This window comes from Magnolia sinica, chromosome 12, assembly GCF_029962835.1.
Source record: "Magnolia sinica isolate HGM2019 chromosome 12, MsV1, whole genome shotgun sequence".
Classification (NCBI taxonomy): Eukaryota; Viridiplantae; Streptophyta; class Magnoliopsida; order Magnoliales; family Magnoliaceae; genus Magnolia; species Magnolia sinica.
Genome location: NC_080584.1, coordinates 19,618,171 through 19,690,259, shown reverse-complemented (window position 1 = coordinate 19,690,259; position 72,089 = coordinate 19,618,171). Strand labels below are relative to the sequence as shown.

Genomic DNA, 72,089 nt, shown 5'->3' with positions numbered 1-72,089 from the left:
TATACCGTATGCATGGTTGGAGTCCACCGAAACACCTGTTGAATGCAAAATATCCGAGTCCATGTGGCCCACCATGTTATATATATATATATATATATATAGAGAGAGAGAGAGAGAGAGAGAGAGATGCAAATCTTAAGGTTAAATCACGTGAAGGGTGGCCTTCAAGCACACTTTGTTTTTTAATAGATTTTGAAGTTTGGACAGTGGGTTATTCCACTGTCGTGTGCCCTTGCCCAATGGATAAGAAAAGATGTTCCCTTCGATTATTATAAGAAAGAAATCCCTTCATAAAACAATTAATCAAAGGGAGGAAATTGTTTTCTTTTTTCATGGCTCACCAAAGTTTTGAATCAAAGTAAAAATTGAAGATTTCATATGGTGCCACTTCACATGAATGGTTCAGATTTTGTAGTCACATAACGTACGATGAGTTCTACAAAAAGTTCACGAGAGTTTAGTGCCAATGGGTGCGTAATTAAGCATTCGGTTATATATATATATATACACACACACACCCTGTCCTGTCTATCAAGTTCTCAGGTCGATATTTGGACATAAGGTTAAAAATTGGCTAGATCTGCAACTCGTGTGGGCCACACTACATGGAACAATGGGGATGGGTTGCCAACCATAGGTCTATGAGCGGGGCCACCATGGTATATTTTCTTTGATCAAATTCGTTGATCAGGTTTAAATCAAGAGAATGTACAGCAACCAGCCTGATAAAAAGCTCAGGCGGGCCACTACGTGTGAATTTAGTAGTTTTGGGAGCAATCATACAATTTTCCCATCGTTTGGTCCATATTTATTTTTAATCGAGCTTATCTACTGTATGTACGGTCCAAATAGAAGTTCTCACATGATGGACGGAGTAGATTTCACATAGACAGCATGGTGGACTCAACAGAACTGAGGCTTTTTAAACGCATGGTAAAACGGGTGTTGTAAACTACCGTCCATCCAAGCAGGACTCAGGCGGTCAACCAAGACGACTTGGCTACCGCTCCGAGGAAAGAACTAAACCCACCAACAATCGAATTGTATGTTAACTTTTCATACAGCGCCATCTTTAAAAAAACATGCGAATTGGGTAAAAAATCCGCACCATGCAAACCATGGATACCAAACAAAGATCACATGAAACAGCAGTTAGGCTGGTAATCTCAGTATGTGGACCACACATTTAAACTTGATTTACAATTGACGGTTTGATTGAGCTTATAGAAGGCCACACGTTAGATAACTGCAACAGGCTATTTTTGGGAAAGCATTTACACATTGAGACGCATGCGATTAATACATACATGTGTCACCATAGCACATGGCTGATGTGTACTTGGGATCCTTCATGCAAGTGGGAAGAGAACCGTTCACGCGCCAGCCGCTTTGCGTAGTTTTGCCATGAGATCGTGACTGAATATGGGAGCATGATGTACGTTGATCATTACCCGAGTTGGCAGGATTTGATTAAGCCCTTGTTGTTAGAGATGGGGCCGTGGAGTGCCGAGAATAAACTCTGTGGGGCTACCGTGATGTATCTTATCTACACCGTCCATCCATTTTATCAGCTCATTTTAGAGCATGATCTCAAAATTAAAGCATATACAAGTTAGACTACACCACAAAAACAGTGGAAATCGAGTATCTACTAAATCAAATCTCTACGGTTGAAAACTTCTTAGGGACTACAGAAGTTCTTAATCAACCTTTTCTTTTACTTCATCCATGTTTGAGGGACCTTATAAACAAGTTGGAAGACATAAATATTCATGTGGACCTTGGAAAGGTTCAAATGGTGGATACCGTTATTCACATTGTTTCCTCCTATGATGTGATGTGATGTGGACCTCCTGAGCTTTAGACATGCATTGTAGTTGGGCTCATGCCCTAAAATGAGATGAAAAATGGATGAATGGCTTGAATGAAATACATACAATTTGCGTCCGATGACCAAGACCCTAGCTAACAACTTTTCAATATGTTTCATGTGGACAGTGTGCCACCGTCAAAGATGACAACCCTTGGGTATATATCTAACTTAAACAACTTTTCAATATATTGTACGTGACTCTATCTTTAATAACAGCACATGGCCACCATTGAAGTCTGTTGTGCCAGAGAAACAATATAAATAGTGTCCGCTGAATTGTACCCCATCACCCATGAAAAAGTACGACTTACACTTAGATAGTATAGCAGTGTCCTCGTTAGAAATGGCAAAGTTGTCTTTCATTGAGGGAGTTTTTACTCCTTTTTTTTTTTGGGCTATGATTGCATTCTTGAAGTGAGTAATGTATGATGGGCACATTTATATTAGCACCCATTGGACCTAATCATATCTCATTTGACAACCAAAGCTCCATAGGGCCATGCACAATGTTTGCCTTATATCTACATTGTCCGTGCCGGTCTCAACTCATTTTGAGATATAAGCCTAAGCACAAGAGATACAAAAGTTAAGTGGGACAGAAGTAGATACAAAACTCAACTGGGATGGAATTGGATTGCATACCAAGTAAACTCTATTGGGGCTACCATGATTTATGTCTTTTATCCATGCGACCCATTTATTTCATCAGCTCATTTTAGTGCATGAGCCTCAAACTGAAGTGTATCCAAAGCACAAGTAGTCTATACCACAAGAAACAACGGGAATAATCCCATTGAAACTTTCTTGGAGGCTACAACTTCTTAAAGGCTACAAAAGTTTTGAATCAAGACGATATTTTTGTTTTCCTTTCATTTATGTCAGCGTGGCCTTACAAACATGTTTGATGACAAATAAACATCACTATAGACCCTAATAAGGTTTCAACAATGGACATCATTATTTCCACAATTTCCTATAATGTGGTCCACTTGAGCTTTAGATATGATTTTGAAAAACATATGTATGGCTTGGATAAGAGACATACATCCATGGTGGGCTCCACAAAGTTTACTCAGTATACAAAAGTGAGGCATACCATAAGGAAAAATGGAGCTGGAGACACCCATCATTGAAACCTTCTTATGGGTGTACAGTCTTCCAAGTGAGGATCCCATCCAACATAAGGTGACTTCCACATAGATGAAGAAAACACCCACATATAACCCTGACTTAAAAACTTATGTGACCCTACTAAGGGTGGGTGTACAGTCTTCAATCGTGTGGCCCACCTGAGTTATGAATCTCCTTCATGTGTGGCTCATCTCTTAAAATGTGCGGATGAAATGGATAAGCGATGTGGATATGAAACACACCATAATGGCCCCACAGAGCATTGGGTCTTCCCTGTGCTGGCAAGTACAGGCGAGTCACCTCCATTTATGTAGGAAGTTTGTACCGTGCAAGTACAGGCAAGTCACCTCCATTTGTGTAGGAAGATTGTACCATGCAAGTACAGGCAAGTCACCTCCTTTTCGTGTAGGAAGTTTGTACCACTATAACGGCAGGCTCCTACATGAAATCAACCTCTCTCTAATTACTAGGTGAGGTGAGCTACACTCCTATTGTTCATCAAGACCAAGTGTCTGACCCACCTGATGAAATTACCTGCTTTATGAAATCGGATTGCGTGCTGAGTTACTCAGTACGCTTTTGTCGTACTGAGTAAACTCAGTTGGACCTACTGTGCATGCATGTGGGTTATGCACGCCGTACATCTGTTCTTTCAGCTCATTTTAGTTGTTAAATCCAAAATAGAAGTATGCGCAATGCTCAAATGGACCACACTACAGGAAACCGTGGGAATAATGACTTCCACCGTTTAAAGCTTGTTAGGGCCCATATAATTTGTCATCCAACCCTGTTCATAAGATTATGCAGACATGGATGAAGGGATGCACAAATATCAGCTTGATTCAAAACTTACGTGGCCCTAATAAATTTTCAACGGTAGAATTTCAATTAACACTGTTTTCCTTGAGGAGGTACACTTGAGATTTGGACATATTTCATTTTTTGACTTAAGCCATAAAATTATCTATTAAAACGAATAGACGGAGTAGATAAAATATGTAAATCACGGTGGACCCCACAGAGTTTACTCTGGTAGCGTAGTGAGTTACTCAGTACACAATCCGCTTCCCTGCTTTATTTTATTGGAACATACGCCCTAGGGGTGCACATTTAACCGTTGGAACCATGTAACCAGACCGGAATCGTTGGATCGGTCCGGCTTGGTCCGGTTCCAAGGTGTTAACGGTCCAGTTTTGGTTCCCAAATTTTGAAAACCATTGATTACGGATCGGTTCTGATTTAGGGTCCTGTAGAACCGAACCAAACCGTTGATTCGAACTATTAACCGAACTGTTGATCCGAACTGTTAACCGAACCGTAGAACCGTAGTCTTTACTTTCTTCTTTGAACTATAATTTGGCCATAAATGTTGCAGTATTATATTTTCCTCTGAAGTACCAAGGGTTAGCTACAATTATATTAGTTTTTGGTTTTGGAAATTCATTATAAAAAAAAAAACATGGGTTTTCTGTTTTCTCAATTCTGCTTTAAAATCATTATTGCCTGTTGCAATTTCTATATTTAGAATTCCATTGAAACATGAGTTTTGAGCTACGAATCTGAAAATTAGGATTTCGAGGCAATTGGGTATTTCTATCTATCTATATATATATATATATATATATATATATATATATATATATATATTAATTCCTCTACTTCAATATTTTGAACAGGGCTGAGATTGTGAAAGTGGTTGATTTTGGGGCTTTTGTGAGATAGCACAGTAATTTATGGGTTCCGAGAATGAATAGAGAAACATGGTGTTTTGATATTGGAATAGGGTTATCTCTTTGAAAGGAGAAAAAAGGTATTTTTGTTTTCTTTTAATTTTTATCATTTTTGACATGTAGTTAGTGAATTTAGAAAACCATCAGTTTTCAGCCCATACCTGTTCAATTTTGCTTTGTTCATCATAAGCATTGATTACCATGTTCTGGATTCATTTCTTCAAAAAAAAATTTGGGTTTTCACTGCCACCTCTAGCGAAATCCCATTCTTGGGTAGTCCTTTTTTGTTAGTTATAATGATGGAGAAGCAGTAGAGCTTCCACAAGAAACAAATGTACAGCTCTGAAAAGCTTGGTTGAAGTTTTCTAACCCATCTTTCAGGTGGAAGATCCTAGCCTTTTTTTGCTATTGGGCTAGATTATTCTTTTTCTTCTGTTTCATCTTCTTTTTTGTTTTTTTTTTTTTTTTAAAAATCAACTAACTGGGTTGGATTTTGAAAAGCCCATAACCGTGGATCCGATCTGGGACTGAACCATTCTTCGCGAGTTTCGATTCGATTCTAGGATGGTAACGGTCCGGTTCCGGTTCCAATATATGCAGAACCGTTAGGAACGGTTTGATTTCGGTTTCACCCCAAAAGCGGACCGAACCGACCCTTGTGCACCCCTAATACGCCCTGTGTTGGCAGGATATGTCGGTAGGAAAAGGTGTCACTGTATGAAAAGTTAGCTGAGTGCCCGGAGCCTTTTAAAAAAGGAAATAACTTTCACAAGGGAACCGATTAAGAACTCAGATCCTCACCGTGGGGCCCACTATGATGTATGTGACTACATCCATGCTGTCCATCCACATTGAAAGCTTATTTTAAGAGATGATCCAAAGAATAAAGTAGATCCAAATTTCAGGTGGACCATAAAACAGTATTAATTAACCATTAAAAACTTCTCATGGGCCACAAAAGTTTTGGATCAAGCTGATATTTGTGTGGTCTAATCCTCCAGATCTTTGTGACCTTATCAACGGGTTGGATGGAAAATAAACATTCCGGTGGCTCCCACAAAGTTTTTAATAGTGGGGGTCCAATCACTTGTTTCCTATGATACAATGCACATAAGATTTGGATGTGCTTCATTTTTGGAATCATGCTCTAAAATGAGCTTTCATAACGGTTGGAGGGTGTGGATTTAAGGCACATGGATCACTTTGAGCCCCATGGTAAGGGGTCCCACCCACCTCGTGGATAAGGTCTCACCTAATCCACTCCCCTTTGATACTCTCAAGCTTGGCGGGATTGATGATATGTGGTTATTGGACATGTAATATATTAGAAATTTTGATAGGTATTTTTTTTTTCTTTCTAATTATTTAATTATAATTGATTATCAAGTGAGTTATTTTAACCATTTAAACCAAGGTAAGTGACAATCCATTCGTTGAATCACCAATCCAAATCATAACTCATCGATCCAAACCATCTAAATTGAATAGTAACTGATTAATTTTTAAATCTACCATTAAAATTATTATCTGACATATGTATCATCAAGATCTTAAGATTTGCCCTTAACTTGATTTTTTTTATAAACCACTGTTTAGTATTTTCTTTGGTACAATATCGATAACACCATGTAAAAATCTTAACTTGAACAAGGATAAAAAGCTTAGATTTAATGCTAATAATTCTTATTTTGTGGGACATAGTAGAGTTTATTGGCTTCTCATTTCATTTCATGACTTTGGTAGATCTTTAAGACCATGATTTAAAATTATTTTAGTATATGTAAAATTATAAAAGTTATTCATAAGTGTTATAAGCATACATTTGAGCATGACCTATAGTATTGTACACTTATTTTTTATCTTTAAATTATTTTTCCCATGATCTTTGCAATAAAAACTTCATTTTTATACAATGATTGAATATAGAAACTTTTGGTATGGCCCACACGATTGTGGCATATGCACATTCGATTAATACACCCTACTCCATATGAATGCATGTGTACAATAATTGGTTCACTGCCGCCTCATGATCACTTGTGATTTCCTTACAATTAATCGTTGTCATTGTTATTAAGAAATTATTTTTATAAGAAAACATAAGTTATTAACAATCTAATCATGCACTTAGATAAGTGAGACTATACTTGTAGGATCCATATCTTTATGGCACATATGCACATAAATTTTGTATCCTTTTCTACCTTAAAACCTCTCATCATTATTTGACACCTTTAAGATGAAAGTTATATATGTTTAACATGTATTTACCACATGTTTACATGTGTTTACTATGCATGTGTATTAATGTAAAAGAGCATTGACTCCTCTATATAAGACATCTCAAACCACTTCTTTAAGCACTCACACTTTAAACATAGAGAAAGGGAGAGATAAAGAGATTAAAAGAGAAATTCCGTAAGCTTACCTTCTGATCCAAATCATTTATCAAGTTAGTGCTCTAATATTATATCTCTTGGATGTTTTGAATTAAATCCAACTGGACCCTACATAGTGTAAAATTGAGATGAACAATAGGCCAACCATGGGGTCAGCATGTGTGGGCCCCACACATTGTCATGTAAGCAACAATGCAGTACCCCACACATTGAGCAAAGGCTATGAAAGTTGAAAGTATTTAGCTAAGGATTTAATCCGTAGCTAAATTTGCTACGGATTAAATCCGTAGCTAAATCCTAGCTGATCTGTAGCTAAAACGTAACTCCTCTCCTAAACTATATTAAACATAGATGGTGCTTATGGGGCTTCATGGGGTCATCTAAGCCACCCCATGATATATAATTTTAGTAGATGAGATCAAAAATTATATAAATTAAATGTTTAAGTGGACCACACCATAAGAAATAATAAAAATTAAATATCTACTATTAATATGTTGTGTGGTTTCCTTGACTCATTTTTTGTATCAACGTTTAAAATAACAATGTAAAATTAATGGACAGAGTGGATATATAAAATGCATATCCAGTGGGCCCCACGGTCCTACAAATCAACTCCCAAAGGGCCGTCTGTCACGCGCCCGTTAAGAAACTCCCTCAGTGGAGTTGCATACTGAGCTGTACGCTCTTATCGTACTGAGTATACTCAATTGGGCCCACCATGAATGCAATTGTCCTATCAGCTCCGTCCATCCATTTTTTCAGATCATTTAGTGGTTGATACCAAAATTGAGGTATATCTAAAACTCAAGTGGATACATACCATAAGAAACCATGGGAATAATGATTTCCACCGTTGAAACATTTCTATGGCCCGCAGTGATGTTCATTTGTCATCCAACCTGTTCATAATATCACAAAGACATGGAAGAAGTGAAAGCACAAATATCATATTGATCTAAAACTTCTATGGCCCCCACGAAATTTACAATGGTATATGTTGAATTCACACCGTTTCCAGTGGTGTGGTCCATTTGAGCTTTGGATATGCTTCATTTTTAGGCTAAAGGCCTAAAATTATGTTCTAAAATGTATGGCTGGAGTGGATAAAATTTACGAATGACTGTGGGACCCACAGAGTTTAGTCAGTACGCTTAAGCGTACTGCGTTACTCAGTACACAATCTGCTTCCAAAAGGCCCTCAAAACTTTCCGTCTGCCATTTTCTCCCGCACGCAGGCAGACGGAAACCCATCTCTCCATCTCTCTCTACATCTCTCTCTCACACTCAGCCTCTCTCTTTCCCTTGCCCTCTCTCGATCTCCCGCTCTCCCTCACCCTCTCTCCCTGTCTATTGGCCACATTCCCCTGTCTCTGTTGTCAAAAGCCCTTTCACCGCAAGAAGGAGAAGAAGGAGAAGGAGAAGAAAAAGAAGGACGATAAGTTTCTCTCTCTCTCTCTCTCTCTCTCTCTCTGTTTCTGAAATCTGTGGTGATTTTTTTTACACACGCACACACACCCCCACACACTCACGCCACATGCACACACACCCTACACACGCATGCCGTGGGACTTCACCACTATGGTGATTGAATGCCCACCATTAAAGCTGAATACAGACCACTGCTGCAATGGGAGGACTTGTATTGAGGGGATTTTTAGGTATGGCCCATCTGATGGGTTGATGGTTACTACTGAGGGCCAATGCGAACCATATTGGCCTGTCTAGTATGGTTCATATTGGCCAATGGAAAACCGTATAAACCTAATACAATGCTAGAAATGCATTGCAAATAGGACGCTCTGAAAACTGATTTTTAAACACTGGTGTAAATCTCAAGTGACCCATATGACATGAAACAATGTTAATTGAATGCCCACCATTATAATTAAACTTGGCTGCCTTGAAAGTTTTGGATCAAATTGATATTTGTTTTTTCCATTCATCAAGTCCTTATGACCTAATCAACAAGTCGGATGTCAACCAAACATTACAGTGGGTTGGAGGTTTTTAATGGTGGACATTCAATTACTACTGTTTCCCTATGGTGTGGTCCAAAACACCTACAAGATGGTCTGCCTCACAGGGCACTAACCAGTAGCCGCCACATGGCTATACCAGTGCCATCTAAAACCTTGCCAGATATAAAATACATTATATATATAAAAAAATGATGAAGAGATGGTTTTAAGGCATCCCTTTAGTGTAGCTGGAGAACTTATTGGCTGCTGCATCATCCTAACTCACTTTCTTGTAACTAGGGCTGAAAGTCCTGACATTAGGTTGGGCTTGGACAAGATTTATTGGGTTTGGTCTCAAGCTTGGGTATATAAACACCAACCCGATAAAACTTGGGTCTGGCTCAGGTTGAGGTATCAGGTTGCCCGAACCTGATCGATATATAAATTATAATTGAGTGCGGATTGTCTTTCTTGAAGGCACATGAAATTCTTATGTTCAATATTGATATTCTTAATAGGAAGAATTTTTATTTTTATTTTTTTGATAATTCTCCACTCTAAATATTTTCTATCCGGATTTCTTCCTTGTATCCCCAGCTATATAAAATGATCTGGCTTCAGGCATGAGGTTATGCGCATTCTTTCAGGTGGATGTTGCATGTGGGAGGGTTGGAGCTGCATATTTCAGATTCAAGCATCTGATACGTCTCTTGTCAAGAATGCATATGTGTAGTTCATCAAACAATACATTATGTGATATCGTGTGCATGATATCTATGTTGTAATTTCCCTCATGTATTTTGCTTAAAATCCATGTTTATGCATGATTCTCATGCATTGACATGGATTTGGGCTAAAAAAGATCGAAATGAAAAATTTGAGAAAACAGCGGAGATTTTCTTTTATAAAGTAAGTATTTGGGACCAAGTGGTTATGTATTTGCTCCATTAAATTTGCTCGAAATTAATGGAGTAGACCCGGATGTGCGTCGGAGCTATCCGGATGAGCGGGGGTCCCAGGAAGGTGGGAACCGCTGTTATGACCATGATAAAGCTGTCCATTTCTTATGGACAGCATTGGAAGGGCCTGGCCATTTGGACAGGTCGTGTTTATGTATTTGATCGAAATTAATGGAGCAGACCCGGATGTGCGTCGGAGCTATTTGGAAGAGCGGGGTTCCCTGGAAAGAGGGAATCACTATTATGACCATGATGAAGTTGTCCATTTTTATGGACAACATTGGAAGGGCCTGGCCATTTCCGTCGGATGGCCTATATTTGCTTTGCAGGACCATACCCTTAACCTAAACCAAAACCTATGACCTAAAACCTTAACCTATAACCTAAACCTCAACCTTAACCTAAACCTAAACCTTAACCTAAAACCTAAAACCTAAAACCTAAACCTAAACCTAAAACCTAAATGTATTCTCAAATCCCTAAACCTAAACCTACACCTAATCCTAATCTTAACTCCCTAACCTAAACCTATACCTAAACTTGAAAACCCAAACATAAACCCGATCCCGAACCCGAACCCGATTTCCTAAACCTAAACCTTAACCTATTCTCAATTCCCTAAACCTATATCTTATAACCTAAACCTAAACCTAAACCTAAACCTATAACCTTAACCTAAACCAAAACCTATGACCTAAAACCTTAACCTATAACCTAAACCTCAACCTTAACTTAAACCTAAACCTTAACCTAAACATATAACCTTAACCTAAAACCTAAAACCTAAACCTAAACCTAAAACCTAAATGTATTCTCAAATCCCTAAACTTAAACCTACACCTAATCCTAATCTTAACTCCCTAACCTAAACTTGAAAACCCAAACATAAACCCGATCCCGAACCCGAACCCGATTTCCTAAACCTAAACCTTAACCTATTCTCAATTCCCTAAACCTATATCTTATAATCTAAACCTTAACCTTAACCAAAACCTATGACCGAAAACCGTAACCTATAACCTAAACCTCAACCTTAACTTAAACCTAAACCTTAACCTAAACATATAACCTTAACCTAAAACCTAAAACCTAAACCTAAACCTATAACCTAAATGTATTCTCAAATCCCTAAACCTAAACCTACACCTAATCCTAATCTTAACTCCCTAACCTAAACCTATACCTAAACTTGAAAACCCAAACATAAACCCGATCCCGAACCCGAACTCGATTTCCTAAACCTAAACCTTAACCTATTCTCAATTCCCTAAACCTATATCTTATAACCTAAACCTAAACCTTAACCTAAACCAAAACCTATGACCTAAAACCTTAACCTATAACCTAAACCTCAACCTTAACCTAAACCTAAACCTTAACCTAAACCTATAACCTTAACCTAAAACCTAAACCTATAACCTAAACCTAAATCAAAACATATAACCAAAACCAAAACCAAAACCTATATCCTAAACCCGAACGCATTCTCAAATCCTATAACCTATAATCTAAACCTAAACCTAAACCTAAACCAAAACCAATAACTTAAACCAAAGCTAAAACCTATAGCCTAAACCCGAACCCATTCTCAAATCCAAAAACCTATAACTTAAACCGTTAACCTATAACCTAAATCAAAACCTATAACCTAAACCAAACCTAAACCTAAACCTAAACCTAAAACCTAAACCTAAACCTATAACCTAAACTCAAATCCCTAAACCTAAACCTAAACCTAATCCTATAACCTAAACTCAAATCCCTAAACCTTAACTTATAACCTAACCTAAACCTATACTTATAACCTAAAACTATTCTCAAATCCCAAAACCTATAACCTAAACCTAACCTTTCCCTAAACCTATAACCTAAACTCAATTCCCTAAACCTAAACCTAGACCTATAGCCTAAACTCAAATCCCTAAACCTTAACCTATAACCTAACCTAAACCTATACTTATAACCTAAAACTATTCCCAAATCCCAAAACCTATAACCTAAACCTAACCTTTCCCTAAACCTATAACCTAAACTCAATTCCCTAAACCTAAACCTACACCTAATCCTAATCTTAACTCCCTAACCTAAACCTAAACCTAAACTTGAAAACCCAAACTTAAACCCAATCCCGAACCTGAACCCGATTTCCTAAACCTAAACCATAACCCATTCTCAAATCCAAAAACCTATAACCTAAACCTAAACCAAAACCAAAACTTATAACCTAAACCCGAACCCATTCTCAAATCCCAAAACCTATAACCTAAACCAAAACATATAACCTAAACCCGAACCCATTCTCAAATCCCAAAACCTATAACGTAAACCTAAACCTTAACCTAAACCTATAACCTATAACCTAAACCAAAACCAAAACCTATAACCTAAGCCCGAACCCATTCTCAAATCCCAAAACCTATAACCTAAACCAAAACCTATAACCTAAACCAAAACCAAAACCTATAACCTAAACTTGAACTCATTCTCAAATCCCAAAACCTTTAACCTAAACCTAAACCTTAACCTAAACCTATAACCTATAACCAAAACCTATAACCTAAACCCGAACCCATTCTCAAATCCCAAAACCTATAACCTAAACCTAAACCTAAACCTTAACCTATAACCAAAACCTATAACCTAAACCCGAACCCATTCTCAAATCCCAAAACCTATAACCTAAACCTAAACCTTAACCTAAACCTATAACCTATAACCTAAATCAAAACCAAAACCTAAACCTAAAACCTAAACCTATAACCTATAACCTAAATCAAAACCTATTACCTTTCCCTAAACCTATAACCTATAACCTAAATCAAAACCAAAACCAAAACCTAAAACCTAAACCTATAACCTATAACCTAAATCAAAACATATAACCTAAACCAAAACCAAAACCTATATCCTAAACCCGAACCCATTCTCAAATCCTATAACCTAAACCTAAAACCTATAACCTAAACCAAACCTATAACCTAAACCAAAGCCAAAACCTATAGCCTAAACCCGAACCCATTCTCAAATCCAAAAACCTATAACCTAAACCTAAACCTTAACCTAAACCGTTAACCTATAACCTAAATCAAAACCTATAACCTAAACCAAAACCAAAACCTATAACCTAAACCCGAACCCATTATCAAATCCCAAAACCTATAACCTAAACCAAAACCAAAACCTATAACCTAAACCCGAACCCATTCTCAAATCCCAAAACCCAAACCTAAACCTAAACCTAAAACCTAAACCTAAACCTATAACCTAAACTCAAATCCCTAAACCTAAACCTAAACCTAATCCTATAACCTAAACTCAAATCCCTAAACCTTAACTTATAACCTAACCTAAACCTATACTTATAACCTAAAACTATTCTCAAATCCCAAAACCTATAACCTAAACCTAACCTTTCCCTAAACCTATAACCTAAACTCAATTCCCTAAACCTAAACCTAGACCTAAACTTAAACCTATAGCCTAAACTCAAATCCCTAAACCTTAACCTATAACCTAACCTAAACCTATACTTATAACCTAAAACTATTCCCAAATCCCAAAACCTATAACCTAAACCTAACCTTTCCCTAAACCTATAACCTAAACTCAATTCCCTAAACCTAAACCTACACCTAATCCTAATCTTAACTCTCTAACCTAAACCTAAACCTAAACTTGAAAACCCAAACCTAAACCCAATCCCAAACCTGAACCCAATTTCCTAAACCTAAACCATAACCCATACTCAAATCCAAAAACCTATAACCTAAACCTAAACCAAAATCAAAACTTATAACCTAAACCCAAACCCATTCTCAAATCCCAAAACCTATAACCTAAACCAAAACCTATAACCTAAACCCGAACCCATTCTCAAATCCCAAAACCTATAACGTAAACCTAAACCTTAACCTAAACCTATAACCTATAACCTAAACCAAAACCTATAACCTAAACCAAAACCAAAACCTATAACCTAAGCCCGAACCCATTCTCAAATCCCAAAACCTATAACCTAAACCTAAACCTATAACTTAAACCAAAACCTATAACCTAAACCAAAACCAAAACCTATAGCCTAAACCCGAACCCATTCTCAAATCCAATAACCTATAACCTAAACCTAAACCTTAACCTAAACCGTTAACCTATAACCTAAATCAAAACCTATAACCTAAACCAAAACCAAAACCTATAACCTAAACCCGAACCCATTATCAAATCCCAAAACCTATAACCTAAACCAAAACCAAAACTTATAACCTAAACCCGAACCCATTCTCAAATCCCAAAACCCAAACCTAAACCTAAACCTAAACCTAAAACCTAAACCTAAACCTATAACCTAAACTCAAATCCCTAAACCTAAACCTAAACCTAATCCTATAACCTAAACTCAAATCCCTAAACCTTAACTTATAACCTAACCTAAACCTATACTTATAACCTAAAACTATTCTCAAATCCCAAAACCTATAACCTAAACCTAACCTTTCCCTAAACCTATAACCTAAACTCAATTCCCTAAACCTAAACCTAGACCTAAACTTAAACCTATAGCCTAAACTCAAATCCCTAAACCTTAACCTATAACCTAACCTAAAACTATTCCCAAATCCCAAAACCTATAACCTAAACCTAACCTTTCCCTAAACCTATAACCTAAACTCAATTCCCTAAACCTAAACCTACACCTAATCCTAATCTTAACTCCCTAACCTAAACCTTAACCTAAATTTGAAAACCCAAACTTAAACCCAATCCCGAACCTGAACCCAATTTCCTAAACCTAAACCATAACCCATTCTCAAATCCAAAAACCTATAACCTAAACTTAAACCAAAACCAAAACTTATAACCTAAACCCAAACCCATTTTCAAATCCCAAAACCTATAACCTAAACCAAAACCAATAACCTAAACCCGAACTCATTCTCAAATCTCAAAACCTATAACGTAAACTTAAACCTTAACCTAAACCTATAACCTATAACCTAAACCAAAACCTATAACCTAAACCAAAACCAAAACCTCTAACCTAAGCCCGAACCCATTCTCAAATCCTAAAACCTATAACCTAAACCTAAACCTATAACCTAAACCTAAACCAAAACCTATAACATAAACTTGAACTCATTCTCAAATCCCAAAACCTTTAACCTAAACTTAGACCTTAACATAAACCTATAACCTAAACCAAAACCAAAACCTATAACCTAAACCTGAACCCATTCTCAAATCTAAAAACCTATAACCTAAACCAAAACCTATAACCTAAACTAAAACCAAAACCTATAACCTAAACCCGAACCCATTCTCAAATCCCTAAACCTATAACCTAAACCTAAACCGTAACCTAATCCTATAACCTAAACTCAAATCCCTAAACCTTAACCTATAACCTAACCTAAACCTATACTTATAACCTAAAACTATTCCCAAATCCCAAAACCTATAACCTAAACCTAACCTTTCCCTAAACCTATAACCTAAACTCAATTCCCTAAACCTAAACCTAGACCTAAACTTAAACCTATAGCCTAAACTCAAATCCCTAAACCTTAACCTATAACCTAACCTAAACCTATACTTATAACCTAAAACTATTCCCAAATCCCAAAACCTATAACCTAAACCTAACCTTTCCCTAAACCTATAACCTAAACTCAATTCCCTAAACCTAAACCTACACCTAATCCTAATCTTAACTCCCTAACCTAAACCTAAACCTAAACTTGAAAACCCAAACTTAAACCCAATCCCAAACCTGAACCTGATTTCCTAAACCTAAACCATAACCCATTCTCAAATCCAAAAACCTATAACCTAAACCTAAACCTAAACCAAAACTAAAACTTATAACCTAAACCCGAACCCATTCTCAAATCCAAAAACCTATAACCTAAACCTAAACCTTAACCTAAACCGTTAACCTATAACCTAAATCAAAACCTATAACCAAAACCAAAACCAAAACCTATAACCTAAACCTGAACCCATTATCAAATCCTAAAACCTATAACCTAAACCAAAACCAAAACCTATAACCTAAACTCGAACCCATTCTCAAATCCCAAAACCCAAACCTAAACCTAAACCTAAACCTATAACCTAAATTCAAATCCCTAAACCTAAACCTAAACCTAATCCTATAACCTAAACTCAAATCCTTAAACCTTAACTTATAACCTAACCTAAACCTATACTTATAACTTAAAACTATTCTCAAATCCCAAAACCTATAACCTAAACCTAACCTTTCCCTAAACCTATAACCTAAACTCAATTCCCTAAACCTAAACCTAGACCTAAACCTAAACCTATAGCCTAAACTCAAATCCCTAAACCTTAACATATAACCTAACCTAAACCTATACTTATAACCTAAAACTATTCCCAAATCCCAAAACCTATAACCTAAACCTAACCTTTTCCTAAACCTATAACCTAAACTCAATTCCCTAAAGCTAAACCTACACCTAATCCTAATCTCAACTCCCTAACCTAAACCTAAACCTAAACTTGAAAACCCAAACTTAAACCCAATCCCGAACTTGAACCCGATTTCCTAAACCTAAACCATAACCCATTCTCAAATCCAAAAACCTATAACCTAAACCAAAACCAAAACCAAAACTTATAACCTAAACCCGAACCCATTCTCAAATCCCAAAACCTATAACCTAAACCAAAACCAAAACCTATAACCTAAACCCGAACCCATTCTCAAATCCCAAAACCTATAACCTAAACCTAAACCTTAACCTAAACCTATAACCTATAACCTAAACCCGAACCCATTCTCAAATCCCAAAACCTATAACCTAAACCTAAACCTAAACCTAAACCTTAACCTAAACCTATAACCTATAACCTAAATCAAAACCAAAACCTAAAACCTAAAACCTAAACTTATAACCTATAACCTAAATCAAAACTTATTACTTTTCCCTAAACCTTAACCTAAACCTATAACCTAAATCAAAACCAAAACCAAAACCTAAAACCTAAACTTATAACCTATAACCTAAATCAAAACATACAACCAAAACCAAAACCAAAACCTATATCCTAAACCCGAACCCATTCTCAAATCCTATAACCTAAAACCTAAACCAAAACCTATAACCTAAACTAAAACCAAAACCTATAGCCTAAACCTGAACCCATTCTCAAATCCAAAAACGTATAACCTAAACCTAAATCATTAACCTATAACTTAAATCAAAACCTATAACCTATAACCTAAACCTGAACCCATTATCAAATCCCAAAACCTATAACCTAAACGAAACCAAAACCTATAACCTAAACCCGAACCCATTCTTAAATCCCAAAATCCAAAGCTAAACCTAAACCTAAACCTATAACCTAAACTCAAATCCCTAAACCTAAACCTAAACCTAATCCTATACGCTAAACTCAAATCCCTAAACTTTAACCTATAACCTAACTTAAACCTATACTTATAACTTAAAACTATTCTCAAATCCCAAAACCTATAACCTAAACCTAACCTTTCCCTAAACCTATAACCTAAACTCAATTCCTTAAAGCTAAACCTAGACCTAAACTTAAACCTATAGCCTAAACTCAAAACCTATACTTATAACCTAAAACTATTCCCAAATCCCAAAACCTATAACCTAAACCTAATCTTTCCCTAAACCTATACACCAATTCCTAAAGCTAAACCTACACCTTATCCTAATCTCAACTCCCTAACCTAAACCTAAACCTAAACTTGAAAACCCAAACCTAAACCCAATCCCGAACTTGAACCTGATTTTCTAAACCTAAACCATAACCCATTCTCAAATCCAAAAACCTATAACCTAAACCAAAACCAAAACCAAAACTTATAACCTAAACCCGAACCCATTCTCAAATCCCAAAACCTATAACCTAAACCAAAACCAAAACCTATAACCTAAACCCGAACCCATTCTCAAATCCCAAAACCTATAACCTAAACCTAAACCTAAACCTTAACCTAAACCTATAACCTATAACCTAAACCAAAACCTATAACCTAAACCAAAACCAAAACCTATAACCTAAGCCCGAACCCATTCTCAAATCCCAAAACCTATAACCTAAACCAAAACCTATAACCTAAACCAAAACCAAAACCTATAACCTAAACTTGAACTCATTCTCAAATCCCAAAACCTTTAACCTAAACCTAAACCTTAACATAAACCTATAACCTATAACCTAAATCAAAACCTATAACCTAAACCAAAACCAAAACCTATAACCTAAACCCGAACCCATTCTCAAATCCAAAAACCTATAACCTAAACCAAAACCAAAACCTATAACCTAAACCCGAACCCATTCTCAAATCCTAAAACCTATAACCTAAACCTAAACCGTAACCTAATCCTATAACCTAAACTCAAATCCCTAAACCTTAACCTATAACCTAACCTAAACCTATACTTATAACCTAAAACTATTCCCAAATCCCAAAACCTATAACCTAAACCTAACCTTTCTTTAAACCTAAATGTATTCTCAAATCCTTAAACCTAAACCTACACCTAATCCTAATCTCAACTCCCTAACCTAAACCTAAACCTAAACTTGAAAACCCAAACTTAAACCCAATCCCGAACCTGAACCCGATTTCCTAAACCTAAACCATAACCCATTCTCAATTCCCTAAAGCTATAACCTATAACCTAAACCTAAACCTAAACCTAAACCTAACCTAAACTTATAACCTTTCCCTAAACCTTTAACTTAAACCTAAACTTAAAACCTAAATATATTCTCAAATCCTTAAACCCAAACCTACACCTAATCCTAATCTCAACTCCTTAACCTAAACCTAAACTTGAAAACCCAAACCTAAACCCGATCCCGAACCCGAACCCGGTTTCCTAAACCTAAACCTATAATCAAGTTTCCAAAAGCTATAACCTATAACCTATAACCTAAACCTAAACCTATAACCTAAACCTAAACCTTAACCTAAACCTAAACCAAAACTTATAACCTAAACCTTAACCTATAACCTAAACTTAATTATAACCTATAGCCTAACCTTAACCTAAACCTATAACCTAAACCAAAACCAAAACCTATAATCATATGGTGAGACCATTTCTTTTGTGTCAATTTCATTCCTCTTTGAGTTTTTTTTTTAATTCATTAAGAAAAAAAAAGTGATTATACGTGATGCACTTCTTTCACTGTCTTTCTTTTCCCCAATGAGCATTCTAATTTATGAATGACATGACTGTTTGTAGGATGATGGAATATACGAAGCTGTTGAAATTTCAGGGTGAAGTCGAGCACATTTCTCTAATGAAGCTAAAGATTTGTATTTTCAGCATTATTGTAATTGTAACTGTAATTGATTGTAATTGTAATTGATTGAATGAAGGATTGTAATTGTAATTGATTGAATGAAGGATTGTAATTGAATGAATGAATGATGTAATTGATTGAATGAAGGATTGTAATTGAATGAATGAATGATTGTAATTGAATGAATGAATGATTGTACATGTGGTAATTGAATGAACAAATGATTTAATTTTTCAATGTACAAAATAGCTACGGATATTGACCGTAGCCACTAATCAGACAGGTGTAGCCTTTTCAATTTTGGCATATTGCTACGGACCTTCAGCTACAAATAAGATCCGTAGCTGTTTGAAGTTTTTGCTACAGATATAATTGCTACGGATTATATCTGTAGCTATTTAACCTATAGCTACGGATTAAATCCGTAGCCACTAATCAGACAGGTGTAGCCTTTTCAATTTTGGCCTATTGCTACGGACTTTCAGCTACAAATAATATCCGTAGCTGTTTGAAGTTTTTGCTACAGATATAATTGCTATGGATTATATCTGTAGCTATTTAACCTATAGCTACGGATTAAATCCGTAGCCATAGGTTCCGGACCTATTGTTATGGCACCTATAACGACAGTCGTGTTACGGACTAGCTGCGGACTAAAACCGTAGCCATAGGTCTATAGCTACGGATTTTATCCATAGCCTTTGCCCCTTTTTTTTGCAATGCAGTACCCCACACATTGCCTCACGTGGACAAATGCATGAGCCCCGTGTATATACATAAATAATGGTGCGGGTGGGCTCCACCTTTGTATAAGATTTTGTACATGTGAATTTTTCTATTTAGATTTGAATTTTTATTTATTTTTGTCATTTTAAAAAATATAAATAAATTAGTTGGTTGCGGGACTCATCATTAGAATTATAGTAAACCAATATAAATGAAAATTGACATCTTTCTAGAAGGACCCCGCCATAAGATTATGATGATTAGTAGTAAACCTATATATGTATAACTAATCTTAGATATTAAATGTAATTTTGGTATATTATTAAGATATGAAACTTTTACTTTAAGATGTGGTGGTGGGCTCCACATAAATTGAGCGCATTCTATAAATGGGCCACACCACCAACCTTGATGTATATGGTGAATCATTTTATGGTAATTTTTTTTATATACTTTAGCTAATCATGATAAGATTATTGCATGATCGTGTGTTGGGCCACATATGTTACGAATGCCTAGGAAATAGACACCACCATACTATAATGACCGATTGATCTTAACTTTGATACTTGAATAGTTGGTTAGATTGTTTAAAATAACTAGATATGTGGCTTGACCCAAAGACCATGATTTTTCGTGGATCCTAAATATTAATAGCATATCAAAGTGGGCTTTACCACAAGATCATGTCTATTAAATTAAATCATTTGTGTTCCTCATATCTTATATTATGTTATAATCCTATAAGTGGTAAATTCATTATAGACACTTAGTGCGAAGGTGGGCCCCACATAAAATTAAGTATACCTCTAGAGATATTATTGATTAAGTGTAAATATGGATTGAAGACCTTATAAATCTAGATCTGGACTGTTGAAATTAGAAAAAATATCATTATAATGATTTGGACCGTTAAATCAATGATCAGATTTAATCCAACCATTGATCAAATGTTTAATAAACTAATTAAGGGATTATATTCAAGAAAAATAAAAATCAACTTGATCTAATGTTAGATCGAATCATCTGATCAAAGATCAGTCAGGACCATTTGACCAAAATTGTGAAAAATAAGGAAATAAATGGTCAGATTGGATGGATCTTAACATCCAATTGTCTTTAAGGTAGATATTGATCCTAATTCAAAATTAACAAATATTAATACATTTGATCTACGGTTAGAAACATGGTTAATGGACTATCTACGGCTCATATCTAAGAAATTGGTGACTTGATTGGCCAATTTAGTGGACTATGTAACAATCTTAGAATCTGACTCATTTTTTGTAAACGTTCTAAGAAAATGGATACTAAGTAATGAAGAAATTAAGTTGATGCTTATATTCTACATATGATTCAAAAAAAAAAAACTTTCTATGGATCGTACACCCGAGTGTAGTCATCATATTCATGAGAAAATGAATAAAAGATCAATATAGTCAAATAAAGAAAGGACGTTATGGGTAAGTAGTGACTATCATGAATGAATTTTTCCATATGCATTGGATAACATTAAATGCTTACTTTTGCTTAACTTTTATAATATGTTGATATCTATTTAAGTATGCAACTGCCTTATATTTAATGTATCGTTATGAAAATACTAGACAACTCGGGGATCGAGTTATCCTTTAAATTCTCAGGTAAATTCCTAATAGAACTTGAGTTGGTACCAATAGGGCCTACTCCTTCAGCTACGGTTGAGGATGACGAAGGAGTTTGGCTATCTCTAGAGTGGGTCACTCATTGTCAGACTATACAGTTACACACGGTACGCGAGATACATCAAGACAATGATCATGTAGGATGTGAGTAAACTCCTATACGTGTTGGACTTGTATGGATCTTGATCGGATGTGTGTTGACAGGTAGGACACTGTACACAACTATGGCCCTAGTTGTTCACTAAAGAAACTGTTTATGTAGTGATGTGACATACTAAGATTTTTTTGCATATGCACTTGTATCATGCCTGTTGATGTCAAAATCCGGATTATATCCATTCAGAGTACGGAACAATAGCTGAGCAAAATGTATATGTAACGCCCCAGATTTTGAGGGTCGAGTAAAGCTCTACTCCCGAGATTCAACGCATCACTTATGCAACATGGATAATGAAATTTAGATATTGTCCATATCAATGAATTAAACATGAGTAGGATTAGACTAAAACAACATATCAAACTCCAGATATAATTAAATTGAGCATATCATACTCCAGATATAATTAAATTGAGCAAGCGGAAGACTGAAACATATATATATATATTTGAACAGGTGCATGTTTTACAACCTCCAGAGTATGATTATGTAGCCGGGCTGAATATGTACATGTATTGTTTCAAAATAGACAAAATATCAAAATGTAAGTTTCCAACTAATCCATGTGTCCCTGTAATCCCGTCGAATCAAAATAAGGTCTACATAGACCCGCCTGATAGCTAAACATAGGAGATTTTCTCCTCCTCATATATGAAGTCCAACTCAGTTACATAGACTTCATCATCACCTACATCTATAACAGAGTCTGGTTGGTGTTTTAAAACACCGTCCCGGGGTGAGAGTGAGTGATCAACTCAATGGTACTATAAGGCAAAGGTTAATATGTTATTAAGTCAATCAAGAATAATAATAAAGTACAACAATCATTCCATAACTACTCTTATTAATGCAGGGATGGAATGCAGTAATGATGCATGCCCTCGCACGAAGCTCCCTCACAAGCAACTCTGGCAATTAAGTCCACGCATGACAACCTCACTAAAGTACAACTTTCTTGCCAAAGCACATGCAATGCAGTGCATGGTCATGTTAGCCGAGTACTTAATTAAGCTTATTCATATAACAGATTTGGGAAGCTAAGGTTCCTCCCTTTATATTATTAACCAAAACTGAAGGATCCATCTAGGGTCGTCAATCCTAGTAAATCACATACGATAGGCAAATTGTAGGGCATCACCCCTAGTGTAAAGCAGTCGATAGATAAATTCATAGTTTATACTCGCGGTCACTATGGGGAGCTCGTTACCTCAACATAGGCCGACAGCTTGAACACAGTGTCCCATACCACCATGCCCGATTCATGAGTTTGGGTTGCTCACTAGTCACTACGGGGAGGCTCGTCACCTCAGCATAGGTCGACAGCTCGACCACGGTGTCCTATACCACCATGCCCGGCTCATGAGTTTTAGCGAATCGTGGTACCATGGTTGAAACGGGCTTTTACATTGGTAAGTGGTATCTTAGATTCAAGCAGTGATGTCCATACATGGTAAACACACAATAGGCCAATCGGTTTGTTTAGTAAGTTTGATTAGTACGAGCACACGTTGACTTGATCGATATGGAACACATAAGCACCCTTTGTGGCCTAACTACTATTGACAATTGTCGTGCGACTCGGATTCGTTGAGTTACCCAATGTGTCGAGGCTAATTCAGTCACCTGTACATGGATTGTTAACGATTGCCTAGACTACGTTGTAGCCCCAATCTTACTTAGATGCAATAGGTAGACACATGTGATAATCATATCAGCATTTAACAAACAATTCAAGGGAATTCCTCATTTAAGCATTGCATCAAACACATTGAATATATTACTAAATACTTGTATTTCATCCATAAATCGTATAGTCAAAATTTAACTTACATGAAGGAAACTATACATATGGATAAGGTAATTGAGAATCCTATCTTAATATACCTAATAAATACAAATCATCAACATTTTCTCATTCAGACATTTTATCAAACACTTAAGTTACATTTCACCAAATACACAGACTAGATTAGTTACGACATATATTATGACAATTCCTTATACAAAGAGATCATCTGGCATACGACAAACATGTATCTTAGATTAACAGTCATGGCAGGCACAAATCACAATTTCATGTTCGTTTAAACATTTCAACAAACACATGGGATGCATCTTGTATTCAACATAGTTCACACATGCATAATATATTGAATACCTCGTATTTAAAATAATATGGCAGCAATCAAGTCAGACATAAATCATTAGTAGATATTGAAAGCATTGAAAACCATAACCTAAACATTTATAGTCCGCACCTTCTGGCGGAATACTCAATTCGGACTCGGTTCAAACACTACGTTCCCGAATATAGAATAACGGGTACCTAAACCATGAAATAGGTTAGCTAGTTTATCGATTACTCAATCCAAATTTCTAAATCAAGATTATGGTTAGGATTTCTTACTGAAATCGTAACCAAACAGATCAGTTAGTTAGATGGAAAGGCGATTCAGTGTGTGTAGTGGTGGGAGAGAAACACTGCAATAATCTCCCAACCTTTCACTTCTCTCCTCACTCTTTTCTCTCCTCTCTCTCCTAGGGTTTGGAGCAAATTCATATGGAATAGAAATTGGGTGGTTTAAGGGCTTTATATAGGCCCAGAACTGATGTAAATGGTCCCAGGGCCATGGTATACTTAGGTTCTATCCAAAGGGTACCTATTTCTGGCAAACGGGGCTCATCGGGAGGTCCATTACTCACCTATGTCACAGAGTAAGTTCTCTAACAATGGATCTATGCCAGAATATGATTTTGGCGTGATTGGATAGGCTGATCGACCGTGGAGGACCCGTGTCATATTAACGGTCGAACTTACTCGATCAGGGCCACGAGTATACAGATATGAGCAGAGAAATTTTCTTTTCCCCTGGGTGAAGTTTGGTCAGAACCTGACGATCTGAAATTCTTAATTCATGCGTAAGTGAATGGCCCAATTCACATAAGTTTCATTACATTTTTTAAAGATATTCGTGTTTCTCATACACTTTACTCAGGGCTCAAGTTACGCATTTTTGGATACTATTTGGGCTCAATTCCCATGATGGTTGTCAAGCCTAGTAGGACGGATATAATCCTATAATTTCGCGGTCATCGAATTTTCAACGTGCGGTTTAGGTTCGATACGGAGTTTCAATGTGCTCCCGAGAGCAATGAGCTTTTAGAATTTTTCCTAGGTTTTAAAATAGTGTTGAGTTAGTGGTATCGGTGGTTTTGGGTTTTATCATTTGTATAAATAGTGGTTCGAGTTGAATCCACTGATTAATTCATCGAGTACTTAATTAATTTTGGCTTAAATTTCTACAGAATACGGTCCTTAGGAATTTCTGCCTGAGGTGGTACTCGGGTCTTTGTATTGATTTTTTCGAAACGTTACAATCGACCCTCCTTAAAGAAAAATTTCATCCCCGAAATTAGTACCTTCTCGTACTCCCTCGAGGATCTGAGGGTAGTTCTTATGGACTTCGGCTTCTGTTTCCTAAGTAGCCTCTTCCTCAATGTGGTGCGTCCACGGTACCTTCACGGTGGGATTACTTTGCTGCGTAGCACTTGTTCCTTCCTATCGAGAACACGTGTTGGTTATAGTACATAGGTAGCATTTTCACTTAACTGTACTTGCTCCCATTTGATAATATGGGAAGAGTTACGAATATATTTCTTTAACATTGATACGTGAAACACGTTGTGCACGCCTGCGAGTGGTGTGGGCAGAGTAAGGCGGTATGCCACCACACCCACTCGGTTTAGAATCTGGAATGGGCCAATGAATCTCGGCGTAAGTTTCTCTTTCTTTCCAAGTCGAAGGACTTCCTTCATTGGGAAAACTTTCAGGAATATGTGGTCTCTATTACTCCTCATGTGGAGTGATGACTTTGAGAGGCATGCTCTTGGAGTTATTTGAAAAAATATTACACATGAATATGTACATATCCTACTATCTTAAGTCATTGAAAGAGTCAATATTCTCTACTTAAAAATTAATTTTTTAATAGTTTGAAAAACACTCATAATACCAATTGTCTAAAAGTTACTAATCATTAGGTAATAATAAACTAAAGAGAAATTTTGCACTAAACAAATTTCTTTGTTGCATCTAAAGTCATCAGTATATTCATTATATTGTCATTGGTGTGAATTTTTTACAATGAGATTTATTCATCTTTCACTATATTACGAACAACGTGATACTAAACATTCATGTGTTCGGTTTGAGTATGAAACACCGAATTCTTAGCCACGCATAATGCAATTTAACTATTATGATGTGCTTGAGAAATCTATAGAGAGAACCTAGCCAAGACCCTACATGATAGGTCCCCCAAATTTCATAAAATGATTGAATGTTGTTTATTTGTTCTTCAACATGATTAGGTTTAATTTGCTTGTGGCATGTTCATCCCATAGATGATTTTAGTATAACCTTCCTTATAGCATGTTTGATTGTATAAAATTCTTGTTGTATGTTGGTGCTTGTATTAATCCTTGTTGTATGTTTATGCTATGAATGATGTATAACTCTTGATCTTTTCGGTAACCCATCACAACACACATGCACATTAATTTCGTATTTTGTTAGTAGTTGCATTGTAGAAAAATCTGAATTTTTATGTTTAATGTATGAGAGCATGACTTCGCTTGTGTAGAAGATGAATCCTGAATTATTGGAATATTATTAAATGTCATAAACCCCTGGATTGGTCAAGGAACTAAAGTGGGAGAAGGTGGTCCCGTTGGTAGGACCATCATGCAGCTAAACCAGCGGATTTGGGCGGATGCGAATGAGCGACAATAGTTGGACTACATGGGTCGCTTGTACTTGATGTCGCCCATCACGTACTTGCCTGAACTCACACGGTCTAGTTCGCTTACTGACCAACCCTGTCTGCTCATGCCTGTATGGAACCTGGAACACCCTTCAACCATTGAAGCCTATTGATAATCATTTGAAACCGATCCACTGACTCGAGAGCCGGGCATGGTGAAATGGGACACTGTGTCCGAGCTGTCGACCTACGCTGGGGTGACGAGCCTCCCCGTAGTGACCACGAGTGATCCCTCTTCTTAGCACTCCCCATGTGCTTGAAATCGGGGATGGAGAATCCGATAGGATTAAGGATCGCGGGGTCCTGACCTCGCACGTTGAGGGGCCTTGGCCTCGCAACTAGTTGAGGGTAATGATACGTGGGGTGTACCAGTTTCTCTAATCTGCTAGATGAATGAAATTAACTAAATACTCGGCTAACATTATTCATGCATCGCATTAGTTAGGTTTTACTGACTCGGCAGTTGAGGTCGCAATGAAGGTAGTTAGTCATGCACGATCGTTAGACGAAGTCGCTCGAGAGAGTGTTATTGTGAGGGCATATATCATATCATAATACATGCATATGCATTAACAAGATTAGTTAGGGATCTGTAAATGTATGCCTTTCATTAAATTCATTATATAATTGATGCTTGTTGTAACTTAAGGTTAATGTAACCACTGGGTTAGCTACTACTCCCACTCTGGGACGGTGTTTTAAAACACCAACCAGCTCCTTTACTAGATGCAGGTGAGGCGGAGCTCGATGAGTCGAGCGATGTGAGCATGGATAGGAAGGAGGAGCTTCCCTACTTCCAGACTTTTGGCGGACCCTTTTAGTTTGAGTTCGGGCTACCGCGGGACATGGACCAGGGCCCTAGTCGCTTTGGGTCATGTATGAGTGAGACTAGTTCCCTATTTAGATGATTTTGGATTCGTGGTTTGAATATTTTTATATTTTGTAGTAATTGATACTGCTTTATGACGTACTTATGCTCTATACCTTGCTAAATCCCTCATTGTTTATGAGATCATCTAAATATAATTAAAATATGAAGCCCATTAGGACACCCATGACACTTAGGAATTCTGGAGCTGAGTTCCTACACGGCCCCTTGAAAACCTGGGGTGTTATAGATGGTATGTTACATATACATAATCCCCTTTTGTTTGTATTTCAAAAGTTAAGGCTGTTTATTACTGATGAATATAATACTTGAGTGTTACACACACACACACACATTCTCCTCTTCTATGTTAGGATATTAATATGAAGATAGCTTATAATCAGTGGGAATAAAGTATTGAGTGAATTGGAATTATGTATATTAAAACAACTCAGAACTCTTTTAATAAAACTCTCCTAAGTTATTTAGACTTTCATCTTCATATATCTAAGTATAATCATCTTAAGAATCTAATCAATGACACTTAAATCCTTAATATCGAATTTCTTAGCAAAATAGGCTCTTAATAATACAATATTAGTTTTACTAACACGTACAATTTATATATCATTCATATAGTAATAATATAATAAAGTTACCGTTACCATAACTAAATGTTGGGATTACATGTGTGCCCATAATGTGGGACTTACCTCACGGACAACTCTAGTCATCCTTTGCCCTTATCGGAGGATCTAATGTGGCTCCTCGACTTTCGAATTGAAGAATGATTAAGGAGATACTCTTTATGTTGAGAGATCGATAACAAAAAATAAGTAAAATTTCCACATATAAGTACATTTTTTAAAAGTAATATTTTGTGTTATTTGAAATATTACATAATCATGGATGTAGATGTATTATGAATTAATTATATTTATATTTAAAAATAAAAATAAATTACACCGTGTTTTATTTAAAAATCCAACACTATAAACATAGACATAATGATTTACCTCACATATATGAAATTTCAAGCTTATAGTGAAAGAATCAAACTACTTGTATCAATACTTTATGCTTGCTTTTAAATCTTAAAGTAATATATTTAGCTGAAATAACTATATTATTCTTATTTTCTTCAATAAATTTTTTGGATCAAGTCATATAAGTTTTTTGGTACCAAGATTTCCATGCAATAAAGCTATTTTTTATATGATTATTATGATCCAAGTCATGCACCGTTATTATACTCAACATTAAATGAATAGTGCTCAATTGGATAATTGGAGAGAAAATGTCGTTGAAGTTCATAATTAATTTTTGAGCATAGAGTTCTATCCTTGATTGAATCTTGTATTTTCGATATTCTTGTTAGTGTCTTTCTTCAATTTATAAATCTATTTTCAGCTAATAGTTTTTCACACTTTGGATAATTTAACAAATTTTTAAGTATTATTTTAATACAAAGTTTTCATCTCCTCCTCCATGAACACTTATGATTAGCGGTATAAATTTGTTTATCTCTTATAATAAACAAAGATCATATTTTTTATTATGTAAATATAAGGCGCAATACAATTATTGAACTAAACAAAATGTTTTGTAGTTATCCTTAATTGGTCTTAATTACTTTTGAGTTTCAACGGTTGATATATCATGTATATGCTCTTCATTAGATATGTCTCCAATGATATCATTAGCTTGTTTATCTTTTGATTTACTAGGCTTATTTTAAACATCATTTTATGATTCCAATTTACTTACCTTTTTTCTAAGTCTGATTTATATAATTGTCTTTTATATAAGATCTTTATTAAAAATGACATATTGGCTAATCGTTAACTTGTCGGTAGTAGGGTCTTATAATCTTTACCACTTTATTCCATTTGTATAGGTAAGAAAAATATATTTTCTAGAACTTATATTCAATTTAATCATTTGCCTTTTGAGAATCCATATATACACTACACTAAAATTGTGAATTTGTGACGGATTTTTGCAACGGACTTCGTTCGTTGAAAAAATCGCTTAGTTTAACGACGGATTTAATCTGTCGCTAATGGAAAAGGTCCGCCAATCCCGTCTCTCGAAAATCTGTAGTTCGTCATGAAATTTTGCGATGGACCAAATTCCGTCACTAAAATCTGATTTACGACGGATCATGGTCTATTGTAAAATGGCGACGGACTAAATTCGTCGCATATTTTGATTTTGCGACGGAATGTTGCAACTGCCCAAAATAGCAATTCATGACGGTTTTTAGTTGCTTTTGCGATGGATCATGGTCCATCTTAAGAGGACTTTTTCCTAAACATTTATTTTTTAGAACATGGTGGAAAATTATGGTTTTATTTTTTTAAAAGTCTAATAACTGTTTTTTAATAGAATTTCAGTGGTTTAATTGTACATATTTGTATATAAGATTATTTTTTAACAATTGATTGAATGAAAAAAAGAAAAATTTATTTTGTTTTTATATCAAATGAGTGGAATTTTTATTTTTAATTTTAACTTTAAAACTAATATTTAAATGATTTGTAATATCACATGAAAAAGAATATAGAGAAGTTAAAAAAATTTAACATTGTTTAAGAAAAAATGAGCTTTTGAAAAAGTAAAAATCGTGATTTAATAAAAATCTATTTTGTGAAAAAAAAAAGAATATTGAATAAAGTTGATACATTTGAAAAAAAGGATTTGATTTTGAGAAAAAAAATAATATCCTGAAAAAGAAAATTAAGAATATTTAAAAAAATGTTAAAATTTTCACAATGTTGAAAAATGAAAATATTTTGAAATTTGAAAAATAAAATAAAATTGAGAAGTTCAATAAAAATTGACAAGTTCGAATAAACTGCTTTTAAAAAAATGGAGAAGTTAGAAAGAATTGAAAATTTTAAAATAAAACGATATTAAAAAATCGAGAGTTTATAAAAAAAACAAAGATTTTGAAACAAAAAATAAAGAAGTTGAAAAAATTTGTGATTTTGAAAAATAATTGAAAATGTTCGAAATTAGAAATTAAAAGAAAAAGTTATTTATAAAAACACTAAGATTTTGAAAAAAACTATATCATTTTAAAAAGGTAAATTGAAAAGTTGAAAACAAAATGATGCTTTTGAAGAAAAAAAAATTAGCATTTTGGAATTTTCGGGAAAAAAAATTAAAATTTGTGAAAATTTTAGAGATTTTGAAAATAAAAATTTCAGAATTATATTTTTTTATTTTTATTTTTAAAAATATGATATTTTGTTAAAAGTTTTCAAACAAAATTCAAGAGAAAAAATATACATTTTGAAAAAAATGTTATTTTTAAATGGAAATTGAAATTTATATGTGAAAAAAAATGTTTTTTAATAAATTATTAGGCACATCCACTAATTGAACATTTAGCTGTTTTTGGACAATCGAATTAGTCCAGATTGAAGAGTAAATAATTTCAGATGTTAAAATCAAATTTCACTCAAATTGTTAATCAATCTTGTATGCCCAATATCTTTCTCATATGTAGGTAGCCTGGTCAAGGTGAGTAACTAGTCAAATTGAGGGTATTGATCAGTAAAATAGAGTGAATGGACCAAACATATAAAATAGGCCAAATATTTTGGTTAAAAATGCGACCCAACTTACTGACCTCGTGAGAATCTAAGAATTGATGTTAGTTAAGTTTTGTGGGCCTCATCATGATGTGTGTCGAACATTAATACCGTGCATTTGATGTGTCCCCTTTAGGTTATGAGATATCTCAAAAATCATCCATATACGAAACTCAAGTGAGCTATACTATCTAAAACTATGTAAAGACATCCTAAAAAATATAAAAGCACTTGGTGGGGCCATATGAGTTTTGGATGTGGTTGAAAATTGGTCTGACCCCTCATCTAAGTGGGACACACATAATGAGTGGGTTGGATATGTGAATCACATTTAGGCAGGCCCAACATATGATTATGAATGTTTTAAGGAAACCCCTTCACTATATTATGTGGTGTGGCCCACCCAAGTCATGGATTGACTTTAATTTTAAGCTCTTGGCCCACCCAAGTCATAGATTGACTTTCTCCATACCGTTCAATACTTTTCTTGGATCATTTTAATATATTAACCAAAAAATGGGGTAGTTCCAAGGCCTAAGTGGACTACAAAGTGCGGATTGAACGTCTACCATTAACAACTTTTTGGGAGCTAGAGAAGTTTGACATGAAGCTGATATATTTGTTTTTACTTCGTCCACGTCTATCAGACCTTATGAATAGGTTGGATGGTAAATAAAAAACATCACACTGATCTTAAGAAAGGTTTCAACGGTGGGTGTTATTATCACTGCAGCTTCCTTTGGTGTGGTTCAGAGCCTTTTACCTGCCTCATTTTTTTGCTCATATCTTAAAATGAACCAAAAATGATTAACGACATGGATAAAACACTTACATCACAATGGGCCCCACAGAACCCAGCCCCGACTAATCCGTCCAACGCAGGGGTATCATTTGGAAGAAAGCGGATTGCGTAACTCAAAAAGCTAAGTGTACAGAGTAAACTCTGTGGGTCCCACTGTCATTCATGCATTTTATCTACTCTGTTTATACATTTTAGTGGATAAGTTAAGGTATTTATCCCAAAAATTATCCCAAAAATGAAGCATATCCAAAGCTCAAATGGACCACACCATCGGAAAGAGTGTGAATTGAACATCTACCATTGAAAATTTCATGGGGGCATAGAAGTTTTAGATCAATCTAATATTTGTGTTTTCATTTCATCCATGTCTTTGTGATATTATGAACAGGTTAGATGACAAATAAACATTATTGTGGGCCATGGAAAGGTTTCAACAGTGGAGATCATTATTCCCACAGTTTCCGTGGTATGGTCCACTTGAGCTTTAGATATACTCAAATTTGGGCTGAACCACTAAATTTATTTGAAAACATGGAAGGAGGGAGTGGATAAGACAAACACATTCACGGTGGGCCAACGCAATCCGTTTACCCAATGGAAACAGATTGGATACTCCCCCTGTCACTAGCTAATGGTTGGTGGTTGGTGATCGGTGGGCCCCACCATGATGTATGTGTTTCATCCATGTCGTCCATCTATTTTTACATATCATTTTATGGTATAAAACCAAAGGTGATTTTTAATGGTGAACATTCAATCACTACTATTTTCCTTTGTTATGGTGAGGTCAAGCCCTAAAAGGATCTTCAGAGATGGATAGATGGCATGAATGAAGCATATTCATCATAGCAGGGTCCACATAGCACTTGCCACTACCCACCTAACCGGTGGCAGCATCCCGAGCCAAACCACGCAAGGAAGCTTGATTGCGTCCTACCCCGCCCAAACTATGATTCGTCCGCCCAAGCCTTGTGGGGGGCCAACTTGATGTAAGAGTTTAATCCACGCCGTCCATTCATATTTAGAGATCATTTTAGCGTGTAGAGAAAAAAATTAGGTGGAAAATAAATGCTTAAGTAGACTACAAAGTGGGGATTGAGCGCGTACCATTGAAAGCTTCTTGGTAGCCGCAAAAGTTTTGGATCAAGCTGATATTTGTGTTTTCACTTAATCCAGGTCTACAAGACCTTATGAAAAGGTTGGATCGTAAAAAATCATCATGGTGGCCCTTAAAAAGGTTTCAACAGTAGATATCATTATCATTACTTCTTCCTTTGGTGTGGCCCACTGGAGCTGTGGACCTGCCTCTTTTCTTCTCCAATTCCCTAAAATGATCTAATAAAAGGGATTAATGGAACGGATAAAATATTTAAATAAAATTGGGCCCCACGGAGCTCTGCCCAAATGTATCATTGTCCGGGGGTAGGACGCAATCCGCCTGCTCTTAAGCAGCTAATCCGCGGAGGCCGATTTCCTGCGAAAGCCTTTTCGCAAGTTCGTGCGCAAGGAATCTGGCCGGCCCACTGCGATATTTGTGACAAAGCCACTCCGTCCATCCATTTTTATAGCTTTTTTTTTTTTTTTGTCATGTATCCAAAACTCAAATGGGCCACACGAGAGAAAACCATGGGAATTTTGTGACCACCGTTGAAACATTTATATCGCCACAAAAGTTTTGTATCGGCCTAAATTTTGGTATTTTAACTTCTTCTAAGTGAAAACGAACTTATAAACCGTTTGGATGGAATATAAACATTAAGGTAGAGTCTAGGGAGATTTCATCGGTAGGTATTCCTTTCTCCATTTTTTTCATCTCGTATGGCCCACTTGAATTTTGGATCCTTCTCATTTTTGGTCGCTTGTCTTAAAATGAATTCAAACAATGGATGGATGAATTCAATTTCTAATAAACATCACGGTGGACCCATCTTGCATTCCTGCGCAGGAACTTGCTGCGCAAGTCTTTTGCAGGAAATCCGTGTCCCTCGTCTGCGAAAACGGATTGGCAACCCCTGCCACCAGCTCTGTCGCTGGTGGTATTCATCGATTTTTACATATCATTTTAGGGTTTTATCTAAACATGAGAGAGATATATATCTCATGTGGACTACACCACGTGAAAATAATAGTGATTGGATATCCACCATTAAAATACTCCTAAGGCCTACTGTACTGTTTATTTGACAACCAATATGTTGATTAGGTCATACACGCCCAGATGAAGAAAAAACCAAAAATCAGCTTGATCCAAAACTTTTATAGCCCAGAATGTTTTTAATAGTCATGCTCATTCAAAATTTTTTTCGGTAATGTGGTCCACTTGAGACTGTGATATATCTCATTTTTTGTTTATTAAATTAAAATAATATTTGAAAATACATGGACGGAATGGATGAAACAAAAACATCATGTGGAGTCCATAGAGCACCGCGGGTGTACGGAGGAGTAGCCAATCCGTTTCCCTAAGCCGCGTCGCTCTCTCTGTCCCATAATAAAAAAATTCCCAAAATCGCGTGCTCTCTGCCCCCAAAATCCCCCAAACTAAAAAAATCCCTCGTGAGCTCTCTACCCCCAAAATCCAGATCTCTCTCCCTCCCACTCTCTCTCCTCTCTCTCTCAGGCTATCAAATGATCATTGCCGGAAGCAGAGCTCTCTCTCTCTCTCTCTCTCTCTCTCTCTCTCCATAATAAAAAAATTCCCAAAATCGCGCGCTCTTTGCCCCCAAAATCCAAACCCCTCTCTCTCCCCCCAAACTCAAAAAATCCCTAAAACCGTGCGCTCTCTACCCCCAAAATCCAGATCTCTCTCCCCTCTCTCTCATGCAATCAAATGATCATTGCTGGAAGCAGAGATCGCCCTATTTTGACAGCCACAATGGTACGACTGTTGACGCACAGTGGTCGACGGAGACGGAGAAGAAGGGGCCGGAGATGGAAGATTTGTTTTTGGGATAGGGTTGCAATGGAGATTGCCGGTTTTGAGATGAATGAGTAGAGAGATTTGGGCATCCGGTAGCGGAATGGCGTGCTGTTGGGTGGATTTCAGCTATCTAAAGAAGGTGTTTTTGTAACAGAGATGAGGAGATGGGTTGATGGTGATGCAGCAGAATGGCTTGACGGTGATGCAGTAATGTAGAGATGGGCTTAGATGCCAAACCAGATCTTTGGATTCTCAATCTAATCAAGTGCATCTTGCAATTTCAATAGTTCATCTTGCAACTTAGTTTCACACTGTTCTCTAATAAAATTAACCTGCATAGCAATGGCTGATTCTTCAGTTTCTCTTTTCTCACAGGCTTGGATTATGATATATTTATTGTTTGAATTATTTTCAGGTTAAGAGAGATTTACCTTGACAATGGGCAGACAGAGGAAGCACTGCTAGGGTAAATTCTCAGTCTACCACTTGTCCGATAGTTACATGGAGGAGGCCCACCTATCCACTGGGATGTATCGATGATCCTGTACATAATGCATCTGTATTGTTTTGCAGGATTAATTTGTTACAAGCATTCCCAATAAGATTGTTAAGATCATCCGTTCAATGTTATTATTATTTTTTTAATGTGGTCGAGCAACAGTGGAAGATAATAGTAAGGAGCACCGGTGCACCAAATAGATAACCTCTTAATTTGAAATGTTTTTTTTTTTTTTTTCTAGCTGAATTATGGACTATGGAGTTATATAGATATTGCTTGTCCTTGATTTTCAGATATTCAAGTATATGTCAGATGGTGCAAAAGCTTGTAAACATTTTGAAGCAGATCGATCCAAGAGACCCTTATAGGATTGAAATGACTGATTCACTGTTAGAAAAGTTGAGTTCTTTTTTACTTGACGAAGCATCAATTAGCATATGAACACTAATATTTTCTTGACGATCATATTCTTTTATGTATGGCAGTTTTTTTTTTTCCTGCTAGTTTTATGTACAGAAGTCAATCGTGAGTTCCTGAAACAGTTATATGAGTCTCTCTGTGCTGAATTAACTTGCTTGAATTAGAGAAGATCCTAACCCCATGTGCTATGTGAATGCTCTAATATCACATTCAGTCCATGTGATGATCTATTATTCCACACATACAAAAATCAAAATATGACAAAAGCGTGCCACCAAGGGGTAGTTTGGATGCACATAATCATTCACTCAAAGAATTTGATAGATACTGAAGGCTTCCGCAGTTTTGATGCCATAAGTATGGTGGAAAATGCCTTCCATAAAAATTGAGTATATAGACTTCCATGGAAACAACTGGCATACTGTTATCGTCTGAAGGATTTCAGACAAGGTCCCTCTGATCTTTCCTGCTGCAACCATACTCCAGCAGATGCAATCCAATGATATGTGGCCTGGATTTCAGGAGAGCACATTCACATTGTTGGACTGCTGGATCTTTTGCATGTGGCTACTTTGGTACATGTGCTATGGCTATTTGAATTTTTCGATCATAAACATGACTTCTAGAAGCTTTCATCCAAACAAAAAACCTGAAAATCCATTGAACTCCAATCTGGGCATCCACAGGAAATGAGAAAAAGAAAAAAGAAAAAGGAAATACTAGAATCCTTTCAACCCCTTGTTGAGAAGCTAAAGATCCACCATGAAACCAAATTACCCCTAGGCCCTAGGACACAGTAGACAAATCCAAAAACTCATCACTGATTTATGTTATGCTCCTTGAATCCAGGCTTAAAATGCCTACACTTGTGCATTAAGAGAGTGGCCTCCAAGAAAGAGTTAGCCCAATATGCACTGAAAATATTCAAAACTTCTTGAGTGCATTCTAGCCTTAGAGCTTTATTTGAATCCAACAGACCCCAAAATTGCTAATTTGGCCCTGCCTTTTATCATTTCTAATTCCACCCTACAAACCGGCCTAGATATACAAGCTTCATTGGCCCACGTTGCTTGATGGGGTTCTGGAGCAGTATGAATTTAATGCTGGAAAGGTAAATTGTAGTTCCCCATTTGCATGCAAGAGATGCAGGGTAATCACTAATTTCTTTCTTCCTCTTTTCTTCTTTTTTTGTTACTCTGAATGATGCAGCTCTGGTTTCCCCTCCATTCAGTTCTTCATCGTCAACCTTTTGGTAACATTGTTCGTGATAATCTATCTACCATTTGAAGGCACGTGGCAACTCCATTATTTCTATTTTGGTTAACTTGCTTGTTTGACATAATATATGACACAAATTGAGATTGCAGCTTAGAGGAGTTTGTTCAAACAGCTAGTGTAGGAGAATTCAAGAAATGCCTCGAACTTCTTGTTGCTTTTCGTGGACAGCTCAATACCAGTATCCGCTTGAAAGCTCATTCAAGGTAAGGTTTAGATGTCCAGAGCATTCCTTCTACAAAATACCCATAACCGAAGCCTCGGATTCATCTTTACAATTTATACAAAGAAAACTCGTACAGTTGAGAAATGAATGCGTTGTTGACTACCCAAAAACAGGAGAGTTTTGTATGCTTTTTTCTTGATATTCATGGTTGTGCTGCATGAAGAAGGTTCAATTTGGGTTAATCTCTTATTATTTTTGTGCTTATCATCCTTGGTAATCAGATCAATGTACTTGATCTGACTTTCTTCAGATGTTGGTCTGTGGTTTGGGTTTCATACATCGTGGATCCTCACAAAACATGTTATCTTTTTAATTTTTTTTTCTATCCACAGGTGGCGGTCGATTTTACTGCTTCATGGTGCGGGCCATGCCGTTTCATTGTCCCCAGCTGAGCTCGCCAAAAAATTGCCTGATGTTATTTTTCTGAAGGTAGATGATGTCGACGAATTGAAGGTAAACTCCATCATCCCTTCTCTTCGCAATCAGATGAATATTGTTCTTATCCTCGTATTATTTTCTGGCGCAATGTGTTCTGTGCGATGAATAATTCAACAATGACTAATATTTCTATGGGTAAAGGAGGGTTGATACAGGTAGGCAGCCAGTCATTAAAACCTGTCAGAAAAATAATGAGAAGCCGACACTTATTAGCTGGGAGAAGGCTATGATCGGATGAGATCATTCGATAAGCCACTTGTCATTTTTCTGCCTTGCCCATTCTATTTTGGATTCCCTCTACCCAAAGGAAAACACACCTCACTGAAGTTGTCTTACCATACAATATCCTATTACGCCATTGAAAGATTTCATTGGACTTCTTGTGAGGACAGCTTCCAAAGGAATTCCCCAATGATAGATCAATGTTTTTTGAGTACTATGCAGGCGAAGGTGGGGAAGGCGGTTGTGTTGGAGATCTTGAAGGATCAAAATGCCAGTGATCCAGACTTTGGACAGATTTGGGCCACAATCGTCAAAATGGAATGCTTGTTAATTTCCTTGTGCAGGAAGCTTTCTTATTTTAGCTTGAAACTAATGGTGTTTTATGGAAATATAAATTTTATATGTTTGGAATTTCGATGATATATCCAATTTTGATTTCTTCCTTTTCTTGTGTAGACTATGAATTTGGCTATTTACTATATATTTAGTTTAGTTTCTTATGAGGGCCTATTGAGCATCCAAACACATTAATATTTAGTCTAGCTTCATATTCAGCCCAATCTTTTGAATCTCGTGACTGTGATTTTTATTAAACAATTGTGTGAATTATTTTTTGAGTGACTATCAGGTGTAAGATTCAAAAAAATAAAAACAAAATGTGATGATATATATATATAAATGTAGTTATTTTAGCGACGGACCAAATCCGTCACTAATTGCTAAAGAAGTTGAAACCATATTAGCGACGGACCTTAGCCGTCGCTGATATTTTAATGACAATTCGGGTGGTTTTTCAGAATTTTAGCAACGGTTTTTTTATTTTTTGTGACGGATCTTATCCATAGGAAAAAAAGGACCCAGGAAACAGCAACGGACTAAGCAACAGACAAAATTTGTCATTTATTTGGTTTTACGATGGATTTGGCCCGTCGCAAATCCCTAATTATGGTGCAACCATAAGTATCACAATTAAAAAAAAAAAAAATGAATAAATAATTAATAGGTTTTTCAGACCATACAACTTTATGAATTTTATAATTTAGTATAGTTGTAGGAGAATAATTCAACAAATAACAAAGCCGTGTTAATGGGTTTTTCTTAAAAATTCTGATTGAGCCTTGTTGAACAAAGTATGCTCTTGTATGATCTATGAGTGTCTATTATAGAGCACAAGGGACTCCATAATACCTTTAAATGCCATGCTCACTGTAAAATTATCAAATTTTTATGAGCCACACCCTCATCTATTATTAATTTTCAGATGTTTAATCTTTTTTTTTTTTCCCTTATATTTCAACCAATGCTTTAGATTTAATGAAATAAGAAAAAATATCACTATTCCTTTTAAACATGTAAACTTATATATCCTTAAAAAAACCATTAATAAAGGAAATAAAATATTTTGAATCTCTCAAGGAATATACATGAGCATCTCAAGTGTCTAAATGAATTGAATTTAAAATACAATTACTTCTACCATTGAATGGAGAAAACAAGCTTTATGGAGCTTATTAAATATGCAATGCTCACAAAAATATTAATTAATAGATTTTAAGCCTATAAGTAATTTCGATCAAGAAGTATATTTAATCCTTATTTTCTCATGTGGCCCAAGTGCAACTGCTTATGTCATCTTGTAACAAAGTCTGTCAGAGCATTGGCAACAATAGTTTTGTCAACCACAATATCTCCCGATCAGCTAATATAAACCTTCTATAAACTCTCTTCACAACTACCATTGCCTCTTCTTTATTATTCAATAAACCTCTTTTCTCATAAAACTTATAGCTATATTCGTTAAACTTTTTCAATGACAGAAGACCCTTGTATAAATCCGATACATGCCATACACTATAGTGTTTATATGCCCTCAAATCATCATTTGATGTGGCATATGGAGATGAAGGGACATACCAAAAGTTAGGCCATTCCAAGACTAATGTTAATGTAGTCAATGGAACATCAATTTAGAGGTTTTATGCAAGATTTTAAATTTTCTAAGTGATTTGGCATACATGAGATTTGGATTGGTTTGAATTTTAGGATTAGGCCAACCATAGGGAGGCACACCAGATGGTTAGTGTGGATCTCATTAACAAAATTAGTCATTTCTCCTACATGCCATACACTATAGTGTTTATATGCCCTCAAATCATCATTTGATGTGGCATATGGAGATGAAGGGACATACCAAAAGTTAGGCCATTCCAAGACTAATGTTAATGTAGTCAATGGAACATCAATTTAGAGGTTTTATGCAAGATTTTAAATTTTCTAAGTGATTTGGCATACATGAGATTTGGATTGGTTTGAATTTTAGGATTAGGCCAACCATAGGGAGGCACACCAGATGGTTAGTGTGGATCTCATTAACAAAATTAGTCATTTCTCCTACATCAACAACAAGCAACACCCCCACATGTCTATGCGAGTCATGACCTAGAGTTTTGCAGACAATGACAAAAGAAGACTTCATGATTGGCAGATTATGATGGTTGATTTACATGTACTCATAAAATTGTATGTGTTATTTTGATACGACAATATAAACCATTCAAAACATAGAATCAATCATATGTGGAGCATAATCTAACTGCTTACCTTTCACATAACTTACTAATGTGAGAATTTGATATTCAATGCTTTGCATTATCTACATAAGCTTATATGATCTATAAGTATCATCACTGCCATTGAATAATTAGGAATATGGCAAAGGTTTATCCATTGGTGAATATTTATTTATCAAAAAACTGGGTTGATCGTTTATTAGGTATGTTACACATGTTGGAAGAAATTGGCAATCAAACAAAAATGAAAACCAACCATCAATGAATGACTAGGTTTGATTTTTAAGATTAATTATTGCACCATGTCACCACCCTATGTGTTTTGGATACCATATGCATGTGATCTATTGGCACATTCGGGGTGTTTGAGTTTGGTGCTTGAAGACAGGGGCATGTGCAACTGAGAACTGATCACTAATAGGCAAGCTATTATAACCTATGGCATTGGAAATAAAAGTTGGGACCACATGATCGAAAATTTAGATTAATGATCATTTTTTTAAGATATAATTGATATGAACAACCTATTTTCATATGTAAGTGTCAAGTAAACCTCAGGTAGCAACTTTTCTTGAAGCAAGACAATGCCAACAATCTCATAAATAGAACATGTATAATTGAATCATCATCATTCATAACATTGGTAAATGTAATCCTCTTGAGTATCATTATCATGTGCATCACACATGCATTTCACTATTGTTCTTTACAAGTCTTTATGATAACTTTCAAAGTAAGACTATATATACAACAATTAGGAAAAGTATCAATAAATAAATAAATAAATAAATATTTTTGTGACATTTTGTAGGGCCCACATAGTAAAATGAGAACTAATCACCTACAATCAACTGCATGCTAACTCACCATGCAACGTTAATTTTCCTGCTGCATGCCACTTATGTAAGACATTTATTCTGTTAAAAAGGATAGCCCCTACCAAGAGGCCACCCGTTCGAAAATAAGGACGATCCACTCACGAGGTGGACCACACTTATATTTTAAGTCAAAGATGTTGGTTATACTTTGATTTAATGGCGTGTATAATCAATGAATAGACTTACCTAATTTTTGTACCAAGTGATCTTCATGATAACGATAACCATCTGCATGGTAGGTATGTTCTACACAAGTGGCATGTGGGCAAGAAAAATGGTGTTGCATGATAAGTCAGCATAGAACTGGCTACAGGTGATAAGTTATATTACAAAAAAAAAAAAAAAAATAAAAATAAAAGAAGCTAGAGGAGTGGTTTTAGCCATTGGTCCCCATCAATATATGAAACATCGAGAAAAGGAGAAGCTTGTGCATCAGTGAGTCTTTGAAGATAAGGCACCCTCATTGTTAGATTGGCCCCACCACCCATGCAATTATACTCTCCATAGAAGATAGTCCTGTTCAAAAAATAAAAATAAAAATCCATACACGTCATACTCCATACAGGTTGGTCTAAATAAGGGCCCAGTTAGGCCTCTAGTTGGGTTTTCGAACTCAATATCTACTTAGGCCAATCCAAGGCTTGAAACGGCTTGCAAATAAGGGTGGCAATGGGTGATGCTAGGGCCATGCTGGTGTTGGCCCTATCATGGCTTTGACTTTAATTAAGTTAACAAGACCTTTGCCCAAGGTAAGCTTGCTATTAAGAAAAGAGTGACATGAATAAAGATTTGAAATTATAGAAGAAAATTTTCATTGTATCCTTTCCATCCATGATAAATCCCATTATATTATAAATCATTTTGATTAGTAAATATGACGTCGAATCTAAAAGTGTTTTCAAGCTACACATGTACGTTGAACGGGACCATTTATAGATGTCTTCAAATCATTCATTTTAAATTTTTTTTTTTTTTAATGTAATAGTGGCTCACTTAAGGATTAGATTGCATCAACTAGCCGGGTAAGGAAATTATTCATTGGCCCTGGCCTTGCCCAGTCATGAGGTCTAGATTTCAACACCAGGCCTAGCCTTAGGCTAAATTTAGGGGCTCAAATCTTAGCCCTAAGAGGCCAAGCAGCTCGGTCCATTACCACGCTTACTTGACAATCTATTTGCCTGGCTTGACTCAACCAAATTTATTTAAAACTTCGGGCTAACTTTTTCTTACAGTGGAGAGTGTAATGGAAGAGATTAGCTATTATGTTAGGCCTACATATTCTTTGCCTAGGTCTAGCCCATGGATTGTCGACTTATTCAAGTTGACTTCGATTTTGTCGAGTCTGATCAGGCTCGATGCCACAAGTTAAATATTGAAAATTGGCTGGAATAGTCCTGACTCAATTGAGTTGTCCCCTAACTTGGGCGAGTCCTAAGAATGTGACTCTTTGAGTTGGCAAGTTTTCAATCCATGGTCCAGTGCATTGGATACATTGCATACATGTATATCAATTGGGGGCCATCAAAATAATGGGCTTCATCATGGATGTAGGTGATGTAGAGTACTCAAGGACAATTGCATGGATAGTTAGGATAAGAAGAAATTGGGCTAAAAAGTTCGTTAAAGGGTCTAGCACGCATTATAGCTTTCCACAACTATAACTTTGTAACTAATTATTCATTTTGTATATATAATATGCCACTAAAATATAACAATGAGCTCTACATGCTTACCGGATCTCCTTTGGAGTTAATTTTAAGTTTTGAGTTACATTTTTACTATTTTAATGGGTTACAATTTTTGCAATTTTTAGAATATTTTATGCTTTAAAGTCTTGGAATATCTTAAAGTCCTTTTTGAGTAATGGAAAAGAGTTAGAGTCGGTTTAAAAATTCTTTATTGCTTTTTTTAAAATCTACTATTTTTAGTAAAGTTAATACATTAGGAAAGTTATGAATTTAGGGTTTAGAGCTACTATAAGCCATATTAAGAGACTTTCTAAAAGGACTTTATTTAGACTTTTGTCAATAATCTTAATTTTATATCTTGTTTTTAGAGATTTATCTCTTCATGTGGAATTAGTGACTATTTTTATGAAGGCAATGAGTTCTTCTCTTCTATTCACACACCTACTATGTTATTTGGAGTCAGAGCGAGAATTTTCCTTGAATTGATGATTTCTAGAATAGATCGGTCAACAATAATAATATGAACAGTCCTCTAGGGAATCAAGAATTGATGAGCATGGAATTTATGACATTTTATCAAGAATTCGATGGTTCAATATAGTAGCTATTGTGAGGATTTCTTGGTTAAGTTAGGCTAAGGATCGCAAATATAATTGTGACAACAAATGACTCACGATTGTTGAACGAGCTCACAGTTGGTCAATTAATGCTCAAGTAACCACATTAAACCATATGCCACAAACTTATAGAGGTAAGGTTAACTCAAAGAGTTAAATTCTTTTCAACTAACTAGAAGATGATCAAGAGGTGTGGGCTTTTGCAAATAAAAAAGTGCATCTTGAGGATGAAGAACAAGAGTGGATGTATACATTTGAAGGATTTCCTCTTGAGGAATCCATCGTTGGATTGCTTTATAAATCCACGGTTGGATCGATTACTTCTAACGTGCGTCAACACGTGCAATTATACCAAGATGAATCCATTGCTGGATTGTTGTATGGATCCGCTGATGATTAATAGTAACACTAGGCTTATATAAAGTTCTAACTGAATTAAAACCTTAGTCGATGATGACCTGATAAAAAGAATCAATGGATCAACATTAAGGACAATTCAATGGCCAAGGAGGTGGATAATTCACTATCATTACGATGAAGATCAATACTATTATTGTAAAAGAGGTCCAATAATGAAGATCACGAATCAATTGTTGTAAAAGAGTTGGAGATTGACGCATTGAGTATAAACAATTGCAAAGGAACAACATGTGAGGTTTCATTTTCTAAAATTTCATCATAAGCATAAAATTCTAATCAGACACGTAGGCTGCCTTCACCATCGGTTGCTGTCCAAGACAAAGCAAAAATGTTACCAAGCTAGTTTATAGTAATTACTTAGTATCATTTCAAACTTGGGGATAAGTTTATTTTTCGAGTGGAGGGATCTAAAGTGGTACATATTTAATGACAATCACATGGATAATTAAGATTGAAATAAATCGAGATAAAAAGTTTAGTGAAGTGTTTAACACACATTATAGCTTTTGATGTCCATTACTTTGCAACCAGTTTATTTGTTTTGGACGTATAAGATATTATTGAAAAGTTATTGACAAGGTTTATATGCTAGCCAATGCTAAAGATAGTTGATATTTGAACAAATTTTGAAAATAAAGTCATTTTAGGATTTTTTTATTTTTTATTTTATATATTTTTTTGAGTTTTAAATTAATTTTCACTATATTTAGTACATTTTTAGGGTACTTTACGGTTTAAAGATCCGTGTAATAGGTTAAAGTCCTTTTTTTAGCCAAAAAAAAAGTTTAAGTCAATTTAAAAGCTATTTATTATTTTTAGTAAATTTATTATTTCATAAAAGTAATAAATTTAAAATTTTGGACTTACACAATTCATATTATGGGACTTTATTACTAAACCTTATTCAAACTTTTATCTATAATATTAATTTAATTTAATTTCTCATTCTTAAAATATTTTCTCTCCATGTGGATTTATCAGTTATTTTTTTGAGAAAAAGATGATGATATCGTTATTCATAATATTAATTTAATTTCTCATTCTTGAAATATTCTTTCTCCATGTGGATTTATTGGCCATTTTTTGATCGATAATATCGTCTCTTCTATTGGTACACCTGTGGCTTAGTAAGTTATTAAAAATTTACACCGATCTAATGATCTATAGCAGCTGATTTTACAGGGTGAATTTGAGCCATCTATTTCTAGCCACAGATTGAACGGCCATGACCTTTTAGTCACTTTAATGATTCTGTGATTTGGACGGCTTGGGTTGTTCTAATTGTATGCCAAGTGGACAGTGGAAGAGTGCCTGCCAATTACATTTTGAAAATGGTAAACTATCACCGACTCATCCACAGTACACATGACGTCATTGTACAACACTCATAGGCTGCTCAAATCGTGGGCTGTATTTTGTGTGGACCGTAGCCAAAATCGGATCCAATCAAAAGTCTAAACCATTTGATTTATTAGTCTAATTTACTTTTTTATGTCATTCGTCCTTTCGATAACCCACAATTAGATGGTTAGGATTACTGGGTGGTTGTGATCTTCTAGCAATGATCCATCCACGATATGCCCCACAATTCAGATGGTCTAGATCGACAACATGTACGTCGCATGTATCAACATAAAAGCCATTAAAGAAACTGATGATTTTGTATACATACTGGTCTCTTGTGGCATCATTCAAGTCATTCCATCCCTCTGGGGATATGATTTCAGACATGTACGTGTATGCAAACACCACACGTGAGAAGGGTCTCCATGCTCGACCCAACCATATCCTTCCGGTCCCACCAATGGTGCAATTCACGAACGCGAATCCTGTGTTCTCGTCCTTTGATTGTCTGCCGTGTGCAGTGACGGCTCCATTTATTGTCTTCAATCCAGCAGGCACTGGGTTGGCCATAGAAATTAGCTGACAGTTCTGAAATCAGAGATTTAAATGGTTATAAATGGGCGGCTGTGATTGCTAAATGACACACTCATGATACATACTATAAGCCCAGGTGTGGCGGAAAACATGTAGTTGTGGTGTATTAAAACCGTGCATCGGTTGGCCACGTAGTTTGGATGACTTGGCTTGAAAATGAGGCGGGTCCACTCATCAGGTGTGTTGTAGAACGTATTACGTTCCTACTATGGTTGAGCCAAAAGAAGGTGGATCGTAAATTGACCGTAACTTTTGATCCGAGTATCATTATGGGGCGCACTATCAATCTTTACTGAAAGTGACCATCCGAGGTGAATCAACCCTCATGAGGGTTGCAACTGTCCGTTTCGTAAGAAAACGCGCACTTTCAACTTAAAACTAATTTTTTAAGAAAAATTTACTATTTTTAGTAATTTCAAATTTTTAAATATTTTTCTATTTTTAGAGTTTTAGATTTTCTTCATTTTTAGAAATAACTTGTGATTATGGTAGGACTTTTCTAGCAAAAGTTTATTTAGAATTTTTATTTTAGAAATTAGGCTTTAGAAGAGTTCTATTAGAATAAGGATTTTTATTAGAGTTAGAATTTTGCTATTTTTGATAATTACGAATTTTGGTTTATTTTTTTATTTATTAATGGTGTAAGGAGACACACTAGACAATCATCAATCAAATTATGAATTTTCTAGAATTTATTTCTATTTTTCTTGTTCTTTTTCTCGTGAATTCAAGAAGTCTTTGTGAGGAGTCCAGAGAAGCGCTGTGGATTTAGAGTAGTTATCCTTGAGGAAGATGATGATTGACTTTATAACGTTCATACTTGTGTTAATTGGTATCAGAGCGAGGATTCCCCTCGAGCCGATGGTAAATAACAAGGTATGGATCAAAATCCTGTGGACGGCGATCCAGGGATTCATTATCTTTCGGAAAGAATGAAAGTTTTCCACAGAGAGAGTCAGTTGACCATATAAGGGCTACATGCAACACTAGATCGTCTTACAGATGCGCTAATTTCTCCCCGAACCTTAGGCGATGTTCAACCGCCCGTGGTTGCTGTACGGTACAACCCTGATTTCCATAGAGCACTACTAGTAGTGAATTATAGGGCTACACCAGATGATGCGAGTTCTAGCGATGAGAACCTCGATAATGACTTTGCCTGACGACCAGTTCATGGAGGCGATCATCTATATCATGTTAAAAGAGACTATCGAGGTAAAGTCGAACTTCCTAGTTTTAATGGATTATTATGTATAAAAGATTTCCTCGACTGGTTTGCCGAAGTAGAATAATATTTCAATTACGTGGATGTGCCAGAGCATAAAAAGGTGAAGTTGGTAGCTTTCAAAATAAAATTCAGTGCTTCTGCATGATGGGAGAAATTACAACTCTCACGTGCTCGACAGAATAAGGCGCCCATCTCATCATGGCCACGGATGAGACGACTTCTTCGATCATGGTACCTCCCTAGTGATTACGAGCAAGTATTGTTCCAATAATACTAAAATTATTGACAAGGGAATTGAACAATCACCGATTACATTGAAGAATTTCAGCGGTTGACAACACGGAATGACCTGTCAGAAACTAAATCGCATGCCACCACTTTGATAATGAGGAAGCCATTATACATGTTAAAGGTAGAGATAAATTTACAACAATACAACATCTTTCGAACAAGGTGAACAGTAAATCAAAAAGTCTATAATGTGATCATTGATGTCAGGAGCAGTGAGAATCTTGTGTCGAAGACAATGGTGGAAAATTTACAACTGAAAACAGAAAGGCACACATCTCCATACACGATTGGATGGATCAAGGATGTCAACAAAACAAAGGTAACCGAACGATGTCATATATCATTTTCCATTGGTAAATATTATAAGGATGAAGTAATGTGTGACGTGGTCGACATGGAGGCTTGTTACATGTTACTTGGTCGACCCTAGCAAAATACTATTGATGCTACACATAGAGATCGGGATAACGTGTTTATATTTATTAAAGATTGTAAAAAGATTATCCTCGCCCCTAGAGCTGGGCATCGAGTTGAGTCGAACCGAGTTAGGGCTAACTCGACTTGATCCGGTTTTGAAATAGGCCTGACCCGAACTTGATCTGACTCAATACCGAGTCGAACATGCCTAACTCGATCCGAGTTTAGTCTAGCTAGGATTTATCCGAATTGAGTCCGGTATAGTCAGAAGTACCGAGTTGGGTCGAGTTGCCACTAAGTTGGATTGAGAGAGGAGGTGGAGGAGGAGGATGAGGGTGATGGTGGTGGTGGTTGCCAAGCTTAGAAGAGGAAGAGGAGGAGGATGAGGGAGGGAGAGAGAGGTTAGGGTCGGGTCAGGGTAGGGCTAGAGAGTCGAGTCGAGTCGAGTCTAACCAAATTGAGTTTTTAGTCGAGTCGAGTCTAGTTACTGGGTAACTCGAACTCGACTCGGTTTAAGTTCGGATTGGGTGAAGCTTACTCGGTTCGGACCAACTCACCCATTCAGTTCGGGTTGAGTTGGATCGGAACAAGTCAGACGAGTTGAGTTAGCCGGATTGAGTCGTCCCGTGCCCACTACCTAAGACTTCTAAAGTGGAGGGACATTATCTCACAACTGAACATGCTTTTGTTAAACGAGTCGAGGAAACATGAGATTATATGCATTATTTTAAAAGAAAGAATATATGGAGCCTGTGAACATCCCGGGGGATTTGAAACCAGTGTTACAGGAGTTCAAGGCGATTGTGCTTGATGAACTCCCTAATAAATTGCCTCCCATACGGGGTATACAAAACCACATTGATCTTGTCACATGGATAAGTCTGTCTAATTGCCTACATTATCAGAAATGATGTGAGATCTTAAAAGCATTAGTAAAGGAATTGATCGATACTAGTCAAGTTAAGGAAAGCATGAGTACATGTATTGTGTCAGTTCAAAAGCCTAATGCCAAGTACAAGAAAATGACTAATAAACATCGGTATCAAAAATTATCTCAGAATTATAAGCCAAGTTCCTTGAATAATTTGAGGACGAGTTTTTTTCAAATGTAGGGATTTGATGTAGAACGTGTTACAGATACGTTCCTAGCATAGTTGGGCCAAAAGAAGGTGGATTGTAAATTGATTGTAACTTTTGATCCGGGTATCGTTACGGGGCGCGTAACCTATCAATCTTTACTCAAATGGGTCATCTGAGGTGAATTGACCCACTTTACTGGGTCGCATCTGTTCGTTTCGTCAGAAAATGTGCACTTTCACAAAAATAATTTTTTAGGAAAAAATTACTATTTTTAGTAATTTTGAATTTTTTAATATTTTTCTATTTTTGGAGTTTTAGATTTTCTTTATTTTTAGAAATAACTTATAATTATGCTAGGACTCTTCTAATAAAAGTTTATTTGGAATTTTTATTTTTTAAAATTAAGCTTTAGAAGAGTTTTATTTAAATTAAGATTTTTATTAGAGTTAGAATTTTGTTGGTTTTGATAATTACAAAATTTAGTTGATTTTTTTCTTTATCAATGGTGCAAGAAGTCATACTGGGCAATCATCAATCAAATTACAAATTTTTTAAAATTTATTTCTATTTTTCTTGTTCTTTTTCTCATGGATTCGAGAAGCTCCGTTGATTCGAAATAGTCATCCTTGAGGAAGACAGTGATTGGCGTCATTACGTTCATCCCTGCGTCAGTATACCATTGTTTATTATCAAGTGCCTTACATGAGTAAGCACATGCTTTCATGGCATCCATACGTGTTACATGTGTAAATGAGCACTTGTGCCGTATATCCTACATATACCACGTCTTTGTTAAGCTTCTCGCATGTTTGATGTCTAATAAACATCAAACATAAATACTGGTTAAGACAATTGACAGGGATTGGTCAGTGACCCTGCCTAGCTAATGGCCAGTAGTCGGTGACATGTGAGCCCCACTGTGTTATATTTGTTTCATGCACGTCCTCCGTTCATTTTCCAACCATTCCATGGTCTGAGCTAAAAGAAGATAGATCCAAATCTCAAGGAGCATACCAAGCAGATATTTGTTTCATCCAAGTCTATATGACTTAATCAACATGTTGGATGTCAAATAAACATTACAGTGGGCCTAGGAGGTTTTTAACGGTGGACATCCAATCATCACTGTTTTCCTGTGGTGTGCTCCACCTGAGATTTAGATCCCAGTCATTTTTGGGATCAAGCACTAAAATGATCTAGAAAAATGGATAGACGGCCTAGATAAAAAAATTACATCATGGTGGGGCCCACAGACCACCGACCACTAGTCACCTGGTTAGTGGCATCGTGGCTAGCCAAACGGCGTCCCAAGACATCAGAACCTGAACAGCTTATCTAAGACAACATAATCCAAATAGTCTATCCAAAATATTGCTTTTCTTGCATCCAAATGTCCCTTCATCTGGCACCATGATCAAAAGGATGGGAACCGCATGATGCACGTGTAGGATTCCCCTTGCTCTTTGGCACAAAGAGTTTTTAATAGCCATTCACCACCTTTTCTAGTAGTGTGGTCCACCGTAGATGTAGATCTTCTTAAGTTTTTAGATAACTTACTAAAATGAGTAGAATAAAAGGATGGGCGGTGTGGATATACAACACATTCATCAAGATGGCCCCACACGTGTTATCCGGTTAACATCTAATCCGCTCACGTTTTGAGTTGAGTCACTGAATTTTAAAAATGCGATTGAGATGGGGAACTTGATTTTTGGTGACCAGACCAACCTGAATTTGGTGCCAGGTGATCCTCATGGTGGGGTCCACGGTTTGCATGCAGCTAAATACTTTAGGCCAGGTGAAGTTAACTTGCCTGGGCTTAAGCCCATGCCCGCCAATTCATTAGTGCTGGGCCTGAGTCCAACCACGGCCAAGTCAGCCCAAACCCAAAGCTTGCTGGACTCGAGCTACATCAGGTCAGCTCAGTCCAACCCAAGAATCCCATCTAGGCTCAGCCCAAACCCAGTTCAAGCCTTTTGGGACTCGAGACAAGCTGGCTCAGGCCAGCCCATACAAGGCCAGATCCAACCCAAGAATAGAAATAGGTGTACATGTACCTCATATAGGGACCTTGCATCGCCAAAGATGAAATCAATGGACCCTTGGATGAAACATTCCTTGAAGTAATGCCTTCCTTTATCATCATGAAGGGTGTCTTGGGCCCCAAAGAAGCCACAGCCCCAAAATGCAGCTTGATCTCCACCTACCCTGATGGCCACAGCTTGTGCTCCTACATCACCAGGCTTTGGTGTTGGGGCTACATTCTGGTATTTTGCACTGAAAGATTAGTAGTAGATAAACATGTTTTAATAAATACTACATATAAAAGCACAACCATAAATACACTCTCACAATGGCTTAAAACCTCGATCATTTGACTCATAACTCCTCCGAGTCGACTCGACTTTGTCGGATTTTGAGTCCATATAGATGAAAAAAATCGACTCATCTTAGTCGACTCAAATCTGTTTGATTTCAAGTCAACATGGTTTAAAAGCTATGGTTGCATATGATCATTCATCTAAACCGACCAAATTAGGACTTACATGAATATGACTCATTGGAATTTTCAGTAGTTTGAAGCTTTTTTAGGAAATTACATTTCAAAAGTGAAGTGTTTTGGTATTTTTCACTTAAAAGGAACCTAGTTTCAGAATTAGAAAACACATAAACATGGCACTTGTATCTTACCATGAAGCTTATGTTCTTGGCGGCGAAATTGTTACCAAAAATGGCGACGGATGAACTGTAGAATGTACCATGGGAAGAGTTGGCCGTGTCATTCCAAACGATCGCTGTCGATGCCATTCCTTGCCCTTGAAATGTAATATTGGGTTTAGTCCTCGGGACCATCACCTTCTCACTATATGACTCAAAGGGAGTTAATCACTAACAATCATGTGTTAACACTTAAAAATAACCCAAGTAAAATGCGACCATCGTGTTTGGATGCACAAATTAAATTGAATTGAGAATAATACAAAACAAGTATTTATATTTCAATTTAAAAGTAAAAAAAATTGCAATTTCGCACATGGTGTTTCATCATTGTTGAGTGTGTAGATAATGCGCATATTATATATTAGGTTATTGTAGATCGAGTGACACGATTACATAACGATTAGATCGAAGAGTTGAAATATTAAAATCGACAACCCACTCAAATCAACTGCACAACGGGAAGATGAGCCAATTCACTTATCTTATTCGACAACAATGATGGTAGCTAATAAACATGTTTTAGATCATGCATGTGAGTGGGCTCATCTCTTTCTCCTCCTCTTCCTCCTCTATCGTGTATGCACGCACAACAAGCTCTCTATTCTCTCCTCTCCTCCTCTTTCTACTCTCTACTTCTCTCCTCTCTCCCTCTTTCTTTCTTCTCTCTATTTGTCTTCTCTCTCCCTTTCTCTCTCCTCTCTAAACAAGAGAGGGAGAGGGAGATGCTGTGGGAGGTAGAGGGCTGGCTCTACTTTTCCACGTCTGGGTGGGCCCCACTAGGGGTTGTCCCCCAACATGCGTCCAGCACACCATGTTTAACAATTATGAATAGTAGGGAAGGAAAATGCAATTCCTTTCCATTTTATTAAACTAATTATTGCAATTCAATCGATAGTGTATCCAAACGCGTTCTCAACTTACTAGTAAATGCCACTATTGATCCATATGATGGTCCTCTTCTGGCTGGCAACTCCGATTGCATCAATGGCCGCTTGCACCATTGTGAAATTACAACAACCATTCTGATCGACGCAAAGGTTCGTCGTAGTGTTAGAGTCAGGAGGTGGGAAGTTTGGAGGGAAGTTGTCGCAAATCGAATCCGACCGTCGTTTACGGCCATGATGATGGTGGGGGTGATTGTGGCCATAAATGTTGCAAGCGGTCAGCATTGAAATGATAGATGGTGAGAAACTGGTGAAAGGTAGCTTGATGAGATGTTTTAGGAATGGGAGTTGTGTGGATAGGAGGACTGCCACGATGGCTGATAGGAGAACGAGAGAAAGTCCTTTAGAATTCATGTTGGAGTAGGAAAGCAGAGTAAGGGTGCAATGTATGAGGGAATGGGTGGAAAGGATTTTCTCTTGTAGAGGGGAGAGATTGAAATGCACTTGAAGCACAAGGCTAACTAGCATGTCTTGCAAATCACCCTTTGTACAAAGCTATAGGAGCTTTTTGTGAACCTACCAATCTTATCATGGGCTTTGCTTGAAAGAGGAGAGGCCCACCTATCACGGAAAAGTTCCTCATCATTAGATGTAAGGTGATTTGGAATGTAGGTTAAAAATGATACTGATGGGACAATCTTAACCGTTTATACTTGATTGTTGAATTTGAATTGCTGATCTGACCTTTTAACCATCCATTCGAGAGCCACCCATTGGGTGGTCAGGATTATTCGATCCAGTGATTTTCGGGCTATTCTACATCATTGATGGGTCCCTCATGATGATTTCATGGGTAGTTCATCTAACATAAAATTAAGTGCATGAAAGGCAATCTGGATGGTCCAAATTGTAGGGACATTTGGATGGAGTTTAGATTACAAATTGCACTTATCTGAAAACCTCATCCATTTAGATCCGATCGTTGAATCTGGACCGTTGGTCAGTTTTTTTAAACCATCCATTCAGGAACCACCATTTGGATTGGTAGGATCATTTGATCATAGCAATTTTGAGCTATAAGTATACCATCGATGAGTCACCATCTTTCATTTTTTAATTTTTTGCATTTTATCCTATATTTACTATAACTAGGCCGGGGCCATAGAAGCATGTCCAGATTAACCAATGGGCTGATGACCCAAGTCCTGGATCGGTCTGGGATGGGCCAACTTGCTGAATATTCACCTTAGGCTTTCAGATAAAATCAAGCCCATGTACATTCCCAATTAGTTAGTGAGCCGAAAACTCGGACCAGATAACCTTTGGTCCTTTAGGGCCGGTCCATATCCGGTCTAGATTGGTCTATTCCCAATTACTTGCAACCCTGGTCTTTGCAAGTCATGTCATCTTCGCTTATAAGCAGGCAAAACCGTAGAAGTAGGTTTGAGGATTGTTAGAATAGTTCCAGAGATATCTCTGTATGATACATCAGGACTATAGCTGTTGGATCTGAGATCATTTCGGTCATCTGAACTGTTCATCTGATGAGAAATACAAATGAAGCTGGCTTCGAAAATCTTCAAAACTGGAGGATTGTAAATGTTCCATCAGTGGCCCACAAAACAGCAGTTAATGAGTTCATAATCAAAGGAAAAGAGTTCGATGATCAAAGTCTTAAAATAATTCAATTCGAGAATTTAATTATTGGGTGCCTTCATTGATGGTGTGTCCGATCATGTAAACGGTTTGGATCATCCAATAGGGTCACAGATTCGATGGCTACAGTACGCCATGTATCCTACAACAATATGTCAGTATGTATTCTGGCAAACCATTGTTGTCATTGGCAAAAATCTCATGACAAGGTTTGCTAATTCCACACGAGTGTGTAGCCCTGCCCATTCATACCAGGCACACATGCCAATATAGAGCACGTGCATGAGATTTGTCCTTTGCATATGGTTCGAAAACTAGGGCCTCATCTGGTGAGGTCCTTCTGAAACCATGCCCAGGCTAACCGGCTTTAGGTCTTGTTGGCTCAGGTCCTTCTGGACAGGTTTTGTTGGAATTTTCAAAATAAGAAATAAAAAATTAATGATTTTTGGTGATTCCTAGGACCCATATGGATACCATCAAAAAAGTTACTTTTTCTACATACTGCACTAGATAAGTAACTTATTTGAGATTAGCAGGTTTGGTTTACGACTAATTTATGTAGCTTTTTTATTTAGGGAGTCTTTGGATCGTAAGTTACTTATGCCTTACATAGCTTATCTTAATTTCTACTTATTAAACTGGGGTGATTAAGTAATTCCAAATAAAAAAGTTACATATTATTAATTATAAATCATACATACTTATCTAAAGTAAGTAATATCTACTGCTGTGAGTAGAAAAAAGTAACTTATTTGGTGATATCTAAACGGGCTCTTAAAGTTCCTTAAAAACTTTTGCTTAGGTTTAATAAGTAGAAATCAAGATAGGCTACTTGAGGCATAAGTATCTTATCACAAATAACTTACAGTCCAAGCTCCCTCTCAGAGTCTGTTTAGATCAGAAGTTGCTTGAGAAAAGATACTCCATAACCACAAGTAGCTATCTTAGCTTTTTTACTTCTTTAGAAAAGTATGTTTGGCAAGCAATATACTCATTAGCTTCTCCTCTATTTTGTCTCTCTTTATGCCTCCTTTTCACTATGCTAAAATAGTGAAAAAATGACTGACCAAGTCAGTCATAAAATGCAGTTTTGTTGAATTTCTATCCTAAATCGTAAACGATGGATAGGCTCCGTTGAAACAAATCGACAGATCTGATCCGACGAAAAAACAACCAGGGATCATATCCACTGTAAAAGTCAAATAGTCCGTCGCAAAACTCCCAACTTTTCTAAAATCTTACGATGGATGTAGTCCATAAATATTATCTACTTTTTCTGAAAGTAGCGACAAATTTGGTCCACCAGTAAAATTTTGCCATATATATATATATATAAAATAGCACTTGCATGTTTTTTGAGCCTGTTGTACTTGATAGCATATCTATACACATCAAAATCTTAATATAAAGGCAATAAAGCATATCGGAATCACATATAACTATTTACTTGGACAGTTCGTTGGTAAAATTTCCGCAAAAAAAAACCTTATATTTGTTGTTTTTTGAATCTGGTATACATGAAAACATATGTATACACATCAAAATCATATTACTTAGGCATATATGACCATTCAAATGAGTGGATTGTAAAAACTCAATAGAATATCTATATACATCAAAATCATAATATAAAGGCAAGAGAGCATATCTAAATCACATGGAGCTGTTCACTTGGGCAGTCCATTGGAACAATCTAAATTGTCCATGCCAACAAATATAGAAAAATAACTAGTAGTAAATGCTAATAAAATCTTATGCCAGATTTAAAAGTGTATAAAACCGCCCAATAATCAAACAACTACGCTAGGATTATATGATTTAATTTTCTTGCTTAATGATATCTAAGTTGTGAAAAAGTTAAAGGTGTATGAAACCGATTACTAGTTGACCATAGTCACCAAAGCTTCTGATGATTCCCTTTATGATTCTAGGGAATACCTACAATAAAAGCAAGTTTTAAGCAATAATATAAACCTAGTAAGTTGTGTATGGATGCATAAATAAATTCAGTTGTGAACATTTAGGAAGCTTCAAGAAAGAATGCATACCGATTTTGGGGTGAAGCAAGTTTTAAGCAATAATATAAACCTAGTAAGTTGTGTATGGCTGCATAAATAAATTCAGTTGTGAACATTCAAGAAGCTTTAAGAAAGAATGCATACCGATTTTGGGGTGAAGTGAAAATGAGAGAGAGCATCCAACTTCAAACATAACTTCTTGAATAATAGACTTGCCTGACCACAGGAACTTGCACATCCAAATCCTCTAGGAATGTGCTAAATTTATACGTAAATTCTGAAATTGTGTTTGTGGCGTAATGGGATTACCATGGTTGCACGTGTGGAAGCTTGGAGGAGCTAAAGAATGAAGGCTATCCTGAAAGGGAGATGATTATGACTTATTTTAAAATTATGCCTTTTGAAAACCTAGTTGTCTAATTCAAACTAATTTTCAAATAAATTAAGCAAGACAATATAACTCTAAGGCTTTCAAGCCAATAGATGGTCCAATCATATATACTACAAAAGACTAGCAAATAAGCAACTAGTCTATAATAGTCTATATATGTGTGTGTGGGATGTGTTAACTATCAATATTAAGCATTCATCTAATCATGCATACCCAATTAAATATTCAAACACATAAGCATAATTAAAAAAGTGTACAAATGACAATCCCAAATACAATCATATATAGTGGTTCGACTACTTGCTTATTCCACTCCCAGCGGATGCACTTAACCCATGAGTGTATCGGATTTCACTATATGAGGTTTTAAATTAGATTTTAAAAATTTTTTTTTTTACACACACACACACACTTAGGCACGCCATGGGATTTCACCACCTATGGGTTTCGAACCCAAGACCTCGTGTTGAAACTCCTCAGAGTCTATCACTGAGGCAAGGACTGGAACCCAGTTTTAAATTAAATTAATCTCTAACCTTTATAGTCTTACACAAAGATTTTAAAATTTAAGCCTTACACAAGAGCCAAGGTCGTACACAAGAACCAGGTACATATACTCCCACGGAGGCTTTCGTGAGAGATTTTAGTTAGTTTTCTATATGCTAACCAACAACCATGGTTCTATTCCAAGTCTTTATGTTTACTCCCGCTGGAGGCTTCGTAGAAACTGACACGCAAACACTCGTGCTGGGTGACCTACAAAAGGATTTAATTTAGGCCCTACAAAAGAACCAAGGTCCTATATAAGAACTTAGTTCAAGTTTGGATCATAAACTCTTACCCTCAATCCTACACAAGGAATGGTAGTAAATAAACGCCTACACTTGACAACTTATTTGTCGAATCGAGTCTTATTTGTAGCTCCATTTTGTTTTGCTTAATAGTCGCTCTCTTGTGCTTCAATCAGCTCCCTGATATTCCTCCAATCACGATGCCACTGCTTTGCCAATGCCTCAGCTCCAATATCAAACACATTACATTTGATGCTCATTCAAAGTGACTAAGGTGATGGGAGGTTGGTTGAATCTCCTACAACTAATAGAAAGTTGTTTTCTTAGGGGAATTATCTAAATGGGTCTTTTAGAAAATTTAAACAATGGTATGCCAAAGATAACTTAAGTTTAATCTCCAGAAAATAGAAGAGTTCAAACACATCTTCAAGGTAGAGGTTGGAATCCTTATAAGAGTGTTAATCTTAAGGAAGATTGCTTATAACTCAATAGTATAGATGCTTGGGATGAGGGATATGAACATGGATTCACCTAAACTTCTATTACACCAAAAACCCATAATAAAGTCCAATAACCGATTACCCTTTAAAAGAAGTTCGAGCTCCAACTGTAAAAAAACAGGCAGAAAATAGCTTTGTCGATACCAACGAATAAATTAGAGAATGTTGCTGGATGTATCTGATTAGTCTGTTTGATGCCATCGATGGACCTTTTATGTTATCAACCTTCGATGCTATTGAGAAAATCAGAAAAACTGTCATTTTGTTGTTGAACAATTCTAACTCTTGATCGATGTCATCGAGGTGTCCTTCGATGCCATCGAACTAAACTTTCGTTTCCATCAAGAAAATCAGAATAAATATAATTTGTTTGCTGGATAGTTCTGACTCTCGATTGATGTTATCGAGGGGGCCTTCAATGATATCGAAGGCCCTTCGATGACAGCTTGATGTCATTGAATAACTATCGAAAGCTGCTGTTTTAGATGATTGTTTACACAGTAGCTTTGCACCTCTTCTAGCCTTATTTATCATATTTTACTTAAATTTTTAAGCCTAAGAGATTATTAATTATGTATTTCTATTAAGCCTAGATCATCTATAGGTCAAATGATTATTTTGAGTTAATGGTTAGGGTTACGAAGGCACTTCATTTACCTATTCTTTGTGTCTTGATGATCTATCTTCGTTTGTGTTTTCGCTCTTCACTTTCCAAGGGCTTAACTGACTGTGTGACATAAGAACTCATGTGATTGATAAATAAGGTGTAAAAATCAGTGCACTTACAAATTCTATTAGAAAAATCTTTCTCAATAAATGTTATTATACATAACAAAAATTAGAATGAGACATCTAATGAAAGAAAAGAGTAACTTACTTACTTAGACAATTAAACTGAACAAAAGGTATAAGTAAATAGTAAAAATCAGATGGGTATATTCTTCTACCTCTTTTTATCACTCTTTCATCATTTAAGAATCATTTCATTTTTTTTTATTATTATGAATTCAACCCTCTTAGAAATAAAAAATAAAAACTCAATTCACATTTCCTCCACTTATACTTAATAAATAAATAAAAATAAATCAAATTTATCTTCATACTTTTAAAAGCTGCTACTTCCACATTTTCAACAATAGGCATTCAATTCTTACTGTTTTTGAAATGTGGCCTACTTGAGCCTTGGATTTGCTTCTTTTTTGTCTCATTCCATACCATGGTATGGAAAAATGGATGGACCTTGTGGATCTGATCCATACATTATGATGTGACCATGGAAGTTCCACATGTCAATACTTCCGTTTTTCTTTTCCCCACTTGGAATGCACTGCACCATGGGAAGGGAGTAGGTGAGACTGGGCCTCACCCAAGACGGCACAACCCTTAGTGCAGTGCCCACCTTAATGTGCGTGTTCTATATCCACCCTATCCATTCATTTTTCCAAATTATTTTAGAACATTATCCAAAACAAATGAAGTAGATCCAATTATCAGGTGGACCATACTGTTATTGACTATAAATGGACCACAAGAGTTTTGGATAAGCTGATATTTGTTTTTTCTAATGTGAACTTATCAACAGATTGGATAGCAGATAAAAGCTATGGAAACATTAAATTAAGCCTTACGAAGTTTTTAATGGTAGGGCGTTCAATCACCACTTTTTCTTGGATTATGGTCCACTTGATAATTGAATCTTCTTAATTTTTGGTATCATGCTCTTAAATGATATGAAAAAATAGATTGATGGAATGGATACAGAATACACACATCAAGGTGGGCCCCAAGGTAACAGATCCACCATCTTGGATGAGGCCAGGGTATTACCTAATCCACTCCCTTGCGCCAGACAGCAAGTAATTTTGTAAGGTGTGAAATTCACGGAGGGCTTCTTGGTAATGTATTTCTTAGATCCACACCGTCCATCTAATTTTGTCAGATCATTCTAGTATATGAACCCAAAAACAATGTAGATACAAAGCTAAAGTGGACCACACCACTGAAGAGAGTAAGAATTGATGCCATCATTTAAAACTTTTTGGAGCCATAGAAGGCTGTGATTGAGTTAATATTTGTATTTTAACTTACTCTAGATATGTATGATCTTATTAACAAGTCAATGGAAAATAAGCCTCACAGTTGGCCCTAGGAAAGTTCCAATGGTAGTTTATTTAATCTCCACTACTTACTGTAATGTGATCCACTTGAGCCTTGGCTATACCTCATTTTTGGGCTCATGCTCTAGAATTATCTAAAAAAAATTGATGGACGGTGTAGATCTAACAAAAAAAATCATGATGAGACCTATAAAAGTTCCACACATTAAAAGTTGTGTTGTGTAGTTAGCAATCTATTTGAGAGAGAAAAATCCAGGGTACGTTGTTAGCTAGAGTCATTGGAAATGACATGGACCAATGAGAAGAAACACAACGGTCTGGAATTTCCTATGCCTTCAACCGGACTCTATAACTTTTTACCAACATACTAATCTATAGCTCAAGGTGTAGACTGATTGAAGATAACCTCGTTTCAACACTGATGTCATAGTATCAATTCCCAAGTGGGGTGTGACTTCCTAGCCTATGTGGTGTGCATTTGTAATGTCTTTTTCAACAAAAGTTCGATACTCAGAGTGAATTATGATTTTCATATACGTGCATTTACAAGGTCCACATGCAGCTTAAGGTAGCCTAAATTAATCCTTCCAAATCACGCCCTTCTTGATTGATGGTGAAAGCAAAAAAGTACATTGAATTAATGTTTTAAATTGTAGATACGTGGACATTTAAAGGTAAAATTTTAAAATGATAATTTTATAAATTTTAGCATGATTTTTCCTTTAACTTGGGAATAATTTTCTCTTTTGGTTGATTGGTGAGAGTAGCTGGTTCTTACTTCTTCTTTGCATGTAGCCTGCATGTCAATTTAATGTAGGGGAACCATGCAATAGAAGCTATTTGGGCCAACATAATGCATGCCTATGTAACATCTGTGTTGTAGATTATTCAGCTGGTTCATATTAAGCCATTAGCCAAAAGAAGGCATATGTAAAGATCCGTTGGGCCACAAAATAGATAAGGTGGGCATAGGTTGTCCATTGTTGAAACCCTTCATGGTATGTCCCACAATTCTAATGATTTAATTTGTGTTATAGTTTATTTTTATCTTATTTGAAGTTACAACCTACGTAATGGAATGGCTATGATTGATCACTTCTTTCCCATTTAAGATTGATGGTGGAAGAATTGCAAATGTTTTTATTGAATATAACTTTGTATTTATACGTGAGGAATGACTTTAAAAAGAAAATTATATATAATTAATTACATTCTAATTAAATATCTATAAAAAAATCAATAAAAATGAATATATTCTTCCTAAGAAATGATTTCAAAAAGAAAATTATAATTAATTATATCTTAATTAAATCTCTATAAAAAAGAAAAATCAATAAAAATGAATATATTCTTCCTAATAATCACCTAATGCTCCGTTAGTTAAATATCACAAATACTTTTCTATATATATGATGATTTTCATTAAGAGATTTATATAAGTATCCCCTTTTGATTTTATTCTCCAGATTCCAAGAGCAAGGTTTGTAAGTTAATGAAGGTTATTTATGGACTGAAAAGTAGTCCTCACACTCTTTGTTTGAGCACTTTTAATTGAGCCATATCTGTGAATGGATTCGTTTGCATTTCTTGTAATCGGTTGATGTTTGATTAGAAGAAGGGTTTTCATATACTATTATCATTATCTTTATTGATGATATTACCTTCACAAGAGACGATTCTGATATTATTCAAGGTATTAAGATTTTCTAGCCTTATCATTTGAAATCAATAATCTTGATAATTTATTCTACTTCTTTAGTATTAAAGCTGCATAGTCATAGGTAGGCATATTTATATGTCAATGAAAATATGGTATGGATGTTTTTTTAGATATTGATATGCTGGGTTCTTGACTGGCTAGGATTCCCATTGAAATTAATCATTGTCTCTACTCCATAAAATATGATATTCTTCCATATCCCAATTATTATTGGTGCCTAGTGGGCAAACTAATTTAGTACTCAATGACTTGGCGATATTGCTTATGTTGTTAACCTAATGATTCAATTTATGGACTCCTCACTAACATAGTTTGGATGCGTTTTATTGCATCTTTGATCACTTAAAGTCGTATCCAAGCAAAGGTGTTGTTTTCACTAATGATGAACTTCTTTTAATGCATGCGTACTATGATGTTGATTGAGTATGATTATTTAATGGTCATCACTCTACTACTGGTTATTGTATCTATGTTAACGAAAATCTTATCTTATAGAGCAAAAACGGTTAGTTTTTATTCGCTCTTATGCTAAAGCTAAATAGCTATATAGATTATATCACATGTGAGATGCTTTGGTTTATATATCTTCTCTCATCTTCTTAACTTTGTATATAAGTTGAGCATCCATGAAATTTATGCTCTAACTCGAGGGAGTGTTGTTGGCATATATGGGATAAGGCCATATCTTTGTACTAGGCTACTAGGTCCATAAGGTCGACTAAGGTTAAGGTTAGTATTATTCTTTTTCTATAAATAAAGGTATGAAGAGAAGACTCTACGCATTATTCTTCACCAAACAACAACAATAGCTAACACTTTTAGTTCCTATAGAGTTTTAACTCAACTTTATAAGATTTTGAGAACTCATGACCTCATTGGACTATAATGACTAGTGTATTCAATAATAGTAATGGCTGGGGTAATGATCGATTGTATAATTGTCTGTCACTAGGCCACTATAGTCGATATTTTTTAAAGAAAAATATAAAAAATACTATAAAAAAGACGATTATAAATATGTATTCTTTTTTTATTTGAAACATTTTCATAATGATTTATTAATTGACTATTTTTTATTTTTTATTTAAGAATGCTACCTCAAGTTGCCTGATGATATTATTAACTTAAGAAGTTTAAACTAACTTCCAGACTTCTATATTTAATATTCTAAATATCTAACCTTGATAATTCAATATAAAATTGAGAAAAAAAAAGTTCATATGAATAATGTTAGGCTAATTTGGGTACACTTGAATGCCTCCAAGATGGCCTGAAATTTATGCAATATGTGGAACATCCCACTAATGCATATCATTAACTATTTGACACAATTTTTCTTAAGAAATTTATGAAAAAAATTAAATTAAATATAGATGAATAGTGCTGGGCGAATTGGGACCACCCAAGTATCCTTTAAAACGGGTCAAAATTTATGTGGTTTGGAATTCATCCAACTAATGCATATTCCTAAATGTTTGACATCATTCTTTGCAAGAAATCTGAGAAAAAATTAAAATAAATCCACCATTATTCATCAAAAAATAACTTGAAATTATAAAAATACCAAAAAATAGAAAAGAGATGAAAAATGCTAATATAGTGCATGCATGTGTAAATCTAAACTCTCGGTATGGATTTGAAAAATTTACACTTCAAATAATTTAAAATTTATTTTAAAATTACTGAAAGCTATATAAAATCAGAAAAAATAAATATTAAAAAATTATTCAAACATCTTAAATCAAACACATATCTAATAAGATTTGGTCTATTTGGTAATATATTATTGAACAAATACATTTGCAATAAGAAAAAAATCAAAAGAAATGAATTTTTTTTTTTACCATTTTTTTCTAATTTGCCATAGATCTTTAATTTTTTGAAAATTACTTAAATATTTAATTTTCAAAATTTGCATAAATCTAGTCGTAAATAGATTAAAGATAATCTCGAGAAGTAAAAATGTTACAAAGAGAAGAACATTGGGGGAAAAATGAAAAACAACCCAAAAGTTGACTCTATACATATAAGGGCCATGGGCTATTACATATGGTCATAATGGATTGTTACGGGGCCCATTACGGTCCCAAATCATTGACATTGGCCATTATGACCCTGTAGACATCTCATCCAGGCTAATATGTTGAGAAAGCTAGGACAATCCGGGAACCGTGATCTAAACCCCAACTAAACCTAAGCCATCACAAGCTATCATTCAAGCCAAAGCATACCCAAACCTTCACCCACAATCAACCCATTTGTCGGGCCATTTTTAGGTAATAATCGACCCAATTTTGAGCCATTCTCAACCCAATTATCAAAAACGGACTTTGTTTCTCTCTTAGGACCCAAAAAAGGACCCACTGGCTAAATTTCGAGACAAATTGTACCTGAGCAGTAGTTTGACTACCACCGGTGGTATCCAAACTACCGCTTCCTCTCCAAAAACATGCACGGAGCCAGCCACACGAGTTTCGGACCAAACCCAGCTTGGGCGGTAGTTGGACTACTGCCGACGGTAGTCGGACTATCGCCGACAGTAATCCAATTACCTCCGCTCACTGGACGCGTGTGTCCTTCGAGCAACAGTTGTCTCTTGGCCCGAAAGTCAACTTTCTCAGGGATTTAACCTTCCAACTTCCATTATTTACTATTTTACCAACCCCAAGAGCTAATGAGATCATGCCACATGGCATTTCTCTCCCCTCAACCAATCACAAGTTGCCATGTTAACTTTTACCCCTTACCTACCTACCAATTACAGCAATGTCATTGGAGAAGGCTATAAATAGCCCTCTCCCCCTTCACATTTCACACATAACTAAGAGAGCCTAAAATCCAAGTAAGGGAGAGAGAGAGAGAGAGAGAGAGAGAGAGAGGAGGTGTGCCTAAGCCTCAAAGTTCAGATTTTTTCGCTCCCCCTTATCCTCATCCCGACCTTCCTAACCCCACAAGTTTAACTCGGATTGATCATGGTGCAACCTATGTCTTAGCATATTCAAGTTTAAGCCAAAGATCTTTTCATTTTATATGCAAGCATTCGTCATGACATTTATTTCCTTCTCAACTCCCTTGCTTCTTTAGATCTTTAGTGAATGTATGCTCTGTGATTTGCCACACAACGGATCCTGTCACATCAAAAATTCTTAGTGATCTAGTCCATTTTTCTTTACCTTTTTTGCATAAGCATCATCACATCCGCCTTTTAGACACATTGTTGGACGTATGCTCTATAGTCTGTCGAAATTTCGGATCTTGTCGCATCAGAAATCCATGTGTGCCTAGTCCTACTTCGACCACATCATTCATCCCTTGAGATTTCTGTACCACACCAAGTAGAGACCGTACGTTCGTATGGGCAGAGAGAGTGCTTGACACATTTCCTTTATAACCGAGGTCCCTTACCCGGAATCCCGGATCGCAGATCAGGAGTTAACCTAAGGTAGGATAGCCTTTGGATTTCTCCAACCTTACGTATTCTGCGGTTCTAGCCGACTGCGGAATTCTGAGATTATTCGGCTAGTAGCAACTTTAATATCCATAAATCAGCCTAATCACCCCCGCCACGAAAATATAACATACAAATCAGTGTGGGCGCCAATTTTCAGTGTTTACAAAATGACGACCCACTGGAAATTTTGCTAGAGCACACTAGCTGAGACCCGACTCGAAAACATGTGATATTACAATCTTAAGGGACATTCATCATCGCATTCATACAAAAAAAAACCATAACAGTCGTAAGACAAACAAATAAAAACAAAACATTAATCTTTGGCTTACATTTGTCTAGGCATCAATCCGAGTTACGACTACTCGATCCCATGTAGCTATGACTACCCATGAAGAAGAGCCAGCAGCTCTGCCAGCTCTTGAAGCATCAGCATCGGCACCAGTATCAGCACCGACACCGGCGTCGACACCTTTGACAACTCCAACAGATTTGCCAGTCACAACAACCTTGAATGAGATGTCTTAGAGCTTCAAGGCATTATAGGAGTTACTACTTCGCTTGATACCAAGTGCCATATCAAACACACAAGTAACACAGCCTAGTGTTGAAAACAACTCAATCCCACAAACTCTTACTTTCTCTCTCATTCTTCCAGTAAATCCTGTTCTCCCTCTTCTTGCAGAATTAGCCCAACATACAAACGGGAGCAACCCTCCCGCACATCTTCCTCCTAATAAGAGATCGAATCAATTCCAAGGGGCAAAACCCATCTCAACCGGTCCCTCTGAAATTGAAGAGCTCCGAGAGCAATTGCAAGATATGCAGAGGAAGTTGCGGAAACAGTTGGGGGTGGATCTCCCATCCACCAAGTTCAGGGATCTTTGTCCCTTCCCTGATGCAATGGTACCTCAAAACTTTGAGGTACAAAAATTCAAAAGGTATGATGGTACGGGGTGTCCTATGGACCATTTAAGAGCATTTTGTGGAGAGCTAAATATTATGATAGGTAATGACAGAGCATTGATCCGTTTATTTCAAAAATCCTTGAAAGGTGATGCGTTAGATTGGTACACATCATTAAACTACCATCGAATTAAAACTTGGGAACAACTTTCCTAAACTTTCATTAATCGTTTTGTATACAATCTTAATGTAGCACCCAAAAGAGCGAATCTTGTTACCTTAAGGCAGAGGAATGATGAGTCATTGTCAGCTTATATTGGAGGTGACGGTCAATAACCGCTAAAATGAAAACACCCATTGATGACGAGGAGCAAATCTACATGATCATCCACTCGGTAAACCCGAGTATATCTGGATACCTCGTCTCGTATCCATATGCCAACTTTACCCAACTCATCCGTCTCGGGGAACAAGTCGAAGCCGGAATAAGGGCTGGGACAATCTCCCCCTGGTGGCCTCATCAGGCCTCCCCAGTACAACGGATAGTGGAAGGAAGGCTTACTGGATACGAGAATGGTAATAGAAGTGTTCTTGACTACCATCCAACAGAAGAAGACAATTTTGTCGCCTCTACCCAAGGTACTCAATTCGCTCCTCAAGAGGGATAATGGCAACAACAACAATAAAGGGAGATTCCTTAGTACCCCAATCATGGTCAGCAGATGAGGATGGCCCGGGAACCTAAGCAGTTTACACCGATAGTTTAAACTTACAGTGAGATACTAGCCACGCTAGTCCAAAGGCAAATACTTACACCACTACTACCTAGGCTCCCCCCAAATCCTCTGCCACCAAATTATAATGAGAATGAGTATTGTGCATACCACCAATCCTAAGGTCACACAACGGACCGTTGTTTCGACCCGAAACATGTGGTCCAAGATCTGATTGACAACCAAATGATTGTGGTTACCTCTCCTGCTATTGCCACCACTAATTACACCCTCCAGAATCCCTTGCCATCGTATCAAGTTTGCCCTAGTTCATCAGGAATCCCTACTAACAATATTAGTCAAGGAGAGCCACCCCCGATCAATCCATTCCAATGCATCCATTCAATCACTGCCAGCCTAATAACAATACCCTCAAGTCTACAAGGGGCACACCTTGCCAGTCCAATCTCTTCGCTCTTAAATATACAACGGGCATCTCCAGCCGGTCTAGTCTCCATGCCCCCAAGTTTACACGGGGCACACCTTACCAGTCTAATCTATTCACTGTTAAATATGCAAGGGTCATCTTCATCCGGTCCAGTCTCCATGCCCTCAAGTCTACACGGGGCACACCCTGCCAGTCCAATCTCTTCACTCTTAAATATGCAAGGGGCATCTTCATCCAGTCCAATCTCCATGCCCCCAAGTCTACAGGAGCCACCACTGATCAATCCAGTCCATAGATCCTTTGCCTCACAAGGGGCACCACCTGCCTATCCGTCCCCTACTCCAACCCTTGTGATCCAAGAAAATGCTCCTTCTCCGATCAACATACCGCATGCCCTAGTAAAATCAGGGCTCAACTTCAATCATGTGGTAACTTTTCAAGAAGGATATTCTAGTACTTAAAAGGATTTACATAGCTCCACTTAGTTTTCAATCTTTCAAGAGAAGAGTTTAGGACGAGTGGTTCTCGCCTCTAGGAGAAAGATCGAGGGAGAGATTAACGTCGAGATCTTGATTAGCCCTAAAGAATTAACCATCACTTTTCAGGTCTTTGACATCACAGCTTCATTTCATCTCCTCCCTGATCGGTCTTGGATGTAAGGCCCGTGTCCTAGACTGTATCGTTCCGTAGGTTTTCGCGGTCCTTCCGGTCGAATTCCAGCGACCCGCGATCTGTTATTGGCATATGCGCGCGATCTTGAGTTATGTTAAGTATATCTGAGTCAGTTCGAGTCGAAACTTGTACCATCATGACCGCATTATCGCCACGGTTCCAATGCCGCGTCTCGTGCGTCAATGCAACCCTCGGATGACTAGTGATGGCCCACGTATTGTAATGACTATTGACTACACGTTGCGGGACCCACCTATTGCAATGACACAATTTTCTAAGCCTTTATGGGGTGATGTGCTAGGTGATCATTCCCTCACCTTTTCCCAAAAGTCAACATCTACCCTTACCTAGGCATTAATGATGGCCTTACACCATTATGACAAGCCATAATAACCTCTCTCTCTCTCTCCCTCCCTCTTTCTTCATTATTCTCCAACCTTTGCTAGAGCCATGGACGTCCCAACCCATCTCCATGGCTAGCCCTCTTACACCTTAGATCCCCTTCAATCCTGCCATTAGAAGCCCATCTCCACCGTTGAAAAGGATCCTAGAAGGCTTGAAGACTCGAAGGATTAAAGAATGAGTCGATCTAGAGGTGGGTGCTTCTCTCTCTCTCTCTTTTCATTTTTATGGGATGTGTGGCCCATCTCTCTCTCTCTCTCTCTTTTCATTTTTATGTGATGTGTGGCCCACTTGGATGGACCCCACCTTGATGAATGTTTTATCCACACCATCCATGCATATGGTGGCCCACCTAAACCGTACGTGTGAAGGTGGGGCCCACCTGAACATGTGTTGCATCCAAAACCGTCCAGGACGCTGGACGTCAATGAAGCATGGAATGATGGAGTGGTTGCTGTCAAGACAGCACAAAGATATAAGCTTGGTTCAAGCTTTGGGGTGGGCAGCTTATGCAGGCCCCACGTTGATGTATGGACCTAATCCAAACCGTCCATTCCATTCTCGAGTTCATTTTAGGCATTGAGCCGAAAAATGAAGCTGATCTGAGTATCTGGTGGGCCATAGCATGAGAAACTGTAGTGGTTACCGTTGAAAAATCAACTGCTGTGTCTATTCACCAAAATATATTCAATATTGGGCTCGTTTGCCTTGTATTAAGCCATGGGACCCAACAGCAGGGTCAGATTCCACTGATGCGGGCCCCACACATGTAAAACCACGGTATCCTGTGATTTCAAAATAATAATAATAATAATAATATACAGCAGCAGCAATGCTGCTGACAGTGCCTGCGCCAGCGGGCGGGCTGTCGCTTGGCAGGGACCCATGGTCCCAGCCGTGGGCCCCACCCTGATGTATATTTTTCATCCAACCCATTCATATGGTGGGCCACCTCCATCAATGGGCCCCCTCCAAATTTCAGCAACACTCAAGACTCAGGTGACCCACATCAGAAGAAACAGTGGGTTGAATTGTTTGCCATTGAAACCTATTTTTGGGTCCACAGAAGTCTTGGATCAAGATGAAATTTGTCTTTCGTTTTCATCCAGGTCCGCCTGACCTTACCAACGGGTTGGATTGCAATTGAGCATTATGGTGGGCCCCAAGTGGGAACCACAATGATGCATGGTACTTTATTGCCACCGTCCAGGCGGACGGTGGATCCCACGGTAATGTATGTGTTTTATTCAAACCGTCCGGCCATTTTGCTGGCTGCTGGATGGGTATTGGACCCCACCATGATGCATGTGTTGCATCCCAACCATCAATCCATTTTGCAAGCTCATTATTGGGTATGAGCTAAAGAATGAGCCAGATCCATCCATCTATGGGATCCATCATGATGCATGTGTTGCATCCAAGCCTTCCAACCATTTGGAAAGCTCATTTTTGGGCACGAGCTGAAGAATGAGGCAGATTTAGGATCAAGTGGACCACATTGCAAATAATAGTGGGGATTGAGTCCCTGCCATTGAAATCCTTTGTTGTCACAAAAGTTTGGATTAGTAGGAAATGTGTTTTCCTCTTAATCCAGGTTTGCGTGACCTTATGACCGGATTGGATAGAAAATAAATGTTAGTGTGGGCTCTGGGAACCTTAATGGTGGATAAATCACTATCTCCACTTATATTTGGGTGTGGCCCATTTGGTATGCACGGGGCCCAATTGGTGTGGTCCATTTGAGATATATAAGGCCCATGTGATGTGGCCCATTGTGATGTATTAGGGCCCATGGGTTAAGGCCCATTGTGATGTATTTGGGGCCCGTGGGTTGAGACCCATTGTGATGTATTCAAGGCTCGTTATTGAGGCCCACCTTGATGTGTATCAGGCCCGTTGTTGAGGCCCACCTTGGTATATGTATGGGGCCCATTTTGATTTATTTATGGCCGTCCATTGAGGCCCACCTTGGTATGTGTATGAGACCCATCTTGATGTAGTTATGGCCCATCTGTGATGCCCACCTTCGATTTGTTTATGGTCCGTTGTGGCAGCCCACTTGATGTATATAAGGCCCATGTGGAGGGTCCACATGTTATATATTTAAGGCCCATGTGCAGGGCCCACCTTTGTGTATATGAGGCCCGTTGGTGCGGTTCGTCGATGCGGCCCACTTGATGTATTTGAGGCCCATGGGTTGCGACCCATCATGATGTACTAAGGCCCATGGGTCATGGCCCATGGAGATGTATTTAAGCTATAAGTCGTGACCCATTTTGATGTATTTTCGGCCCATTTAGTAAGGCCCAATGACATGTATTTTTCAGCCCATTGTGATGTACTCGAGGCCCATGGGCGTGGCCCATTGTGATACACTTGTGGCCCATGAGTGAGGCCCATGGCAATGTATCTTAGGCCCTTATGTAAGGTCATGGGCCCACTATGCGTATGGCTCTATGTGGGCCACTCCTTGGGAGCAATGTTGGTTAAATGACCACATTGATGGGCAATGATGGTTGGATGTCCACATTGTGACCTTCCCTTAGGTCTTATTTACCGATTCTAATTATCGATCGATTGATCCGCTTGTCGTGATCCGATTTGCCGATTTGGATTATCGTTCGATCCCGAATGTCGTGACCGATTTGCCGATTCTGATTATCGATCGATTGATCCGATTGTCGTGACCGATTTGCCGATTCTGATTATCGATTGATCCGATTGTCGTGACCGATTTACTGACTTTGATTATCGATCGATCCCAGTTATCGTGACCGATTTACCGATTCTGATTATCGATCTATCTGATTGTTGTGACCGATTTGTCGATTCTGATTATCGATTGATCCGATTGTCGTGACCGATTTACTGACTTTGATTATCGATCAATCCCAGTTATCGTGACCGATTTACCGATTCTGATTATCGATCTATCTGATTGTTGTGACCGATTTGCCGATTCTGATTATCGATTGATCCGATTGTCGTGACCGATTTGTCGATTCTAATTATCGATTGATCCGGTTGTCGTGACCGATTTGCCGATTCTGATTATCGATTGATCTGATTGTCGTGACCGATTTGCCGATTCTGATTATCGATCAATCCGATTGTCGTGACTGATTTGCTGACTTTGATTATCGATCGATCCCAGTTATCATGACCGATTTACGGATCCTGATTATCGATCTATCCGATTGTTGTGACCGATTTGCCGATTCTGATTAGCGATCGAGGCCGATTATCGTGACAGATTTAACGATTCTAATTATCGATCAATCCCGATTGTTGAGATCGAGTATCAAAGCCGATTCCGATTGTCGAGACCTTTATGATGTATATGTGAACCGTAGTTGAGGTCTAATGTGATATATTCATGGCCCATGGGCAAGGCCCGTTGTGGTGTATTCGTGGCCTATGGGCAAGGCCATTGTGATATGTATTAGGCCCAAAATGTATGACGCATTTGATGTATTCGTGACCCATGTGTAGGGCCCAGAGGTCATGTATTTGAAACTCATGAACAGGGCCCACCTGTTGTGAATATATAGCTCTTGAGTGA

General features: G+C 36.9%; 1 protein-coding gene and 1 long non-coding RNA gene across 2 annotated transcripts; one reads left to right on the top strand and one right to left on the bottom strand.

Moving 5' to 3' along the window:
- Positions 1-35,930: 35,930 nt before the first annotated feature.
- Positions 35,931-38,445, top strand: LOC131220393 (uncharacterized). Its single transcript, XR_009158550.1, has 3 exons — positions 35,931-37,330; positions 37,683-37,803; positions 38,233-38,445. It is a non-coding gene; the product is annotated as an uncharacterized LOC131220393 (long non-coding RNA).
- Positions 38,446-41,273: 2,828 nt separating this feature from the next.
- LOC131221061 (probable pectinesterase 8) lies at positions 41,274-53,211 on the bottom strand. The gene is made up of 5 exons (XM_058216149.1): positions 52,780-53,211; positions 51,829-52,000; positions 51,195-51,401; positions 45,856-46,115; positions 41,274-41,974 (listed from the first exon to the last, which is right to left on the bottom strand). Exons 1-5 carry the CDS (start codon positions 53,154-53,156, stop codon positions 41,821-41,823), a joined length of 1,170 nt encoding a protein of 389 aa, XP_058072132.1. The 5' UTR covers positions 53,157-53,211; the 3' UTR covers positions 41,274-41,820.
- Positions 53,212-72,089: the final 18,878 nt, after the last annotated feature.

Bases quoted from the DNA above. Each gene is read 5' to 3' on its own strand.
- LOC131221061 (XM_058216149.1), bottom strand. From the start codon at position 53,156: ATGAATTCTAAAGGACTTTCTCTCGTTCTCCTATCAGCCATCGTGGCA. The intron at 52,001-52,779 runs GTAAGTTGAGAA...TGAGTCATATAG, and splicing joins ATCAATAGTGGCATTTACTA to TGAGAAGGTGATGGTCCCGA. The intron at 51,402-51,828 runs GTAAGATACAAG...GCAAAATACCAG, and splicing joins CCAAGAACATAAGCTTCATG to AATGTAGCCCCAACACCAAA.